Source organism: Amborella trichopoda, chromosome 11 (assembly GCF_054954075.1).
Source record: "Amborella trichopoda isolate Santa Cruz 75 chromosome 11, AtrichopodaSantaCruz75HAP2 v2.0, whole genome shotgun sequence".
Taxonomy (NCBI): Eukaryota; Viridiplantae; Streptophyta; class Magnoliopsida; order Amborellales; family Amborellaceae; genus Amborella; species Amborella trichopoda.
The window spans coordinates 9,179,420-9,250,500 of NC_142346.1; the positions used below are offsets into that span (position 1 = coordinate 9,179,420).

The 71,081-nt window shown below is 37.6% G+C and overlaps 4 protein-coding genes across 14 annotated transcripts; 2 read left to right on the top strand and 2 right to left on the bottom strand.

The window, feature by feature from the left end:
• The first annotated feature begins 1,035 nt into the window (after positions 1–1,035).
• LOC18444427 (protein CHROMOSOME TRANSMISSION FIDELITY 7) lies at positions 1,036–21,894 on the top strand. 2 transcript variants are annotated; one of them, XM_011628833.3, is made up of 7 exons: positions 1,036–1,487; positions 3,546–3,747; positions 19,373–19,718; positions 20,258–20,353; positions 20,447–20,521; positions 21,038–21,393; positions 21,500–21,894. In XM_011628833.3, exons 2-7 carry the CDS (start codon positions 3,581–3,583, stop codon positions 21,636–21,638), a joined length of 1,179 nt encoding a protein of 392 aa, XP_011627135.3. In that variant the 5' UTR covers positions 1,036–1,487; positions 3,546–3,580; the 3' UTR covers positions 21,639–21,894. The 2 variants fall into 2 exon arrangements, with proteins under 2 accessions (XP_011627135.3, XP_088708755.1); XM_088852629.1 differs by having other exon boundaries at positions 3,546–3,730.
• A 1,199-nt stretch (positions 21,895–23,093) lies between these two features.
• On the top strand, positions 23,094–45,421 carry LOC18444431 (protein CHROMOSOME TRANSMISSION FIDELITY 7). 3 transcript variants are annotated; one of them, XM_088852640.1, is made up of 5 exons: positions 23,094–23,281; positions 42,148–42,243; positions 42,337–42,411; positions 43,020–43,375; positions 45,177–45,421. In XM_088852640.1, the coding sequence occupies exons 3-5, from the start codon at positions 42,358–42,360 to the stop codon at positions 45,241–45,243; spliced, it is 477 nt and encodes a 158-aa protein (XP_088708766.1). In that variant the 5' UTR covers positions 23,094–23,281; positions 42,148–42,243; positions 42,337–42,357; the 3' UTR covers positions 45,244–45,421. The 3 variants fall into 3 exon arrangements, with proteins under 3 accessions (XP_088708766.1, XP_011627181.1, XP_020529411.2); XM_011628879.3 differs by lacking the exon at positions 23,094–23,281 and adding an exon at positions 41,959–42,063; XM_020673752.2 differs by lacking the exon at positions 23,094–23,281 and adding an exon at positions 41,994–42,036.
• Positions 23,649–31,120, bottom strand: LOC18444428 (nudix hydrolase 26, chloroplastic). Of its 6 annotated transcripts, none has more exons than XM_088852638.1 (7): positions 30,781–31,110; positions 30,635–30,685; positions 30,196–30,288; positions 25,314–25,408; positions 24,448–24,562; positions 24,207–24,287; positions 23,649–24,072 (listed from the first exon to the last, which is right to left on the bottom strand). In XM_088852638.1, exons 1-7 carry the CDS (start codon positions 30,973–30,975, stop codon positions 24,061–24,063), a joined length of 642 nt encoding a protein of 213 aa, XP_088708764.1. In that variant the 5' UTR covers positions 30,976–31,110; the 3' UTR covers positions 23,649–24,060. The 6 variants fall into 6 exon arrangements, with proteins under 6 accessions (XP_088708764.1, XP_088708763.1, XP_088708765.1 ...); XM_088852637.1 differs by having other exon boundaries at positions 30,635–30,688; positions 30,781–31,108; XM_088852639.1 differs by having other exon boundaries at positions 24,460–24,562; positions 30,635–30,688; positions 30,781–31,105.
• A 1,483-nt stretch (positions 45,422–46,904) lies between the features above and the next one.
• Positions 46,905–54,221, bottom strand: LOC18444432 (nudix hydrolase 25). 3 transcript variants are annotated; one of them, XM_088852630.1, is made up of 7 exons: positions 53,821–54,221; positions 53,679–53,729; positions 53,220–53,312; positions 48,415–48,509; positions 47,522–47,636; positions 47,279–47,359; positions 46,905–47,150 (listed from the first exon to the last, which is right to left on the bottom strand). In XM_088852630.1, exons 1-7 carry the CDS (start codon positions 54,013–54,015, stop codon positions 47,139–47,141), a joined length of 642 nt encoding a protein of 213 aa, XP_088708756.1. In that variant the 5' UTR covers positions 54,016–54,221; the 3' UTR covers positions 46,905–47,138. The 3 variants fall into 3 exon arrangements, with proteins under 3 accessions (XP_088708756.1, XP_088708759.1, XP_088708757.1); XM_088852633.1 differs by having other exon boundaries at positions 53,679–53,732; positions 53,821–54,218; XM_088852631.1 differs by lacking the exon at positions 53,679–53,729 and having other exon boundaries at positions 53,821–54,210.
• Positions 54,222–71,081: the final 16,860 nt, after the last annotated feature.

Here is a 71,081-nt window from a genome sequence, read left to right on the forward strand (position 1 = left end):
CAATAAATCGGCTCACCATAAAATCGGAAACAAATCGTTTTTATTTTAAAAAGTCAGATGAAAAAATAGGGTAAAAAATACGCATTGGCAAAAATACTTCATATAAAGATATCGCTAATATATCGGATTAGGTTAAAAAAATCGAAGTAAAAAAATCAGATAAATTTATAATATTAGAAAATTTGAAATTTTAAAAATAAAAATTATGTTAAAGCCATCAATAACTAATTCATCCATAAAACCTTTATTAGACTAATATAATTAAGTCAATTAATTTAGATACCTCATAATTCTCATCCAATCCTCCCATATTAAATACATAATTAACTAGTATATACCAAAAAAAAATGTACCATATAAATCTACCCATTAAATACTTTAAGAAACATCACACCTACTTATTACATACCAAAAACAAATATACCATATAAATATGTTCATTAAATACTTTAACTATGGTATGGTAGCAAATATATTATATAAATTTATTCTTTAATTACTTAAACATCACACCTACTTAGCAAAACCAAACAAATGAAAAAATTTATATAAGGATGCTACCTCATAATGTATAACTATAGATGCCCTTAAAAAATCCATAGGAAGAGGTAGTTTTAATGTTGAAAAATCCTTTGATTGATTATCTCGACATCGAGATTGATGACTATAAAAAATAAAAAGATTTTAAGTCTAAAAAATAATACATTTTACAACATATTATCTACACCATCTATTTTCAAGATTTTCATAGGTTTATAGATCTACTTGATTTTAGTCATTTTTACAATTTAAAATTTTATAATTAAATATAAAAATAAATTTTAAGATAATCTTAAGAACATTTTACATTAAAAATATATACCATGAAAAAATTTGAAAAGGCACCTTACCGCCGTCGACATGCAAACTGCACCCCGAAGAAAAATACATCATTTTTGTTTTCTCGTTACCATGCTTTAACTATAGTATGGTGACTATGGTCACTCCATAACTATGGTTAAAGTTTTATAAATTTCTTTAATTTAAAAGAGCCTCGTGGAAATTTGGGTTTTACACCTCTGTATTAACGGTTTAGAGAGAGGGGGAAGAAGGAAGAGAAGCATATAGTCCTGGGCTCATAGCGGGTTTATAGAGAGAGAAGAAGAAAGAAGGAAGAGGTCATCGGCTTCACAAACCCTAATGGAAGAAGCCCTAGCTGATTTTACTGATTTTTAGAGAGAGAAAAGAAAGATGGTATAGTGATTTGGGATATTTTGAAGAGGGTTTTTCTCTGATTTTTAGAGAGAGAAAAGGAAGATGGGATGGGATGCTGATTTGGGATATTTTGAAGAGGTTTTTTCTCTTAGGATGTTGTTCGATAGAAAGCCCTAACTATACTGATTTGTGAAGAGGCCCTAACAGATTTCGCCTAACTGATTTTTAGAGAGAGAAAAGGAAGAGGGTTTTTTATTTTCTTGGGGAAACAGCATGCAGAGCTGAAGGATTAGGTATGAGAAACTCCTTTAAGTTTACAGTTTATTCTATATTGTTTATCTTTGTTATCAAATAATCCCAAACAAAATATTAATTACTTGGTCCTGTAGTCACACTTCTCATTCATCAGTATATGTTTTGAGCTCTAATTTGTGCCATAAACTGTATTTTAATAAAAAAAATTATCAGAAATCTGCATTTTGAAATCTGCATTTTGTTTACACAATGATTTACTTTACGAAATGATTTGCTATAAAATTTACACAATGATTTTCCATAATAACAACTGAAATCTGCATCTATTTGTTTTAGTTTGAAAAAAAGAGAAAAAAGAATTCATGCCTTCAATCTGCAACTGTGGCTTTGAAGAACACAGTGTTGATAAAAATTTCTATTTTAGGTTTTATTAGAAATAATTTTTTTTTTTTCAAAAGCATAAAAGTAGCAATGGTTACAATACACAAAAGCACAAAACAATAATAATAATAAAAATTCTTTCAAAAACAATATACGATTTGTTGGCTTGATTTAAATCGTAATATAAAAAAGCGTGTTTTAAACGTTTTTACGTTGTTATGAAAATTACGCTATTTTTTCCTGACCTTTTCAAAAAGTTTCCGTTTAAAACTGTTTCCATAAAAATGCCTGACTTTTTTAATATAGGGTGTCGGTCCGACATTAGGAAAGACGGTTTGGTATATGAGTCTCCGTTTAAAACAGTTTATTCTATATTGTTTATCTTTCTCATATCCTTGGATTGATTGCATGTTTAAATTTTTTTGGTCAAATCAAAATGTTTTTATATATATATATATATAAATATGTATAGGGCAATGATTTCATGCAACCATTGTATAGTAAAATGATGCAATAACCTTAAAAAACCATCTTATGGCCATTTGTTTGATCCAAAATGTGAAATATACATACTTTTCATTCTAATGAACAATCACAAAAAAAGAAAAAATTGAAAACACAACCAAGAAAGTATTTTTTTAGCCCAATTAACATAGGCCGTTCATTTTGGTGAGATGCTTATATCTAGGCCTTAGAAGGATTTTTCATTTCCAATTTTTTTGAATGGATTTATTATCATTGGATGAACAATTTTAAAAAAGAAAAAAATGATATTGAGTTTATAAAGGCTAATATCTTGAAATGCACAAAATGAATGGTCTAGATTTGTTTTTGGAGGGGACTCATTTTGACATAGGGTTAAAATTGAACTTTTTTTTTGGGGTGGATTGATTATTGAGATGAAGAGAGTGTGTGTGCAAAATTTGGGGTCATACAAATACCACAAACATGGTTTTGTAGAGGCGTCGTTGCATTATACTATAATACAACCGTTGTATTGGATCATTGCTCATATATATATATATATATATATATATATAAGGAAAAGTTTATACAGAGTTGAGGCTCTAAACAATCAAATTTGAGCCTACCACAAAAATCTCACTAGAAGAGGTTGTTTTGATACCCAAATATCTTCAAATTGATCATCTCGACATCAAGATGTATGCACATGAAAAAAAATGGATTTCATGTTTTGGAAATAGTGTATTTTGTAATGCATTTTTGAACTGTCAATTTTCAAGATTTTCAAGGTTTTATGGATATGTTGATCTACGCTATTTTGAAGCTTTAAACTTTATAAATAAAGATGAAAATATATTTTAAGGCTCTCACAAAGATTTCGAGTATTGAAACCACATTTCTCGACACTATTTAAAGGTAGGCTCTAATTTGATTGTTTAGAGCCTAGGCTTTATACAAACCGCACCCTTTTGAATTTCAAGTCAATTTTTTTAGAGCCAGATTCTTTGACTTATTTTGAACAGTTCGGTCTCGTGTTCCCTCAAGGTGGGTGATTGAGCCGTGGGCTATATGAATAGTGCAAATGTGAGGGTCTACCATATAATTTTCTTTCTACAAAGATTTATTGTTCTAGTTCCCAGCTAGGTCCAACTTGGTCTGGTTATGTTTGTAACTGAATTGGCAGGAATATTAGTGTTTATAACTAATTTAGCGGGAAACTTAAATTGATTTCTCCATCTCTAATCTTACAGTGAAGAAAACCCTAGGAATTCAGCCCTAGCTTGCCATGTCAGGCCTCTCTAAACAGTCGAAGATCAGCTCCTTCTTCAAGCCTTCTGCAACGATCGACTCTTCTCCTCTCACCAGTGAATTGGAAGGCCACGCAACTTTTAGAGAAAGAGATGATATTCTAGCCACTTATAGACGCCGCACTCCTGTAAGCAAACTCTCTTGGTAAGATCTAATCTAATGCAAGTATGAAGTTCCCCTCTGCATATGTTAGGGTTCATGGTTTTCAGGATAGGTGGAAATGGTTTGTTGAAGTTGTTAGTTTTTTATTATCTTTTCTCTCTCCAGATGGAGGGTTAGTAATGTTTCTAATCGGATTCGAATCAGTATTTGTGTATTGTTTAAATTATGTCCAACCACAAGTTACGACCTATAAATTGATTCATTAGCATTGCTTTTTCTTCCACTGTTATCGAACTCTTTTCCTTTCATTGTAATTTTGGATGAAGTCAAAAAGGTATTTCTAGAGATTCATAGATAACTTCACTTGATTGCAACGATAGAGATTGCATACCATTTTACAAGTAACCTATATTTCAAGCAATACTGGAGATTCATTTGATTGGAAAAATAATTGGTTCCTTGATTGTGCTTCTTGGGATTTGTCTTATATAGCATTTTCATCTTTATTTTGGCTAGTTAAGAGTTTAAAATTGCTGATTTCGGATCGGGAGCCACCCAAGGCGGATAGGATCGAGAGCTAGGAGATATTGTGCCGAAAGACCTGGAGTCGTCTGCATGGTCTTTCATAAATTTTTAATGTTTCTTATTCAAATTTTCCCGATCCAACTTGGACTCGCCTGAGTCTGATATGGAACTTGGTAATATAATAGTGAGAGGTAGAGAGAGAAGTAACATTGGATAGTCTCTATATATTAGTATGAATGAGTTCAAGGAAGCGAAAAGTACAGGTATTTGTACAAAAAAAAAAGGTAATTGGCGATGTTTTCCAAGCTAACAGCCTTTGCAAACAATGTTACTTGGCACATTATTACATAAAGATGGCAAGGCGTTGAGTTTATTCAAGTGGTCTACTAGAGCATAGTTGGTGTGAGTTAATCGACAATGTCATAGTTCTGCAGAAACTCAAGGACTACTTGTAGAGGCTAGGACTGCAACAAACAAGGCATGGACTTCATCACTTTTAAGAAAATAGAGATTGCCCCGACGTTCTCCTTTAGTGAGGAGCTTCTCGGACCAAAGATCCTTCACCAAAAGAGCATTGGGTGTAAATAGGAAAGAACAATTAAATTAGTTAATAAATTAATATACAGAGAGGACCTTTTTTCTGAAATTTAAGGGCAAGAAAAACATTAAGCACTTTTAAGGAACCCATGGACGAAGCAACATAGGCATTACCAATATGTGAGATGGGAACGGAGGAACCATCACTTATAATGATACGACATGAACCTTCATAGGGAATAGCATTAACAAGCATATCTAAATCATCAGCTACATGATTTGTAGCTCCAGTGTCCACAATCGAACATACCTCAGAGGGTGGGGTGAGAGACAAAGAACCCAAAGAGGGGGTCTTCATATTAAGGTTGTTTTGAGAATTTTGTCGAGAATATTGATAATAGCATTGAGGAGTGAGATGATTTGTGCGACCACATATTTGACAGGATTCATCACCGGTCCTATTCATAGGGTGTGTTGGTGGTGTTGGTAAAGGTCCTCTTCCTCGACATGTATAGTGTGCTAAAGTTGCCATGACCAAGTCCTCTTTCTCTTCCATGGCCTCGTCCTCTTCGTCTCCCCTTGGAGAGAGGATGCATAGAGAACCTCATGTGTACGTCCAGATGCAGTGGTTGAGTCATTATTTCCCATAGGTGAAAAACTGAACAACAACTCATGTTCCAGTAGGAGAGGGCGGAATGATGTGTATAATGTGAGAGGTGGTCGAGCTATAACTAAAGTAACAAATATTTTGTATTCCTCACCAAGCCCTCGTAAAACATAGCGAACTTTTCCTTTGTCATAAACTGGATGTTGTATAATTGCTAACTGATCGAAGAGAGATTTCATCTTATTCAAATACTCTTGAATAAATTGTGCCCCGCGTGTGCAATTTTGAAGCTCGATGTGAAGGTGAATCAATCGCACCTCAGATTGTAGGGCATAGGAATCATGAAGGGTAGACCAAAGATCTTTGGCAGTGACATTGTCAAGAACTTGTACCAGGATATCATGGGATAATGTAGAGTTGATCCATGCTATGATAAGTTGATCACAAGTGTACTACTGTTCATATTCTGGATTAGGAGCATCTTTATCAGAGAGGAGAAACTTATGGGGCTCCTGTTTAGAGCCATCAAGATGTCATATGATTCCTTAGTCTCTAGCAATAGGAATAATTTGGCCTTTCCAAAGTAAAAAATAGTCATTGGATAGCTTGATTGTGACAAGTTGAGAAAGAAGATTTGGGAATTGAATAGATGAAGACATGATAAAAGCAATAAAGGGAGAAAGCAAGACGATGTTTTTTTATTTTTATTTTTATTTTTCTTTTTATTTTTATTTTTTACTTTTTTATTTTTTATGAGATAGAGAAGATAGTAAGAAGGAAGTCCCCTTTTTAGATAATGGATTGAATCAAGAGTTGGTATGAAGTGTTGGCCTGAAGAAAGAGAAAATAACTTTTGAGAGAGAGAGATATGCTACCGTTTTGGTATAAAACAATCTTATGAGAGAGAGAAAGGAATATTGTCTTTTTTGGTTGATGAGGGATTGTTCACCAGAGAGAGAGGGAGACCGTTTAGGTAAGAGAGGTTGTACGAAGAGAGAAAATAACTTTTTTGTTAGAGAGAGAAAGAGGAATGTTGTCATTTTTAGTGGATGAGAGAAGTGCTTTTTGATAAAGTGAGGAATGTTACCTTTTTTGTAGGAAATAACCTTGTGAGAGTGAGAAAGGAATTTTGACCTTTTTGGTAGGTGAGAGGAGAGGTTCTTTTTGAAGAGAGAATATGTTCTAGAATAGAGGACTTTCTATGGTGATGGTGAGAAATGAGTTTTGAGAAAGTTGATTAGGAAAGAAGTGGTGTGGTAGGTGATTGATGGTGACTTTGCTTTGGTAAAAGTAGAGTACAGGAGAATGGTTAAAGATGCATTAACTTTGAAGAGGAAAGGATTTATTGCCTTGAAGAAAGAGGCGTGACAACAAGATGTAGGGAAGAGGCCAAGGCCCTTTTTGAGAGAGAATCGTGAACAACAAGAAATAGTTGTGGGTGACTTAGGCCCTTTTCTTGCACTTGTAGAACATGTTGATGGAAAAGAGAAAAAAAAAAAAAAACATTAAGCTTGAACTCTACTAAAGTTGCCACGAGCAAGTCCTCTTCCTCTTCCATGGCCTCGTCCTCTTCGTCTCCCTTTGGAGAGAGGGTGCATAGAGAACCTCATGTGTATGTCCAGATGCAATGGTTGAGTCACTTTTTCCCATAGGTGAAAGATTGAACGACAGCTCATGTTCCAGTAGGAGAGGGCGGAAAGATGTATATAATGTGAGAGGTGGTCGAGCTATAACTAAGTAACAAATATTTTGTATTCCTCACCATAGCCCTCGTAAAACATAGCGAACTTTTCCTTTGTCATAAACTGGATGTTGTATAATTGCATACTGATCAAAGAGAGATTTCATCTTATTCAAATACTCTTGAATAAATTGTGCTCCACATGTGCAATTTTGAAGCTCGATGTGAAGGTGCATCAATCGCACCTCAGATTGTTGGGCATAGGAATCATGAAGGGTAGACCAAAGATCTTTGGCAGTGACATTGTCAAGAACTTGTACCAGAATATCATGGGATAATGTAGAGTTGATCTATGCTATGATGAGTTGCTCACAAGCGTACTACTGTTCATATTTTGGATTTGGAGCGTCTTTATCAAAGAGGAGGAACTTATGGGGCTCCTGTTTAGAGCCATCAAGATGTCACATGATTCTTTAGCCTCTAGCAATAGGAATAATTTGGCCTTTTCAAAGTAAAAAATATTCATTGGATAGCTTGATTGTGACAAGTTGAGAGAAGATTTGGGAATTGAATAGATGAAGACATGATAAAAGTAATATAGAGAGAAAGCAAGATGAGGTTTTTTTATTTTTATTTTTTATTTTTTTATTTTTTATGACATAGAGAAGATAGTAAAAAAGAAGTCCCCTTTTTAGATAACGAGTTTAATCAAGAGTTGGTATGAAGAGTTGGCATGAAGAAAGAGAAAATAACTTTTGCAAGAGGGTGGTATGTTACCTTTTTGGTATAAAACAATCTTATGAGAGAGAGAAAGGAATATTGTCTTTTTTGGTTGATGGGGGATTTTTTACTAGAGAGAGAGAGGGAGACTGTTTAGGTAAGAGAGGTTGTACGAAGAGAGAAAATAACTTTTTTGTTAGAGAGAGAAAGAGGAATGTTGTCATTTTTAGTAGACGAGAGAAGTGCTTTTTGATAAATGAGGAATGTTGCCTTTTTTGTAGGAAATAACCTTGTGAGAGAGAGAAAGGAATATTGACCTTTTTCGTAGGTGAGAGGAGAGTTTATTTTTGAAGAGAGAATAGGTTTTAGAATAGAGGACTTTCTATGGTGATGGTGAGAAACGAGTTTTGAGAAAGTTGATTAGGAAAGAGGTGTTGTGGTAGGTGATTGATGGTGACTTTGATTTGGTAAAAGTAGAGTACAGGAGAATGGTTAAAGATACCTTGGCTTTGAAGAGGAAAGGATTTGTTGCCTTGAAGAAAGGGGCGTGGTAGCAAGATGTTGAGAAGAGGCCAAGGCCTTTTTTTAGAGAGAAACGTGAACAACAAGAATAGTTGTGGGTGACTTTGGCCCTTTTCTTTCACCTGTAGAACATGTTGATAGAAAAGAGAATAAAAAAAAAAAAAAATTAAGCTTTGATATCATGAAGAAATTTAGAGAGAGAATACTTATGTGAAATTCTCCATATCCATAGAGAGGGATATGGGTTCTATTTATAATAGTTTTGTACTCTTTATATTTGATAAGAATCCTTGATTGACTCAATCAAGGATTCGATTACAGTAATCTGTACACATATGGAAAGAGGTTATAATTACAATATATCATGAGAATTGTCACAACGAAGAATTACATGTTGAACTCTAATACCCAATTCAGAAATAATGTGGAGGAACCAAAAGATTTCGGAGCTGTGGAAGACATTGCTTGATATTTTTCTTCTGAACTTGAGCGTGCAACAGTCTTTTGCTTTTTACTACTCCAAGACACTAGAGACCCTGCAAAGAAAATACAAAATCCAGATACTGATCTTCTTGTATCGTGATCTCCAGCACAGTTAACATTAGAATAGGCGATAAGTTTAACCTGTCTTCCACCAATAGAAAAGAAAGGGCCATCACCTAGGGTACCCTTCACATATCGGAGAATCCTTTTAGCTGCTATGAGGTGCATCTCATGAGGGTCATGCATATATTGACATACTTGATATCCGGTCGAGTGAATGTAAGGTACTGTAGACCACCAATAAGACTTCTTTATGTATTTTTGGATCTTGAACATGATTACCATCTCTAGATAATCTTTTTGTGGTGACCATTGGTTGGTGATGGTTTACAGTTAGACATTCCAATTTTTTCCAATAGATCCAATGCATGCTTGTGTCGTGTCAATTTCATTCCTTGTCTTGTGCGCTCAACTTCACACCAAGGAAATACTTAGGGTTTCCAAGATTCTTCATAGCAAATTGTGCTCCAAGAATTTTCTTTAGTTGTTTTATTTCATCGTCATCATTCCTTGTTACAAGGATATCATCAACATAGAGAAGCAACGTCACCAACTTTTGCCCTTTCTTTTTGAGAAATAGGGAGTTTTCTACTCTACTTTGAGAATAACGCCCTATAAGTAAAAGCTTTCAAACCAAGCTCGTGGGGCTTGTTTGAGACCATATATTGCCTTAATCTACACACAAGGTCTGACCCCTTAAATTCTCAATATCCTGGTGGTTGCTCCATATAGACTTCTTCTTGGAGATCACCATGCAAAAAGGTATTTTTTACATCTAATTGATGTAACCTCCAACTATAGAGATTAGCCATTGCTAATGCTAGTATGACAATTCCCATCTTTACAACTGGACTAAAGGTTTCTTCACAGTCCAACTGATACTTTTGATTATAACCTTTAGCCACCAATCTCGCTTTGTATCTTTCAATAGTCCCACCAGCCTTGTGCTTAATCTTATACATCCATCTACATCCAACAACATTCTTATTTTTTGGTCTAGTTACTAGATCCCAAATGTGGTTGTGATAAAGACCATGTAATTCCTCACTCATGGCCTCAATCCACTTGGGGGTTTTGATGGCTTCTCTGGAGGTATTTGGTTTTAGATATTTAGTGAGTTCAATGAGAAATGAATAATGTTCAGGGGACTGTTCGTCATATGATGCTCAATCTTATATCTGAAAGAATCTTCATGGTTGAACATCTCTAGAGGACTGACGTGGTTGATTATTGTGGGTTGGTGTACTTGAAGTAATTTCTATAGAGGGACTAGCATTGTCACCAGCACTCGATGCTTGGCCAATAGCTGCATCTATCAAGGACTCAAAACTATTTTGTAGCAATGGTTGAGATCTAGTAGGTAACATGTCCCTTGCAAGTGATGTAATAAAATATGGTAAAAGTTGTGACTCATCTTTCTTGCAAATTTTCTTTTCTTCCTTATAGAATCGTCCCTCATCAAATATCACATGACGGGAAACATGTATTTTTCTGTTAGCAGCAGAGTTGCATTGATATCGTTTATGTTCGTCACTGTACTTAACAAACACATTCTTCGGCGTTTGTAGAGACTTTCCGCCTTAAGGATTTATCAATATGAACATAACGCATACAACCAAAAGCACGGAAAGTTGAGTAATCAGGAATTTTTCTTGTGAGCATTTGATATGGGGACATATTGCTTGGATTGACAAAGGTTGGCAACCGGTTAATGACAAATACAATTGTATGAAATATCTCTCCAAAAATGCATCTGTATCTTATTGTGAAATATTAAAGACAACCCCAATTCATTGATGTGTCTGTGTTTTTGTTCCACCACACCATTCTAGGCAGGTGTATGTGGACAAGAGAACTGTTGTTTAATGCCGTGAGTATTATAGAAGGATCTAAAAACATGAGAAAAAAATTCACCACTATTAGCATTACGAAGGAATTTAATTTGCAGTTGATAATTTTTTTGGTGAATTCTTTGAGAGACAAAAACTTGTTGAGCTTCAGATTTGGATTTTAAAAATATATCCATGTAAGCGGGTGAAATCATCAACAAAGCTATAGTATAATAGCGAGAGCCAGAGAGAGGTAACATCAGATAGTCCCCATAAATCAGTATGAATGAAGATTCTTACCAAATGCAGAGAGTAAAAAACTATTATAAATAGACCATATCCCGCTCTATGGGTATGGAGAATTTCACACAAATATTCTCTCTGTAAATTTCTTCATGGTATCGGTGCTTGAGGTCTTTTTTTTTTTCCTCTTTTCTCTCAACGAGTTCTTCAAGTTAAAGAAAAAGGCCCAAGTCACCCACGGCTATTTATTGTTGTTTACGTTTCTCTCTCAGAAAGGGCCTTGACCTCATCCCTAAATCTTGTTGTTACTCCTCTTTCTTCAAGGCAGCAAATCCTTTCCTTTAAAGTAAGGTATCTTTAACCGTTCTCCTGTACTCTACTATTATCAAAGCAAAGTCACCATCATTCAACTAATCTACTTTTTTCACCATCACCATAGAAAGTCCTCTATTCTAGACACTATTCTTTCTTCAAAAAGAAACTCTCCTCTCACCTACCAAAAAGGATAATATTTATTTCTCTCTCTCGCAAGGTTATTTCCTACCAAAAAGGCAACATTCCTCACTTTATCGAAAAACACTTCTTATCAAAAAACACTTCTCTCATCTACCAAAAAGTACAATAGTCCTCTTTCTCTCTCTCTCTCTAAAAAAAGTTATCTTCTTTCTATTTGTACATCCCCTAAACGGTCTCCTTTCTCTCTAGTAAAAAAATCCCTCATCAACCAAAAAGGACAATCCTTTCTCTCTCATAAGACTTTTTTATATCAAAAAGGAAACATACCTCTCTCTCTCAAAATTTATTTTCTCTCTCTTCATGCCAACTCTTGATCCAACCCCTTATTCAAAAAGGGTCCTTCCTTCTTACTGTCTCTCTCTCATAAAAAAAATCCCTCGTCTTGCTTTCGCTTTATATTGCTTTTATCATGTCTTCATCCATTTAATTCCCGAACCTTCTTCCTCAACTTGTGACAATCAAGCTATCCAATGACAATTTTTTACTTTGGAAAAGTCACATTATTCCTTTTGCTAGATGCCAAGGAATCATAGGACATCTTGATGGCTCTAAACCGGAGCCCCATAAGTTCTTCCTTTCTAATAAAAATTCTCCTAATCAGAATATGAACAGTGGTATGCTCGTGATCAACTCATCATAGCTTGGATCAACTCTACATTATTCCTTGATATTTTGGCATAGGTTCTTGACATTGTCGCTGTCAAAGAACTCTAGCCTACCCTTTATGAACTCCTATGCCCAATAATCTGAGGTGCGATTGATGCACCCTTGCACCGAGCTTCCAAATTGCACATGTGGGGCACAATCTATTCAAGAGTATTTGAATAAGATGAAATCTCTCTTTGATCAGTAGGCAATTATACAACATCTAGTTTATGACAAAGAAAAAGTTCGCTATGTTTTACAGGGGCCTGGTGAGGAAATACAAACTGTTTGTTTCTTCAGTTATGGCTTCGCCCTCTCCTACTGGAACATGCATTGTTCAATCTTTCATCTATGGGAAATAGTGACTCAACCACTACGTCTGGACCTACAAATGAGGTTCTCTATGCATCCTCTCAAATGCTCAAAGGTAGAGGAAGAGGACGAGGTCGTGGAAGACGAAGAGTACTTGGTTGTGGCAACTTTAGTAGTGCTCAAGGTGGCCCAACACACTATGCAGGTCGAGGACGAGGACTTTTACCAACACCACCAACACACCCTATGAAGAGGATCGTTGTTGAGTCTTGTCAAATTTGTGGTCACACAAATCATCTCGCTCCTCATTGCTATTATCGATATTCTTGACAGAACTCTCAAGGCAACCCTAATATAAAGACCCACTCTCTGGGTTCTATGTCTCTCACCACACCCTCTGAGGCAAGTTGGATTGTGGACACTGGAGCTGCAAATAATGTAGCTCATGATTCAGGTTTGCTTGTTAATGCTATTCCCTATAATGGTTTATGTCGTATCATTATGGGTGATGGTTCCTCAGTCCCTATCTCACATATTGATAGTGCCTCTGTTGCTTCATCTATGGGTTCCTTAAAAGTGCTTAATGTTTTTTTTGCCCCTAAATTTTAGAAAAATGTCCTCTCTATATCTCAATTTATTGACCAATTTAATTGTTCCTTCCTATTTACACCCAATGCTCTTTTGGTGAAGGATCTCAAGTGTAGGAAGGTCCTTGCTAAAGGAGAACGTCGGTACAACTTCTATTTTTTTAAAAGTGATGAAGTCCATGCCCTATTTGTTGTTGTCCTAGCGTCTACAAGTAGTCCTAGAGTTTCTGCAGAACTATGGCATCATTGGTTAGCTCACACCAATTACGCTATAGTAGACCACTTGAATAAACTCAACTCCTTGCCCTCTTTATGTAATAAAGTGCCAAGCAATATTGCTTGCAAAGGCTGTCAGGTTGGAAAACATCACCAATTACCTTTATTTAGTGCAAATCAATGTTTTAAAATGCGGCCGCATCATGCGGGATGCGCTTGCATGCGCATCGCGTACTGGTGCATATGCGCTTTTGACAGATGCGGTAGCATATGCGTCGCATCAGGCCGAATCATGGCCGCATCATGGCTGCATCCCTCATCGCACCGCATCAGACCGCATCTCATGGGGGAGGGGCAAAATGGTCTTTTTGTAGTTCCAAAATTTAGGGAAACTGTTTGGGGGGTTACTATACCCCCTAAACAAAGATTTTCAGCCACTTTTGTGGCATTTTTTTCATCAAATCGAACAAAAAAAAAATTTGGCGAAATTTTTTTTTCATCCAAATTTTTGATTTGGCAGTTATTTGATATTTGGATGTTCATTTGATGCCTTTGATTGTTGACTTGAGGATGTTAAGGTGAATTTGTGATAAGAAATTGGGGATTTCAGCGGTCGTGAAGAAATCGAGCACTACTTCACAAAGTCGGTAACTTTTTATTCTTTATTGTACAATAATACTGTTATACTTATTTTTGGGGTAATGTCTTCTTCCCAATCTTCTAGTAACGGATCCGGCTTGGAAATATGCTAAACTAAAAAATTCGAAAGATAGAAATTGTGTGATATGTTTGCTCTGTGGAAATACTTATATGGGTGGTATTTTTTGACAAAAAGAGCATTTAGCCAGAATTTTTTGGAATGTAAGAGCATGCCCACAAGCTACAGATGATATAAAAAAGGAGATTAGAGAATATTTGGATAGATTGAAAAAAGATAAAGAGAAAAAAGGAAAGAAAAGAAAAGAAAGGAATTAGTTGATGATATGCAATTATTTGATGATGTTGATGATGATGATGATGATGATGATGATATGTCTGACGTTGCTTTGAGGCAAAGGGGTACTCATACTCCAACATCAAGAGAGGGTTATAAATATTGGTGGTAGTGCTGAGAGAAGAACACCTCTCTCTAAGGGGCCAATGGATTCTTTTTTCACCCCTAGTCTCGAAATTGTGGTTCAGGAGAGAAAAAAATAAAACAAACCACAATTGACAATAAATATAAGAAAGAACATAGGAAGTCGGTATGTAAGTGGATTGCAAAGTGGATTTACATGGCCGGCATTCCTTTTAATACTATAACTTTGAATAGTTTTGCATGTATGGTCCAGGACTTATTCCTCCTTCACTACATGAGGTTAGAGCCCTTTTTGAAGGACCATGTTTGCAATATAGTCAAAGCAAATGGTCAAAGCATAAGGATGGGAGAAAGGCTGAAAATATTATTCTGAATACATCCTTTTGGAGTCAAATAGTTATTGCATTGGAGGTGGCTCGCCCTTTAGTGAGAGTGTTTCGACTGGTTGATGGTGATGCGAAGCCCGCCATGGGCTACATACATGAGGCAATGACTAGGGTAAGAACTGAAATAAAAGATGTTTTAAAGGATGATAAAAATGTGCGCAAGGTTATACTTGAAATTATTGATAAGAGATGGGATACCCAGCTTCATAGGCACCTCCATTCAGCCGGTTATTTCTAAACCCATCTCTTCACTACAAGCACCCATCCATTGAGTCAGATCGTGTAATAAATGGTGGGTTCTTAGATGTGCTGGAGAGGTTGGTGCCAGACAAAGATATCCAGGATGAGATCTAGAGCCATCAATTGATTAAGTTCAAGTTAGCCTTGGGAAACTTTGGGAGAGATATTGCCACCCGAAATAGGGACACTACAGATCTAGGTAAAGGCCAAAAACACAAAAATAAGCTTACTTGTCTCTTACTTTATGTATAGTTCCATTGTTTATTTTATACCCTTAATTTTTAACTATATTCTAAATTATAAAATATTATACAGCTGCATGGTTTGCATTATATGGAAGCAAGACACCAAGTCTACAACGTCGCGCTATTCGAGTGTTGAATCTCACATGTAGCTCATGTGGTTGTGAGCGCAATTGGAGTGCATTTGAGCATGTAAGTCCTTTACTCCTTATTCCTTAATCCTTATTTCTTGAATTTCAATTTTCTAATCTAAAATTTAATTTATCTGATTTCAAATTTCTACCACAGCTCCATACGAAAAAAAGAAATAGGTTGGAGCAGAAAAAGTTGAATGATTTGGTTTATGTGCGGTATAACGAGCGGCTTAGGGAGAGGTATGAAAATCGCACGAAGCTCAACCTTATTAATTATATGAAGCCGATGGTGATTCCATAAGTGAGTGGACCGTGGATCCTAGACAAGAGCGTGTGTTTGAGGGTGAGGATCTTACATGGCTTGATGTCGAGCTAGCAACAGGGGTTAATGAAGAAGATCGACCTAACACTAAAGCACAAAGGAGTAGAGGAGCTGCTGGGTCTAGTCGCACTCGCACATTAGCTTCAGAGGTCGAGGAGGAAGCTGACTCTGAGGAGACCGATGAAGAAGAATACATGGAGGCTGTTGAGGATGATATTGATGATGCGCATGATGACTCTCGAGATGACTTGTCTGATTGATATTTGAAAAAATGAAGTTCAAATTTCAAAATTGACTCTTAAAATGGATGATTGTAATAAGTTATTATTTATTAACTATTAACTCTTATTGAGCTTGACTTTTGATTTGTATGTTGTAATATCATTATTTTGTGCTTATGGTTGTACTTATGGTTGTTGATGGTTGTGCTTAATTATAGTTGTACTTACGGTGCAAATTTGTACTGATGGTTGTTGATTGTTGAATGCTTTATGAAGCTGATTTCAAGTTTCTAGTTTTTATCAGGGAATAGTGTATAACTGGATACAGAATATTCGACAGCTAATAGTTTTGAAGCTAATCATTAAACTAAAATATCTACTATCACATATATCACCTTCATATTTTTTTCTATGTATTAACTTATTTTTTAATAATTTTTAGAATTTTTTTACATTTATTGACTGCATCATCGCGATTCACCCGTATCAGGGCCGTATCGTCGCATTGGCACCCCACCGCATTAGGGCCGCATCCCGCATTTTAAAACACTGGTGCAAATAAATGTACTTTTCACTTCGTTGAACCCATTCATACTGATTTATGAGGATCATCTGATGTTACCTCTCTCTCTTGCTCTTGCTATTATATTAGCTTTGTTGATTATTTCACCCGGTTTACATGAATATATGTTTAAAATCCAAATCTAAAGCTTTTTCGGTCTTTCAAAGAATTCACCAAAAAAACATTTTCAACTATAAATTAAATTCCTTTGTAGTGATAATGGTGGTGAATTTACTTATTGTGCTTTTAGATCTTTCTGTAATACTCATGGCATTAAACAACAGTTTTCTGGTCCATATACACCTGCCAGAATGGTGTAATAGAGCGAAAACATAGACACATCAGTGAATTGGGTTGTCTTTAATATTTCATATCGGGATACCGTTGCATTTTTGGAGTGAGACATTCATACAACTGTATTTGTTATTAATCGGTTGCCAACTTTTGCCAATCCAAACAATATGTCTCGATATCAAATGCTCACAGGAAAAGTTATCGATTACTCAACTTTGCGTACTTTGGACTGCATGTGTTTTGTTCATATTGATAAATCCTCAAGGCGAAAGCTCTCTGTGAAGGCTGAAGAATGTGCGTTTGTTAGGTACAATGACGAGCATAAAGGATATTGATGCTACTCTCCTCCTAGCGGAAGAATACATGTTTCTCGTCATGTGACCTTTGATGAGGGATGGTTCTATAAGAAAGAAAAGAAAATTTGCAAGAAAGATGACTCACAACTTTTACCTTCTTTTATTACATCGCTTACAGGGGATATGTTATTTGTTAGATCTCAACCATTGCTACAAAGTAGTTCTGAGTCCTTGATAGTTGCAGCTATTGACCACGCATCGAGTGGTAATAACAATGTTAGTCCCTCCATAGAAGGTGCTTCAAGTACACCAACCCACACTAATAAACCAGCTCGATCATCTAGAGGTGTTCAACAATGAAGATTCTTTCAGATAGAAGATTCGGCATCATATGATGAACAGTCCCCTTAAAATTATTCATTTCTCATTGAACTCACTAAATACCTCGAACTAAGTACCTACAGAGAAGCCATAAAAACCCATAAGTGAATTGAGGCCATGAATGAGGAATTGCTTGCTCTTCATCACAACCACATTTGGGATCTTGTACTTAGACCAAAAAATAAGGATGTTGTTGGATGTAGATGGTTGTATAACATCAAGTACAAGGTTGATGGAACTATTGAAAGATACAAAGCGAGATTGGTGGCTAAAGGTTATAATCAAAAGTATGGGTTGGACTATGAAGAAACTTTTAGTCCAATTGTAAAGATGGGAACTGTCAGACTAGCATTAACAATGGCTAATCTCTACGGTTGGAGTTTACATTATTTAGATGTAACAAATACCTTTTTGCATGGTGATTTCCAAGAAGAAGTCTATATGGAGCAACCACCAAGGTACGGAGAATTTAAAGGGTCTGACCTTGTGTGTAGAGGAAGACAATATATGGTCTCAAACAAGCCTCACAAGCTTGGTTTGAAAGCTTCTACAAAGGTCTTCTTATAGGGGGTTAATCTCGAAGTATTGCAGACAACTCCCTATCTCTTAAAAAGAAAGGACAAAAGTTGGTGATGGTGCTTCTCTATGTTGATGATATCATTGTAACAGGGAATGATGACAATGACATAACGTCAGCTAAAGAAAATGCTCGGAGCACAATTTGCTATGAAGGATCTTGGAAATCTTAAGTATTTCCTTGGTGTGAAAGTTGAGCGTACAAGACAAGGAATGAAAATACACAACACAAGGATGCATTAGATCTGTTGGAAAAAATTGGAATGACTAATTGTAAACCATGACCAATGCCAATGGTTACTACAAAAAGATTATCTAGCGATGGTAATCATGTTCAAGATCCAAAAAATTATATAGTAAGTCTTGTTCGTGGTCTACAGTACCTTACTTTCACTTGATCAGATGTCACCTATGCTGTCAATGAAGTATGTCAATTTATGCATAACCCTCATGAGATGCACCTCGTAGCAGCTAAAAGGATTCTCCGATATGTAAAGGGTACCCTAGGTGATGGCATTTTCTTTCCTATTGGAGGAAGACACGTTAACCTTATCGCTTATTCTGATGCTGACTGGGCTGGAGATCATGATACAAGAAGATCAGTATCTGGATTTTGTATTTTCTTTACAGGGTCTCTAGTGTCTTGGAGTAGTAAAAAGCAAAGGACTGTTTCACACTCAAGTTCAGAAGCATAATATCGAGCAATGTCTTCCACGGCTGCTGAAATCTTTTGGTACCTCCACATTCTCTCTGAATTGGGTATTAGAATTCAGCGTGTAATTCTTCGTTGTGATAATCAGAGTACAATAAGCTTGCTTTTAATCCAGTTCTTCATGCACGGACCAAGCATATTGAACTAGAATATCATTTTATTCGAGAAAAAGTTGAAAGTGGAGAGATTACTCTCTCTCTCCTGATTATGTTTCATCTACAGCACAACATGCTGATATTTTTACAAAAGGTCTTCGTACATTACAACATCGTTCGATCACAAACAAGTTGTCCATGTTTCACATCAAGGATTCTTACCAAATGCTATGAGTACAAAACTATTATAAATAGAATCCATATCCCTCTCTCTATGGTTATGGAGAATTTCACACAAATATTCTCTCACTAAATTTCTTCATGTGATTACAGTAATCTGTATACATATGGAAAGAGGTTACAATTACAATATGTCATGAGAATCCTTTCCAAGATTGTATCTTTCTAGATCATTCCTATTAGGGAACCTAGGATTCCCCACCCAAGTCCCACTTTTAATTATTGGTTAAGAGAGAGAAGATGAAGATGAACTTGGTTTTTTTATTTTATCTTCCTATCAGCTATTCATTATTGGCTATTTATTTTAACTTCAGCTAGTGAAGAGAGTGAAGATGAATAGGCGCTTAGCTTTAGCTCTTACTTTTGATGTTATTCATGGTCTTTATCTGCTTTTTTTTTTCTCAGTAAAGCTTCTGATGAAGATGATGAAGCTATTAAACTCGATAGCAAGGCTAAACTCCAATTGGTTCTTTCTCATTCTGAATCAAACATGCCAAGAAGAAATTCCTTTGGTTCAATTGAAAGAAACTATTCTTCTGATTCATTTAAGTCTTGGCAAGAAAGCAATCCAATGAGCAGGACCTTCGACAAGAAAAGGAGTTATGCACAATATTATTTGGAGCTTGGACAATCTGATTTCATTCTTCACACGTGTTCTTTATGTGGGCTGCGATATTCATGTGGCGATGAAGAGGATGAGAGGGTTCACAAGGCATTCCATAAGAAATACATCCAGGGAGTTCAATTTAAGGTAATTGCCAGATTTTCAATTTATAATCTGGTGTTTTCACCAATATTTATTGTTTTGATATACAGAGTCCGCTCTGGGCTTTTCATGGTTTTGAAATTACACAAATATTATACAAATCTGAATTTTGATCACCCTCATAGAGAGTTGTGGATGAATTATGACGTTGATTCTACAGATTCAGTTTCAATTTTTTGACATGTATGAAATGGATTGATTTTACAGATTCAGTTTCAATTCCTTTAGAGAGATGCAGATGAAATAAATTGATTTTAAAAATTTAATTTGAGTTTCTATGTTGCGGATGAAATAAAGTGATATTTTAAGTAGTCTATTTCAATTTCATTGATTTTTGGTTTCTTATATTATCACCTTTCATAGAATTTAGCGAGGCGGTTGATTGGAAACACTTGTAGCAAGAAAATTAAGGAGTTCGTGGAACTCTCTCAGTTACAATTGTTGAGAATCTCTCTGCTCGTCATATGAAGTTTCAATTCTAATTTTCCTCTCTATCTTACTGAATCTTTCTCTGAATTTTGCAGGGTTGGTATAATGAAAGGGTAATATGCACATATCCGGATAATGGAGAGCGCATAGTTTTGATATTGAACAGCGATCCACCTGCTCATCAACAAAAGGTTCATCTTCATCTTGATCTGTAATTCTTTTAAATTTGAGAGAAGTATGATTAAGAAAAGAAAACCCTCTTCAAACTTACCCTGGTTTGTCAGGTCCAAGAGGTTGCGAAGATAATGGTGAAGGAGCTTAATTTGGATGATGAGTGGCTTCTGCATAAACTCTGCAAGGTAGCTAGATATGGCTTTGCTGCTTGAAATCATGATATTGCTATGCATGGATAAGTAATTTGAACTTACCCAAAAAAATGGATAAGGAATTTGAGGCGTATATATTCTTATTTTGATTTATTTGGCGTGAAGTTACCAATTATGGGAATTACGACTGGAAATTTTGCTTTAATGTGGTTGTTGGTTTTGCATAGTTGTGTTTCTAATTCTGTAAGCAGTGCTTCTTTTGGGAAGCTATGTTTATCCTTTTGTTTCTAAAATTAAGAATACGTTAGAATGCTGAATTCTGATGTTTTTCTCCTTTCTTTCCCTCCCCCCCCCCCCCCCCCCCCCCCCCAAGTAAGCAATTAGAAGATTCTTATGTTTATGAAATATCCCTATTTTTCTTCTTTTTTTTTAGCAAATTGTAGGCATTAATTCTTCAATGAAGTCTTTCCTTGCGGTGAGGGCAATGCACATGCTTCTAGCTAGTTTACAAAAAATACAAATTTATAGTTCAAATTACATCACATGCAGGTTTATCTACTTATCTCGAGTCAGAGAATTGTTGGCTGTCTTGTGGCAGAACCAATCAGATATGGTTACAAAGTCATCTCAAACTGTCCTTCAATCATAAATTCATCAAGTTCAAGTGCAAAAGAGAATTTCAAAACAAAAACTGGTGTGCTTCTCTTTGGCAATGTCAGTTTCGAGAGAGAAACAATCCAAAGATCTAATGTAAAGAACTCAGAGAAGATTGCAGATGAGTTTATCGGTACTGCAATCCTTTGTGAGAAGGAACCTGTGCCAGCCGTTGCTGGCATAAGAGCCATTTGGGTTCTGGCCTCCAGCAGGAGAAAGGGTATAGCAACTCGCTTGCTTGATGCTGCAAGGTACTCGCTCTGTCTCTCACTCTCTCTCTCTCTCTCTCTCTCTCTCTCTCTCATATGTTTATGTTTGGTTGAAATTATCGTGTTTCCTGGTGTTATGGATTTGTAGGACGAACTTCCTCATGGGTTATATCATGGAGCCCTCCCAATTTGCCTTCTCTCAGCCAACTTCTTTGGGGAAGACATTTGCCATGAAGTATTGCAGTACCACCTCATTTTTGGTTTATAAATCAGGTATTGACAGGTGATTTATGGAAGAATCGATAATTCAAGGTAGAGTTTCTCAATTGAGAGAGAAAAGGGGAGGCATTTTCACATTCTTTTCTTATGGCGATTGTGGAGGTTCCAACAGTTGGAAGCACTGAAATTAGTGAACCCCCTAAAAATATGCTTTCCCTGTTTGGATCTTTTATCCTCAAAATAAGCATGGTGCATTGTAAAAAACAGGCCCGCTTGCTTCTTTTTTGCTCTATTAACTAATGTCAGATACGACTTCACTGAGTATTTTTTTTCCTTTGGAGTGCTTTTCTATGACTGCAATTTGTTTTATCTTGATGAATAGACTTTTTGTTTAACAAGTAGACACCAGCCGACTAGAAAAACAATATACTGAGCCCTTTATGTATCCCCCGAGGAAATCGAGACCGTTAATGTTTGAAAAATATTGAACTTGCTTTGAGCTAACTGAGGCAGCTCGCCACTCAAACTTGCTTAGAAAAAGGTTTCTATCCTTCCCCTATGGCATGGAAGCTATATGCTTCCCCCCATCTAGTCGGTCCAAATTTAGATCAAGTGAGGCACTTACCGATTGATCTAGATCGGATGTTTCATAGTATTTTATTTTATGGGCAAGCTTTCTATGCTTCTCCTACAGCATAAAACTTATATACTTCCTTTTATCTAACCTTTCGTTTTGATTGGAGGTTAAGGTTGCTCCTAACACAATGTCACGTTCCTACACTATTTTATTTTTAATTTTTTTTCTATAAACTATTTTGACACCAAGTTTTGGACGTCCATTCTTTTATTAACTTCGCACTAGTGAAAAATCCATTCTTCTATTAACTTCGTACTAGTGAAAAATATAAAAACAAGAACTTCTATCTTGCATAGGAAGTATAGAAACATTTTTTATTTTTTTTTAGTTTTTTTTATAAATTATATAAATATGAAATTTGGTACATGCTATCATCTGAATAGGGGGCAACTAAAATAATATTAAATTTTTTTGATAAAATGTAATGACCAAAATACCCTTTGAAATTTTGGGGGTATTTTGGTAATTTTTTATTGAAAATATTTGTTTTATAATTTTTACAGGTGCAATTTTAAGAGAGGAGTGAATGCTCAAAATTTGGTGTCAAAATGATTTGTAAAAATAACATTAAAAATAAAATAGTGTAGCAACATGACATTATGATTGGGGTTATCTCAGCTGTCCATTCAAAATGGATGGTTCAGTTTTATGCAGGAGAGGCAGCATAAAAACCTTCCCCTAATTTCATCAAAGATAAAACTACATTAATAGAATAGATACTTGTATAATATCTCAAGAATCACATGACAGCTAGGAAGTGAGTCTGTCTCGTGATAAGGGCCGCAATGTGGAGTCTTTGAGGTTGAAAATAGACTCTGGAGGTTCTATAACAACAGATGGGTAATGCGCGATTCAACTACCAATAAGACTTAACCTTGTTTTGCAGGAAGTGGGCGTCTCAAAAAGGGCATTTGGCATACAGACGATATCTTTTGGATCGTTTATTGAACGAGCACATTTCTATGAAAAAAAAGAAATTTTTTATCCGTCTAGATCCTGTTGAAGTCTCCAATGAATATTGGCATGAGTCCCTACTTTATGATGATGATGAATTTCTTGCTTCTTAATTATTTGGTATGTACTTTAGATACATTACGCATGATATTAGTTTCTTCGCTGTTTGGTATGTACTCTGTACTATGTATATGGGTGCTTTCTTTTTGTTAGCTCCCTGCCCTAGACAAAAAGCGCCGCAAACAAAACAGTTACATTGAGTAAATTAAAAACAACTTTTTCGAATGATAAACTTATATATAAACTAACTGTAAGTTTACCTCGTAAGTATATGTTTGCTATACCTCATTAAAAATATTAATTTTATTGAAACAGTCAATTGTCAAGGATAATGAGTACATTCAAACGTGCCCTTAATAGACTTGTTCAATTGTCCAAATGTTCCTAAATGGTGTCACTTTATCAACTTTAAAGAAAAACACCCAAGTGAATCTAATTGACTTTACTGAACAGAAAAACAAGTATCTGATAAGAAAAAATAATTTAGCCTCTCAAACTAGCCCAGCTCCTACAACATTGTAAATTGATCAACTAATAAATACATAAACTTGAACTCCAATTGGAAATGTCTAAGCTCAAAAACACTAAACCCCCACAAAAGATCTTTTCTTTTCTTGATGATAAATAACCTCTGTAAAATCAAATAAAATTACAAAGGAGACTAGGGTTAAGAGTTCATTCAATATTTTTCGGAATTCCACATTAAACCAGGTCTCCAATTGCGAACGAGCGAACAGTGTCAGAACATGGCACATATCCAACTGCCTTGAATTTACTTGAACGTGTCTCAACCTTCAAATGTTGACCTTAATCAAATCAAGAAAATATTTGCCTAGAGCTTAAGTACTGGCCTGTTAAGAGAAGATTGCAAAATTTCATGAATGGAGAAGTTTTTAAACCGACCAACAACAAATGTATTATGTTTAAGTCCAGAATAATGGGAATCCGTAAATACATTTACGATGTTAATGTAGACTATTCATACCTCTGCTGTAGAATCAGAATGAAGATACGGGGCAAAAGTGCTCAAAACTTCCTCATAAACAGGCTTCTTAAAATCCACGGCCTGCTCAATAATAGTAGCACACATTTTACTTTGATTTGCCATTTATGCAAAGAATCTACTGAGAGATATCCAGATAATCAAGCTAAAACCACTCTTCTCTCTCCTGTGTGTGTGTGTGCGCCATGCGTGTGTGCGCATGCGCCTGCATAATTCAACCCACATGTTCAATTACTTCGTGGGGCAACATCCACGACCACTCTGAAAACTCAGCAATTTCTGTCCCATCACCGGAAAGATTGATCTCACTATCCTGTCCAGTAAATCTAAGAAGGAACCTGGTGGTCATAAATTCAGAAATAATCAGATAGTGTGGTAAAAAGAAAAAGGTTTTATCAGAGCACTAAAAGCAATGTAACAGGTTTTTCAAGTAACCAACAAAGGAATTAGGTAGCCCATAGAGCTTTCAGATCCATCCCAGCCTCGGGCCTTACCAACAAGCCCACTGGCAGGACCAAGGGCTTATTTGCAGGCCAACTGATTAAATGGGCCACCTAGACATTCAAATTGTGACCTTAGATTTCAACCTACAGAATGATATGGGCATTAGGTAAAATAAAAGCAGTTAGTTATTTATATATTTCTTATTTTTATTTGTAATCTATATTTTTTATTTTTTATTTGTAATCTTTCTCAAAGTTCAAACACCTTGTTTGTAAAGTACACGTTTTCTACCTTATCTTGATTGACTGACTGAAGCTGTTGTATCCAATCAAAGTATTCATAAGGCTTAATTCCTCGACTTCTCCCACAGACTCCCACTGCTATTTCTACTAGGCTTATTGTATATATTATACAAACGGCAGCAAGTAATGCATAATTACAGCTCAAAAGTATAGATAGTAGAGGTTGTATTAAGGACTTTCTCGCATTATGCAGCATTTTAGTCACAAAAATCAAGTTCTTATTGAGACTACCCTTATCGGTGTGGCCATGCAATTTTTTCTTGTTAAAAGCAACATGGGTCACCATAAATACCTTCAAAGATTTGAAACTTAAAAATAATGAGCGTCAAATGGTAATGATTACCACTTTTGGGCCTGGCCTTTCCAATCTCCTCCCCATAACGTACCAAGTTTTTCTTTGACTTCAGGGGGGAAATCATAAGTTAACCAATGAGGAACCTGTATGAAAGAACTAAAAATTAAACCAACATAATCATCTATGAGAATTAAGAAATGTGGTCATACACAACATCTTTTATTTTGAAATCTATGTTTTACACATCTCATGCAGAAGCCTTACTCATTTCATCCAAATATGGAAAATAAGTATCCTCCAGAAATCACAGTAAATCATGCACAGAAGCAAGGCATGGAACACATTACATGAACCTCAAGAAACACTATATCTGATTTTCCAATGACAAATAATCCATTTATAATTTCTTTCTCTGCAATATAAATGTAGACGATCTCAACGGTTGTAATAATTCTCCATATTCCATTAGGTCCACCAATCCAACTTGGGTATACCAAGGGGAGCCAAAACCACAGTCTATTGTGTTCATTAGAATGACAGCCAAGGCTGTAAAGGAGGAAATATCAGATATTAAAAACCCATATAAATCCACCTTATATGGATTGTTACATTAGAATAGCTAGGCAACAGGTACTTTCGTTTTTGCTGCACAAACACATACTGATTTGTACAAGTTTGACATTTATACACCACAACTGACATGAAACCTATTGCTTGTATTTTTGTTAAATTTATGAGTCGTGCACTTGGTGTTGGGAAAAATTGCAAGAACTGATAGGTTTGATGATAGCCAAAATCACCAATCCTATGTTCCTTCAAAAGATTGAGGGTATTATGGTCTTTGATTAATAGGGAAAAAAGGCTTTCCTTGGGATCAATAAAGAGTTTTCCTTTTAAGGGTTACCTTTAGGGGTCATGGGAAGTGGTCTCCAAGATGGAGATGGGTCTCCAAGAGAGAGACATGGCTTCCTAAAGAGAGGCAGAATTCCCATGGTGTTTTGGGTTGACAGTTTCCAATTCTAGAGAGAAAAAGTCTTCCGGTGAGGTTCTCTTTCCAGTAATGATGTGGTAGTGAGAAAGAGGAGGTTGATCAGTGGAGCTGCACAATCAGGAGAGCGGATTTAGAAGGGAAGATCAACGAGTGTTTTGAGAGGTATATCTCTTATAACCTAAAACAATAATCTTTATTGAAATAGTGGGCAAATCTCTCGTACTTGCCGAGCCTGTGGACGTAATGCTTGGGGTGAACCATGTAAATTGTGTGTCGTTGTGGAGTGCTTTTTGTGTTTGCTATATTTCTTGCACTTTTCTTTGTCATTCTATTAACTAATTTTGCATCTCGCCAACTACATGGATGATCTTGGGTGGAATCTCAATATATGGGGTCCCTAATTCTGCAAGTGAGGGTAACCAAGAACCCTAAAATGGGTATCAGAGCAATAGGTGCTGTCATTATTCCAAAAAATGTCGGGTGGTTCCCAGGCAGTCATGGAAGTCTTCGCCGCCCTGAGCCTAGGTGGGCACCCAAATTTCTGGGCGGCCTAGGTTGAAGAAGAGGAGTAAGGGAATATGAGTAATACATCATAAACTATTGAAAAGTTTAAAAATCCAACAATCCAGAGTTCCTAGCCATTGCAATAGACTACTAGCACAACCAAAAATAAAATATATTGGTAAATTAGTATACAGGCACAATCCATAATCCATACTTCATAGTCCATACTTCCATGCTTCATAGTCCATACCATTTCATAATCCATAATTCCATACAACGATACAAACATATATGTCTGGCATACACATAATAATAGAAACTAAAAAACAAGAAAACAAAGATATACACCCGAAGACTCAAGAGTCAAGAGTCTTCAGTCATCATCTAAAACAGTGGGGTAAACCTCATCATATACATCGAAGTCGAGTCCATCATTATCAGAGCCATCTCCCTCTTCAACATAACGTTCGTTCTCCTCCGTTTCTTATGAATCTACCTCTTCTTCTACCCCCCCCACCCCCCTCTTGCTTTGTGCAGATGATCTAGAGGCCTTAGCAGCGTTGGCTGCTCTATCTGATGCCCCTTCACCCTTTTCTTGCTTTGTATTTTATTAAACTCAAATATACTTAATCTCCTCCCTAGTAGCTTCAAGAACATTTTTAAAAGGGGCAACATAATATCGGCAAGGTGTTTATTGAATGGGTGAAAAACCCCATTGGTATCATTTCCACAATAATTACACCTTATACAATTTTTGTCCATCGGGTTATAACCATACTTCCAACCCAGATCACCACTTCTAAAAGAACCCCAAGAAGACATTCACATATAACAAGGCTCCTTTTTTTCCTTTTCTAGTTTTACCAAATTCAAATATTTCCTAATCTCATCCCTAATAATTTCAGAAACTATTTTACAAGAAGCAACATTCCTCTTAATACTAGCAAGGTGTTTTTTGAATCAGCTAATATACCCCCATTGGTATTTTTTTCACAAAAATTACACCTTATACAATTTTTATCATTTGGATTCAAGTTATAACAATACTTCCATCCCAGATAACCACTTTTACAAGAGCCAAAAGAAGACTTATCCAAATGGCAAGGTTCCTTTGTCCCTTTTTGGGTTTTATCAAACTCTATGATTGCTTAATCTCTTCAAGAACATTTTTACAAGGGGCAACATCCCCTCTAACACCGGCAATGTGTTTTTTGAACCAGTTTATACCCCCCATTAGTATATTTTTTGCAACAATTACATCTTATGCAATTTTTGTCATTTTCATTTGTGTTATAATCATACTTCCAACCCGGATCATCATATTTAGAAGAACTCGAAGAAGACATTGAAATAACAAATAAAATCTGAAATATGAAGATTCTTAACTAACCTTTTTGCTCGATCTTCAATCTTTACTATTTGAGATGTTTCCCAATTTCAAATGCCTCCTAAAAACCTTCTAATAAGCTTCATAAAACTATAAAATCAAATCCAAACTAAAAAGATGATGTTTGAATCAATTTTTTAAAAACTTTGAAAGACCCGATCGTTCTCACAGAAATGTAAGAAAGTGGTTTTTTAAAAAACAAATTCACTCCAAAAGGTCACAAAAGGGGTTTAGGTCGCACCCCTTATTTAAGAGAAAGGAAGACAAAAATGGCCCTCCATGAGGGGTATTTTTGCCCCTAGGCGGGCACCCACTAGGGACCGACCGCCTAGAAGAGCCACCTCGCCCAGGCCCCCTGGCCCACTTAGGGGGCTGCTTTTTAAAACACTGATGTAGGGCTAAGAATTGCTAGTAGAGGAAAAGATGCATGGAGAAGTTAGATGGATACATGGTTTGAGGTAGAGAAAAATGGAGGCGAAGTGTTGCGAAAATTTCACATTGGAGACAAGAGGGAATAAATCAAGAAATCTATCTATCTAATGGAGATAAAAAAAGGCGAATATGGTGATTTTCTTATCAAGGTGGGGGTTTGGTGATAGCCAAAATTACCACTCCTATGTTTTCTTCAAACGAGGGTAAAATAGAGTAAAAATAAAGGGAATTTCTTAAAAGGAACCATATTGATCTCTAATGAAAGGGGGTTTAGGAAGACATGATACTTATCTTTTTAAGAGTTGCCATTTGAGGCCATGAAAAGGGATATCTAAGATGGAGATGGGTTTCCAAGAGAGAAATATGGCTACCTAAAGAGGTGGTTTTCCTATGTGGTTCTAGGTTGATAATTTGCACATCTAGAAAGACAAACTCTCTAGGTTGCTCAAGAGGTTCTCTTTTCAATATCATCACAGCAGTGAGAAAGACAGGGTTGATCGGCATTGTTGCTCAGTTAGAATAGCTTTAAAAGAGATGATCAGCCAGTATATTTTAAGAAACGCATACCTTGTTACCCAAAATTGGGATGTTCATTGACATAGTAAATTTCTACTTGCCAAGGCCGTGGTCATAGCCCATTTAGGGTTAACTAACTAAACCGTGTGTTGTCGTGTGCCTTTGGTGTTCGCTATATTTCTTGAACGTTGTTGTCGTTCCGTTGACTTATTTCGCATATAGCCAGCTATTTATATGATATTGGGTGCCTAATTTCGCAAGTAAGGGTTCCGAGAAACCTAGAAGAATACAAATTTTCAATCAGAAAGTAACCAGAGATTTTTATAGTTGAGGAAAGTTTGAAGACCAAACAAAGGGTGCACTGTTGGTGTATTTTGTTCAAGTGCTTTGCACCAGCTCACATCAAATATTTGATATACCATTTAAGGATCTAGTTCTAGAAATTGAATCTATACAGACCCATACTTCTAAACCTAAAGACTGTTTCATGATTGAAATTTCACTAATTGTAAGCTTAACGAAGGTATCACTGTTTCATCAAATAAAAAAAAAAATATTTGATATACCATTCAAGGATCTAGTTCTAGAAATTGAATCTATACAGACCCGTACTTCTAAACCTAAAGACTGTTTCATGATTGAAATTTTACTAATTGTAAGCTTAACTAAGGCATCACTGTTTCATCAAATGAAAAAAAAAAATTTTCATTCCCCTAAGTTGCATCGGAGTATTTAAATTTGAGGTTAAAAATATCAGCTTAAGCTCAACTGAAAGTTGGTTGAAAATCTCTAATACAGCCATATGTTTCTTTTGATAAGCATTCATTTTAGCAAATATTAAATTGTGAAGATTCAATGTCAAGTCTATAACTCGGGCCCAAACAGAAAACAAAGCAAAACTGGAACTTTGAAACTTGAAGAAATCAATATTCTCAAAGGGTCAGCGGTTCTTTTGATGTTTCCAGCAAAGTAGTCAGTGGTTTCTTGCTATTTTTCACAAAAAGTTAGTTAAACAACATGAGATACTTTAAGTGAACCAAAGTAGAGAGAGAGAGAGAGAGAGAGAGAGAGAGAGAGAGAGAGAGAGACTTTTCTCAAACCTCAGCAAGAAATTCAGCAGAAGTCACTCCTGTTTCCTCTCTCAACTCTCTGAAAGCTGCATGCCTGGGATCTTCTCCCTCGTCTACACCTCCCTGAATCCAAAAGATAAAAATAAAAATTAAATAAAACAGTGAAGCCCAAGCTAAATCACTCCTAAAAACTCACACACTAAGCACGGTATCGGGATTCCTACTCCCATTTACACCAAATTTCACCGAAATCTGTCCATAATTAGGTCATATATCTGAACCCCAGTTCCCAAAATTCCATTAGAATTCAGAAAAAAATCAACCCGTAAAATTTCCCTTCTGTTTTCTTGTGGGGTTGCAAAAATTTGGCCTTTCAAACATGTCCCCACCACATTCATGGACCATTAAGGAATGAATTCTAATCAATAAAACCCAATGTTCTATTACATCGAGAGAAATTGATCAATACCTGTGGCAATTGCCACGCTCCAGGGATATCAAGCCTTAATGCTGTCAAAATCTGCTAAAAAAAATAAAGAAAATACAATGAATTTGGGATGAGAGACAAACCCACCACCAGAGAGAGAACCCATTACAGGGAGAAAGAGAGAGAACCTTGTTGGAAGCATTGACGAGGCAGATGCCAACGTTACGCCTGTAACCAAGAGGGGGTTCTTCCATTGTTGCAGAGAGAGAGAAGGGGCGGTATTTGCGAAGGGGATGTGGTTTTGTATTTGTTTTGAAGGGCGAAAGAGAGAGACACCGAGTGAGGTGACGATTGAAAGGGGAGAATCGGCATAAAGAGACCATGTGGAATTTGCAGGAGAAGGAAAGGAAACTTAGACTTTATTACTTAATGTATATGCAGGTGCACACATTGCGAGAATAAACATGGACCCTATTGCTATTGCTAGAGAGTATAGAGTAGGTATCCTCGCAAAAAGTATAGAAAGAGAAAAGCATTAATAGTTGGAGGAAAATCTTCCATAATTTCTTTTCCGAGTTTAGTTTTTTATTTTGGTAATTTATTGGGAATGATGAACCGTTATCAATTTTTGAAATCATTAATAGTTTTTGAAGGTGTTAAACGAAAATAAAAGCCTAGACCTTATCTGCGGCACGGGTAGAACCCCTGCTCTATTATCTTCTTACTTCGAGTTGGACTTATTATCACCTCTTCTTTTTATTTTATTTTTTGTCCATCAATACCTATAATCGCTCTCTACAAATCTCCCTAAATCACTCTTTAAGAAACATTATCACCCTATATTATTTCCTAAACAATCAGACCTCAATAAACTCATCTCACTTTCAAGTCTCAACTATATCACACGTTCGCTTATAGCATCTAAGTTTTTAACTATGGTTTAATTCATTGTGTTCTTCTTCATGTTGGAGGTGGGTTTCTCTTCTTTTTCTTTTTAACTGTTATAAGTAATGATTGTTTTTAAATTTGTTTTTAGGGATTGTATACAATGAGACCATTTACCTTTGGTATAGGGAGGTCATAATTACTTGTAACCATCCGATGTGAAATCTAATAGCTTGGGTATGTTACAAAGTTCGAAAAATTTCTTTTGAACTTTGAGCTTGGTCAATGAAATAAATGCAGCCACCCAATTTCACATCAAATGGTCAAAATTAATTGTGACCATCTTGTACCAAAGATAAATGGTCTCATTATATACTTTCCCTTGTTTAAGCACCCTATTATTGGTTAGACACTTCTCACAAATTATTAGAGTATCGGTTGATTTATTTTTGTGTTTTAATGATTTTGGCAGGTGTTTCCATTGATAAGTTTCAAGATCTTGGAGAGTTATGCTCCTATCCATTAGTATATATTTTGTTAGCCATAGGGATTAAAAATTAGTAAAAGGCTATTTGATGGAGAAAGATACCTCAACTTAGCATTAAACAGTGTCGCTCATTTCAGGTTCCACTGTTGTTCGCAATGGGTAAAACGGGTTCTTCTTCAATAATTCTTCTGTAGTTGAAGACTTTGACTTCTTTCCTATGAGTGGCAATTTCATGCCCTTTCTGCTGCTTGATTCACAAACTCCAGTAAATCCGCTCCCAGAACTGGAATTGGGTGTGGCATCTTGCTTGATTGGCCTGTCTCAAGGAGACTAAAGCGAAGTCAATCAATTCAGGTAAAGCATGGTGCCCCGAGCGTAGGGAGCTTGGGGTCGACCTTGGAAGCTTAATTTTGTTTGAAGAAGGGAGGGGTTTCTCCATTGGCTTCAGGGGCGTAATTTTGCCCCGAGTCCAACCTAGAGGGCCGGCTCGTGCATATGAAGTAGAAGGAGTGGACACGAGTGTACTCAAAGGGAACTTTTTTGAGAACCATGTTGTCATGGGCTTTGGGGTGGAAGGAAGGGTATACTGCTGGCCCTTCCCCTTGAAGCCCGAAGCAGTATTGGACCTGCATGTGTGTGCGTGATCTATAGAAGTGTTGAGGGTGGCTTGGTAACCAGACCTTAGTGAAGCAAGTGGTCTAGCATTTGGAATGCTGACCTTTGCAGGTGTAGTGGTCTTAGGACCACTTTGTTTTGCAGGCATGTGCATATTTGTTTGGGACGTACGACTGAGTCGTGGGTCGTGTGCTCTTTGGGTTACAACATTTGAGTTTTTCTGAGTAGAGTGAGTATTATGCAATGTGTGAGTGGCTGGAAATCCACTTTTAATGGCTCCAGGTCCTAAGAAACCCAAAGCAGGTGAGGTGGTCGGGGGTAGCTTTTGCTTGCCCTGATTCATCACGGTGATGGTTGGACCATTCGTGGTGATGTGAGTGAGAGTGTGTCGAGTGGCTTTGGATCCATTCGAGTTAGATGGTCAGGCGATAGAACTGCGAGCATGATGTGTGTGGGGGCATCATACCAAGATGAGCAGTGCCCGTGTGGAGTAGAGATGGGGTGACCTTGTGGTTACCACTAAAGTGCTGGTTTTAGAAGAACCAACCATATGAGGAGAGGGAGTGGTCTTAGAACCACTCTTGACTGGTGGAGGGTCCACTAGCAAAAGTGTGGGCATGACGGGCGACGGTTTTAGAACTGCTCATGCAGTTGACATTAATGGACTTGTTATTGCTGCCGATAGAAAGGGAGCAATGGGTTTTAGGATCCTTTCCCGAATTGTCCTCGGCTTGAGCCTGGGTGCTAAGGTCTGAGAGACCTCGTAAAAGATAAATGGGAGTAGTAGGTGGTCGAACCTTACTTCCCATAGATAAATTTACAAATGTGGGGATGATAAATCCCCAATTTGGATGAGAGATAAGTAATTGGACTCCATAACAGTTTTTAAGAAAGAGTGAGATGAGATATCAGTCTGTGAGAGCAGACCGAACCAATTATAGGGTGGCCTATCCCCAATGGAGTCACCAGTTGGTCGGGCCTGGATCTACCTCACTCGGGTTCCCTTAGGGAACCGAGTTCGATTGGCCCCCTCTTGGACAACCGCTTGACCTTCGCGTATCACGTGCTGATAGGTATTTTCAAATGTGAGAGGATATGTCTGTGTTGTTGCCCTCTTAGATCAATGAACGAAAGCCATCCGGCTATCCAGCAGCGTGGTTTGAATTCGACCTCCTCTCTAAACTTGACACCTCACTTGGACTCTAGCTGAAAATCTGCTAATGAAATCCAGTTAAAATAAACACCTCTCTGATGTGCTTTATGAGTTAATAGCTCTAGTTTGGGGGTAGAGTGGTAAGAGCAATAGGTAAGAAAGAGAAGAAAGAAGAGAATAAGAACGAGTTGATGAGGACTTGGTTTAGAAGTAAGAAGAAGAAGATGAAGTAAAAGAAGTGAAGGGATGACCCAAAGAAAATTGGGTAGCCTCCTGGCGTAACCTCTCCAAAGAGGTATTACTAGAGACAAGGAAGATCAGCAGGTTTGAAACCTGGGTTCCTGAAAGATTTGGATAGTGGAGTTGTAAGACTGAGCCTATAACTATGTCATTAACCTAAAAAGCCCCCTAAAAGTGATCAAGGGAGAGAAGAAAGTGAGAGAGAGAAAAGAAAGCTCCTCACGACCTAAACATTGTATGACTCGGTGGTTAAAATAGTGAAAGGGTTAGACTCTAAGAAAAGCTGACTCAAGATGACCCCAACCCGAGTGACTGAGTGTAAGAGAATTAATGTCTCCTATAACCTGACTACATTGTACGAGCTGATGGTTAGAGTAACAGTCCGAGAGATAGAACCCTAGGCCACTATCCCAGGAAGACCCCAAATTGAGTGCTCGAGAGGTGAGAAAAGCAACGAATAAGAGAAGAAAATAAAGGAATAACAAAATAAAAAAAAAACAAAATAAAATGAGTGAGAAGTCAAGATATGATTTAGAGAGAGAGGGAAGTGTTTAAAGTGAGAGAAGGATGGATGAAGGGGTTAAAGGAGGATGGATTCGCTTACGGTGTGGGTCCGGACTCTAGGGGGGAGATGAAAGAGTGGAGGAGGTGAGAGACGAGGGGAGACGTGGATAGACCCGCCTTAGGTGTAGGTCCAGGCCTTAAGGGAGAAGAGAGAGTATGAAGAGATGAGAGAAGAGGGGAGAAGTGGACGGACTTGCCTTAGGTGACGGTCCGGGCTCTAGGAGAGAAGAGAGAGTAGAGAAGATAAGAGAGTAGAGAAGGGGGAGATGGACCCCGCCATGTTGCGGGTCTGGGCCCTAGGGGAAATGGGAGAGTGGAGGGGAGAAGAGAGTAGGAGAGAGAGAGAAGCAGACCCTCCTAAGGTGCAAGTCCGTCAATTGACAAGAGAGAAAGAGTAAGAGAGAGAGGGAGGGACAGACTCGCCTATGGTGAGGGTCCATGACCCGAACGAGAGAGACAGACAGAGTAGGGAAAGAGAGGGAGGGAGAGGGAAGCCGGGCCAGTCCTAGGTGCAGGTCCAGAGAATGAACGAGAGAGAGAGAGATTGAGAGAGAGGGGGAAATGGTGAGGGCTCAAACCCGTCTCAGGTCTGAGCAGGGAGAGAGAGAAGAGAGAGAAAGAGAAGAGAGAGGGAAAAAGAAGAAAGAGAGAAGAAGAGAGAAAAAAAGAAGAGAGAAAGATAAATAAGAGAAAGAAAAAGAAGAAGAGACAGAACGGACCTAGATTGAGCTTGAGCCTAAGTGTACCTTCATCAATCCCTTTGCATACACATGAGAAATAAAATGTCTTGATCTTTATAGGTCTAGGTTAGGGTCTAAGGTCTAGGTGTCTAGCTTAGGTGGGTTGGGTTGGGGTATGGTATATAGGAACTAGGATGTATGGGATAGGCTAAGGTATAAGATAACTAAAGTGTATAGGATGCTGTGGTGTATGGTGTACTATGGTGTATGGTGTAGGCTAGCTAAGGTATGGTGTATGGAGTATGATTGGAAGCTAGGGGTTCTAAGGTATGGAAACTAGAAGTTCCAAGGAGTATGAGATTGGGAGTTGGGAATCTTAAGGGAATTGAAACTTCGGGATTCTAGGGAGTGAAGGGTTCCTAGGAGTATTTTCTCTCTCTAGGAAATGTTTCTCTCTTTTCTCATCTTGAGTCTTGAATTTGAAAGCAAGCAAAAAAACGAGCAAGAATTTCAATCCTTCAAGAGATATTTCAAGAGTTTCCAAGAGCTTCATTACAAATGACTAAGAGAGCCATTACAAATGATTTAAGTTCCTTATATAGAGCAACCCCAAAAAAAAGGTGGATTGCTCAAAAACAACCAAAATTGTCATAAAATAGATATTTTATGAATAAAAATATTAATCTCAATTTTGGACCAAGTGACCAAAATACCCTTCAACACTTTTCAAATAATAAAACCATCATTGTATGAGAGGCTCGTGCCATTGCTAGGTCTCGGGAGCTTTTTCATATGTTTACAATGGCAATTCGAGCGATCAAACGTAGTATAATCGATGCTTGAACTATTATGCACGTTTGATACCTTTGATAGTCTTGAAACGGATTTTTAAGGAAGAACCCAAAATCCGGCCAAGTCCATAAACTTTGTGATTCTTCGATCACCGATCCGGCATGATCCAAGATGTTCTGAGTCTTCATTTTGATCACTAATTGAAGATCATATTATCACGATCATTTTGTGATAAATTCTGTCCATTTTAGTCACCGTTTAAGCAAGTTCTAATTTTGGGAAGTCGTCGGAAAATGGGATTCTGGAAACCGGAAAATTATGTCATCTTCGACCTCAAAATTCGGTGTCATCCGGCCTCCGATCATTCACAAAAATTATATCAAATTGTAACTCTTCGAAGAACAGTCGCAATGGACCCATACTTGCGACGATCCAACATTAGGATCTTGAGCTATAGCCTCTTAAAGAATTTGATATTCTTCTTTTAAAAATTTGAATTTTCATGTTTCGAGCCCATCTTCTCTCTAAGAATTCCCTCGTTTTGGGCCATGCCATATGTCAAAACGAGTGTATCATTAAAACCTAGCGCGTGTCTGAATTTGAGCGTAATTGGACTCATAATGAGAAAGTTATGAACATTTGAAAATCATCTCGAAATGAGAAAACACAATTTCCATAAATAGAAACCGCTTCACTGAGGCTGTACTGCAATAGTGTAAAAACTATCCTTTTATAGTAAGTTAGGCCCAGAATGGTCCCGAATGATCTGATTGAGCCGAAATTTGGTATCTGGGGGTTTTTCAAAATTTTATATCCAATGGCAGTGGTCAGATATTGTTTTGATACCTAGAAAATAGGGTTATAGTTATAATGTCTATTTTCAGCATGATAGGAGCTAGATTTGAAAACTGAGTTTTGTCCTGATCAACACAAAACTTGTCAGAATGTAAGGAAATTTTACAGGTGTCCTTAGAGTATCTAAAACTACCCTCGCATACAATTTGAGGCAATTCTAACACTTCTTCAGAGGCTGCCCAATATTAATCTTATTGCTATAGTGTTCCCGTGGTCTGGCGACGTCTTGGGCACTGGTTAGACCAGGTTACTACCAGCTCTCTCCATATTCACCTTGGGGATGCAAGTATGTCAAAAATGATGTATAATAATATACTCTAATTACATTCCCGCATCTGCCATAATGATAGGCAGAACATTCATAGGCACCTAGGAGCCCTACCGCAAGGAGGGTCTCTCTGTAACAGACACATACTTCTCACGTCCAATTGTAGTAGCCCTGAATGAAGCTAATCTTTCCTTCACATCCAAGTCCCTCTTCATGCCGTTTCACTTTCTTGTCATAACCTAAGAGGCCTGGAATAGGGAAGGACCATGAACCAGCTGCATTCTTATGTGCAAAGTGAAGAAGCAGGGATTTTCAGCCTAAACCACGATGAGATCGATATGTGATTTCTCTGCATTCTGCAGAGTCTACCAAGAAGTTGATAGAAATGGGACACTGAAGCTCTGGTGGGTATTTGCCGTCGTCTTCATGGCGGGGAAACTCGACATCGGAAGATTGGCTACTAATTGGAAAGGCCTTGGACCTCATGATGCCTGAGGAGGAAATCCAATGTTAAAAGGATGCTCTTGAAAATCAAGATCACCAGTCTATGGTTCCCAACTTATGACCAATGCTTTCATGGCTTAGGTCAAAGGTTCGATCCTTAGACTCAATATCTATAGGTTTATGGTTCTCAACCTACGACCACTGCCTTCGTGGCTCAGGTCAAAGGTTCGATCCTTAGACTCGATATCTACATGTCTATGGTTCCCAACATACAACCAATGCCTTTGTGGCTCAGGTCAAAGGTTCAATCCGAAGACTCGATGTTTACAGGTCTATGGTTCCCTAGTTATGACCAATGCCTTCGTGGCTTAAGTCAAAGGTTCGATCCTTAGACTCAATGTTTACAAATCTATGGTTCCCAACTTGTGACCAATTCCTTCGTGGCTCAGGTCAAAGGCTCGATCCTTAGACTCAACGTTTCCAAGTCTATGGTTCCCAACCTACGACCAATGCCTTTGTGGTTCAGGTCAAAGGCTCGATTCTTAGACTCAACCTTTACAAATCTATGGTCCCCAACCTATGATCAATGCCTTCGTGGCTCAGGTCAAAGGTTCAATCCTTAGATTCAATATCTACAGGTTCATGGTTCCAACCTACAACTAATGCCTACAAGGTTTAAGACTAAGGCTCGATCCTTAAGTCTTATAAAACTCTGATTTTTAACTGACGGTCAAAACCTGTGAGGGTTTAGACTAAAGGATTTGATCCCTTAACTCGATACCCCGACCCCCGACCAGTACCTTTGTAAAGGTCATGAATTGATCGAAACATTCGACTCACAGCCAATGTTAGCTGAGAAAAATCGAGGAGGGCTTATGGAGAAAAAGCCCCAATATCCTTAGTAATAGGAAGATTCACCGAAATCTTGAGAAATCTGTAACAGATTTCTAGAAATTTGGGGATAACCTCCCCATGGAAATTGAATCTTCAAAAATCCCATATGCCAAATTGACAGAAAGTGAGAACTCATGCTAAAAGAATCCAGGGAGAAGTTACAGATATTTCTTTCGAAATAACGTGACGAAAGGGTCTCTCTTAGAGAGATTACTAGAATACCAAAAGAAGATGCAAGAGGAAAGAGGGTTTTTCAGAAATAGTGATGAGCGGAAGGGTGGGAGAGAATGAAAAGGAGATCGTTTGGGGAAAATGCGACGCTTGGGGTACCTTATACCTTGATTCGCGCTAAAAAGACAATGGGATAATGATAGTTTCTAGCAGTTTTACCAAACTGCCCCTACTGAAATAATGAAAGAGGTTATGGCCTAGGGATTTTACTCGGTTGCCCCCGGTATTTTCCGAAACGATAGGGATGTCACGATTGTGTTAGAAATTTGAAACATGAACCAATGATATGCGAATGCAAAATGATGCAAAATGCTATGGGCAATTGAAGATGCAAAATGTGAACACAATGATGTAAAAAAAGAGTTTCATTAGAATTTCATTGATGGAAGGTTGTGGGACAGAGCCATTACATTTTGTTCAGGAAAAAAAAAAAAAAAAATTAAAAGGGGAAGGAGAGGAGCCAACTAATTCCACTCATCAGAGCCAATTCCATGAAGCGCCTTAGTTCCATGACCCTGGAGAGCTTTCTCTTCATTGAGCTCATGGCATCCTTCGCATGATCACCTTCTCCTTGATAGAAGTCCAACATACTCCGATAATGTTCCACCTCTTGCATAGCCGAGACATCACTTCCTGAAGATGAGTACTCTCTTGGGACTTAGGGTCCGTCATGAGGCCTGCCTTCAATGCTTCCCCCAAACATCTTCCTCATCCTCAGAGGAGATGTTCATAGACTTCAAATTTGCTGAGCATTTGCGGCTACTCTCCGCTTTCGCAGCAATCGAGGGAGGGATGTTAACAGAATGTTCTTCACTGCACAAAATTGGGGGAATGAGGTGAGGATTGAGACGGGTCTCTAAGTGATGAGGGAACTTAGGGGATACCATGGTTGAAGATATTGGATGTGAGATACTCTCTTGCTATCCTAGATTTATAGGCTTTTCGTGAGGGATCAAAGGTTTGCTCCTTGGGAATACGATGAAATGATGATTCAAATGGCTATCCGCACTTTGATAGATGCGGGGGTTTTCGAGACAAAGAATATTCGATAAAATTTAAAGACATACATAAGGAAGAGCAATGACGGCAAGACCACCCAAATCATCTATCGTTACGTGCTCTAGGGACCTTACCCAGGCACGCGAATGCCCAAGATGGTTTTTTTGGGTGTGTTTTCTGTCACATATGAGGACCAGATGCACTTTGATACTAGTATGACAGCCAAGCTTCATATGAGACTTAATGGAATACCCCATGTGACGCAAATACATGATCTGACCAATATCCATTAGATGAAAGGCTTGATATGCCTAAGAGAATCTTGACTCATTGGTTAGTCATTAAAAGTCCTAACCCATGGTTGATAATGCTAAAACCTGTCAACTAAATATATTCAAGCTTAACATGAATGGTGAAGTCATCTCCTTTTGAGACAAGTATTAGGATACACATACTCCTAAGGCTCTATGTACGTCTATCCATATGATATGTTGAGGAACATATACGGCTCAATATTGGCATCCATCATTGGTTACACACGTGTGCTATAACTTAAGATCAGTGATAAGAGATCATGAAGACGTTTCTACTTAAGACAAAACTCCAGAATGCATATGTTCCCTGACACAAAAATACATCTCCATTGCATACTGGAGGAGTTCTGGGTGAGATGTGATGTGACTCTCTAAAAAGATCCATCGTATATTGAAATAATAGGGTTTTGACTGATGGAACTTCAAGGAAACCACATCATGATATACTGAGGTGAATTTCTAAATATATATATATTAAGGCCTCATGTGCTTTAAGGTCCAAGGGTGATAGGACTTGGGTGATATTTGGACCTGGTTTAACCCATGTTTGTATCCACCATCGGTTCATATATGAGTTAATTGACACCCCGAAGCTCAATGCCTTCGGGACCAAGTTGAGACTCTCAAGAAACCATGTCGAAGTGCTATAACCCTTTTTCTTGAAGTTTCGTATTAGTCGGAGGTTGGATAACTCGACGGTTGGAGCTCAAAGCCCCATGTCTCGTGCGTTCCAAGAATGACAATATTAGACTACTGATACTGAAATTTCTCCTTTAATGTGAGGAATTGAATTTCTCAAGAAATCCGGACCATTGGATCCTTGATCCGATCACCCTTAAAAGGTGTGGAAATGTTCGATGAAGAAGAAGAAAGTATATTCAGCGGGATGAACAGAAAGGTGAACTAACGAGTAATAAAAAGGGAAGATATGTCCTGGTCTTTCTCATGGACAGCTCAACTGATTCGAAAGATTGCATATTTAAAATTCAAAAGAAAGATGTTTAGCCACATCAGACATGCATGAATTTGAATTTGCGAATGGTTAAGGGTTGACCACATAGGATAAGCGCAAATTCAAAATTTGCGCGTGTTGGGGTTGACAGATTTACCTACGGTTTTAAAACTCGTGTGAATCCTTAAATTTAAATTCAAATCCATAAAATCTGTTCATTCGAACTAAAAGACCAGCTCACAAGTTCGAATTCACGTGGAAGATAAGGACAAAATGAATATCCAACGTGAAGGTGAGGAAGATGATAAGCATCATCAAGAAATCAATCGATGGAGGTGATATTTGGTGGTTATCAAAGAGATATTGAAGGTTATCATCCAAAGAAGGTTATAAATGCCAGGTGAATTGATGAGAACGGGGTTCACAGATTATTCTTGGAGATAAGTACTCTTTGAGAGAACATATCTCATACGTTGATCAAGTACTAAGATAGAGTGAGAGAAGAGAGCGAAAAGAGAAAGAAATCAATTCCGTGCTCTGAGATACCCACTTGAGGACCATTTTCTGAAACGGACAAGGACATAGGATTAACATCCCTACTATAGATCAGGTATATAGGCTGATATCCCATCCGATGCTATCTCCTTTTATATATATGTATGGCTTGTTATGTCAGAAATGAATGTATAGGTCTTAAGGCTATAATCAAGGGTCGTCAGCCTTATTTGATTTTTATCGCATTATTTGATCATCCAAAATATAACAAGGGATTAAACTCTTGGAACTATTTCGTTCCCAATATATAATTATAAAGAACTTGTGTTTTTTAGGATATGGAATGCATGGATGACTTTGGCCTCGAATGTGTTATCCTCTGGTAAAGCATTTAATTGGAGTGTCAGCATGTTTTAAATTATGTTGTCTTTTTTAAAAATCAAATACCCCTTTTTCATATGATATTTTAAATATTTTATTTCAATTTCATTGATTTTTGGTTCTTATATTATCCACCTTTCATAGAATTTAGTGAGGTGGCTGATTGGAAACACTTGCAGTAAAAAAAATTAAGGAGTTCGTGGAACTTTCTCAATTGCAATTGTTGAGAATCTCTCTGCTCGTCATATCAATTTTCAGTTCTAATTTTCCTCTCTATCTTTCTGAATCTTTCTCTGAATTTTGTAGGGTTGGCGTAATTAAAGGGTAATATGCACATATCCGGATAATGGAGAGCGCATAGTTTTGATATTGAACAGCGATCCACCTGCCCATCAACAAAAGGTTCATCTTCATCTTGATCTGTAATTCTTTTAAATTTAAGAGAAGTACAATTAAGAAAAGAAAACCCTCTTCAAACTTACCCTGGTTTGTCAGGTCCAAGAGGTTGCAAAGATAATGGTGAAGGAGCTTAATTTGGATGATGAGTGGCTTCTGCATAAACTCTGCAAGGTAGATAGACATGGTTTTGCTGCTTGAAACATGATATTGCTATGCATGGATAAGTAATTTGAACTTACCCAAAAAAATGGATAAGTAATTTGAGGCGTATATATTTTTATTATGATTTATTTCGGGTGAATTACTGCCAATTATGAGAATTACTATTAGAAATTTTGCTTTAATGTGGTTGCTGGTTTTGCATAGTTGTGTTTCTAATTCTGTAAGTAGTGCTTCTTTTGGGAAGCTATGTTTATCCTTTTGTTTCTAAAATTAAGAATAGGTTAGAATGTAGGTTAGAATGCTGAATTCTGAGGTTTTTCTCCTCGGCTTTATCTTTCGTTTCACTTACAAATCCCGCTTCCCACTATCTTTTTAGTTATATCTTACGTCTCTTGTAGTTTTTTGAAGGCACCCCCCCTTACTAAGCAATTATAAGATTCTTATGTTTGTGAAAATATCCTTATTTTTCTTTTTGATTTTTGAGCAAATTGTAGGCATTATTTCTTCAATAAAGTCTTTCCTTGCAGTGAGGGCAATGCACATGCTTTTAGCTAGTTTACAAAAACTACAAATTTATAGTTCAAAAACTGGTCACCCATCTATTACATCACATGCAGGTTTATCTACTTATCTCAAGTCAGAGAATTGTTGGCTGTCTTGTGGCAGAACCAATCAGATATGGCTACAAAGTCATCTCAAACTATCCTTCAATCATAAATTCATCAAGTTCAAGTGCAAAAGAGAATTTCAAAACAAAAACTGGTGTGCTTCTCTTTGGCAATGTCAGTTTCGAGAGAGAAACAATCCAAAGATCTAATGTAAAGAACTCAGAGAAGATTGCAGATGAGTTTATCGGTACTGCAATCCTTTGTGAGACGGAACCTGTGTCAGCCGTTTCTGGCATAAGTGCCATTTGGGTTCTGGCCTCCAGCAGGAGAAAGGGCATAGCAACTCGCTTGCTTGATATTGCAAGGTACTCTCTCTCTCATATGTTTTATGTTTGGTTTAGATTATCGTGTTTCCTGGTGTTATGGATTTGTAGGAAGAACTTCCTCATGGGTTATATCATGGAGCCCTCCCAATTTCCCTTCTGTCAGCCAACTTTGGGGAAGGCTTTTGCCACCAAGTATTGCAGTACCAACTCATTCTCGGTTTATAAATCTATTAAAAGGTGATTTATGTAAGAATCGATAATTCAAGGTAGAGTTTCTCAATTGAGAAGAGAAAATGGGAGGCATTTCCACATTCTTTTCTTATGGCGATTGTCGAGGTTCCAACAGTCGAAAGCACTGAAATTAGTGAACACCTTAAGAATATGCTCTCCCTGTTCGGATCTGTTATCCTCAAAATAAGCATTTTGCATTGTAAAAACCAGGCCCTTTGGTGATTCATAAAGATGATTCTTACTTCTCTTTTGCTCTATTAACTAATGTCAGATATGACTTTACAGTGAGTATTTTTTTCCTTTGGAGTGCTTTTCTATGCTGCAATTTGTATATCTTGATGAATAGACTTTTTGTTTAACAAGTAGACACCAGCCAACTAAAAAAACAATATACTGAGCCTTTGATGTATCCCCCACTGAAATCAAGACTGTTAATGTTTCAAAAATATTGAACTTGCTTCGAGCTAACTGAGCGAGCTCGCCACTCAAACTTGCTTAGAGAAAGGTTTCTATCCTTCCCCTACTGCATTCGATCCTTCACCTACTGCATAGAAGCTATATGCTTCCCCCCATCTAGCCATCCAATTTAGATACTCACCATTTTTAAGTTTTATAACTCAATAGATCCAAAGTTTCAAAACATATATTGGGTCACAAAATTCTAAGTTTTCTATCTTTTAACCCCCTAAGCTAACTTTATCTCCTTTAAACCTATTTTTTTACCCCAAACAATATAAGAAAGATATCATTTTAAACATCATAATTTCTCTCTCATCACATGATTTTCCCCCAAATCTCTCTTTACTTATTTCCCACTCTCTCCCCCATGTCTCTCACTCTCTCTCTCCCCCGTTAGAGAGACAGAGGGTGAAAGTTAGAAAGAGAAATTTGTGAGGAATATATCACATAAAAAGAGAAAAGGTTTAGAATGAACATGTCTTTTTTATATTTGTTAAGGTTAAAAAAAAGTTAAAAGTGGGTAAAGTTAGTAAGGGAGTTAGGATATATATTTTGAATCGTTGGATCTATTGAGATATAAAACCAAAAATAGAGGGTATGAAGATATTTTTCCTAAAGTTTTTTGATAAAATGTAATGACCAAAATACCCCTTGAACTTTCAAGGCTATTTTGATAAAAATTTTTTTTATTGAAAATACTTGTTTTATAATTTTTACAGGTGCAAATTTAAGAGAGGAGTAGATGCCCAAAATTTGGTGTCAAAATGGTTTGTAAAAATAACATTAAAAATAAAATAGTATAGCGACGTGACATTGTGATTGGGGCCATCTCAATTGTCCATTCAGAATGAACGGTCGGTTAGATAGGGGGAAACATATAAGTTTTACGCAGTAGGGGTAGCATAAAAAGCATTCCCTTAATTTTATAAAAAATAAACTATCTTGAAAGAGTAGATACATTATACATGATATCTCAAGAGTCACATGATACGCAGGATAGCTAGGAAGTGTGTGTGTCTCATGATAAGGGCCTCCGGCCTAGATGTGGAGGCTTTGAGGTTAAAAATAGACTGTGGAGGTTCTATAACGAACAGATGGGGTAATGCGTGATTCAACTATCAAGAAGACTAAACCTGGTTTTTTTTTGCAGGGAGTGGATGTTTCAAGAAGGGTGTTCAGCCTACGATCAATATCTTTTGGATCCTTTCTTGAACTAACACATTTCTATGAAAAAATAGAATTTTTTTAATCCCTTTCCAGATCATGTTGAAGTCTCCAATGAATATTGGCATGAGTCCCTACTTTATGATGATGATGAATTGCTTGCTTCTTGATTGTTTGGTATGTACTTTAGATACATTACGCATAATATTAGTTTCTTAGCTGTTTGGTATCTACTCTGTGCTATGCATATTTAGCCTATTTGGGTGCTTTCTTTTCGTTAGCCCCCTGCCCTAGACAAAAAGCGCTACAAAAAAAGTTAAGTTGAGTAAATTAAAGGGAAAGTTACAAAAAAAACCCCCAAGTATACTACGCAACTTACCCTCCAACTAACTTTTTTACCACGACTACCTTTCCTCACAAAAACCTCCTCAATCCAAAAAAAAAAAGCTTAACTACCCTCTCTCTACTCGTGGCTTTTACCCACGACTCTCTCCCTGTGCGCTCTGGGAGTTTATTTAAACGCTCTGACAATGAGGACACGCTCTGGGAGTTTATTTAAACGCTCTGACAATGAGGACACGTACTCCGACAATGCAAAGACTTACTCCGACAGTACACCTTCTGGAGCCAAAGCACTCTGACCGCTGGATACGTCTTTCTGACAATGAGGACCGACAGTTGGATAGGCCGCTCCGACAATGAGGACATGTGCTCCAGCAAAGACTCGCTCTGGCAATACACTTTTTGGAGCCACAACGCTATGGCGGTTGAATATGTCGCTCCGACAGTACATTTTTTGGAGACGATTGAATAAGTCGCTCAGACAATGAAGACAACGCTCCGACAGTACAAAGATGCACTCCGACAGTACATCTTTTGGAGCCACATCGCTCCGACGATTGAATTGGTCGCTCTGGCAATCGATTATTTGGGACTGCCAATTGACTCTTTTTTTGTGCGGGAAAGGTATTTCCGTCCAAAAAATAACAACTTTTTACTTTGAGGGGGTGTTTGCGAAAAAAGGTGGTTGTCGGGAAAAAATTGAGTGGAAAAGTTAACTGGGGGTTGCGTTGCATAGATAGTATACTTGGGGTGCTAGTTTGAGGGGCTAAATTATTTTTTCTGATCAGACACTTGTTTTGCCTAAATTAAAGACAACTTTTCCCTAAATTATATATACAATGCTACTCTTCTTGTTTTGCCCAAGTAGGAGTGGGCTAGTTTGAGAGGCTAAAATTTTTCCCTAAATTAAAGACAACTTTTCCAAAAGATAAACTTATATATAAACTAATTGGAACAACTTATATATAAACTAACTGTAAGTTTACCTCAGATGATTTTATGTTTGCTATACCTCATTAAAAATATTAATTTTATTGAAATAGTCAATTGTCAAGGATAATAAGTACATCCAAACGTGCCCTTAATAGACTTGTTTAATTGTCCAAATGTTACCTCAGGGACTAAATGGTGTCATTGAATGTTCTAAATGGTGTCACTTTATCAACTTTAAAGAACAGCACCCAAGCGAATCTAATTGACGTTACTGCTCAGCAAAACATGTATCTGATAAGAAAAAATAATTTAACCTCTCAAACTAGCCCACTCCTACAACATTGTAAATGGATCAACTAATAAATACTAAACTTGAGCTCCAATTGGAAATGTCTAAGCTCAAAAACATTAAACCCCCACAAAAGAGGGCATCGGCATCTTTTCTTTTCTTGATGATAAATAACCACTGTAAAATCAAATAAAATTACAAAGGAGAGTAGGGTTACAAGTTCATGACATATTTTTCAGAATTCCACATTAAACCAGGTCTCCAATTGCGAAAGAGTGAACAGTATCAGAACTTGGTACATATCCAACTGCCTTGAATTACTTGAACGCGTCTCAACCTTCAAATGTTGACCTTAATCAACAGAAGAAAATATTTGCCTAGAGCTTAAGTACTGGCCTGTTAAGAGAATATTTCAAAATTTCACAGAAGTTTTTAAACCGAACAACAACAAATGTATTATGTTTAAGTATAGAATAATGGGAATCCGTAAATACATTCACGATATTAATGTAGACTATTCATACCTCTGCAGTAGAATCAGATTGAAGATATGGGGCCAAAGTCCTCAAAACTTCCTCATAAACAGGCTTCTTAAAATCCACAACCTGCTCAATAATAGTAGCACACATTTTACTTTGATTTGCAATTTATGCAAAGAATCTACTGAGAGATATCCAGATAATCAAGCCAAAACCACTCCTCTCTCCTGTGTGTGTGTGTGCCATGCGTGTGTGCACGTGTGCATGCGCCTGCATAATTCAACCCACATGTTCAATCACTTCGTGGGGCAACATCCACGACCACTCTGAAAACTCAGCAATTTCTGTCCCGTCACCGGAAAGATTGATCTCACCATCCTGTCCAGTAAATCTAAGAAGGAACCTGGTCATAAATTTAGAAATAATCAGATGAAGTGTGGTAAAAGGTTTTATCAGAGCACTAAAAGCAATGTAACAGGTTTTTCAAGTAACCAACAAAGCTATCAAGGAATTAGGTAGCCCATAGAGGTTTCAGATCCATCCCAGGCTCGGGCCTTACCAACAAGCCCACTGGCCGGGCCAAGGGCTCATTTGCAGGCCAACTGATTAACTTGGCCACCCAGACATTCAAATTGTGACCTTAGATTTCAACCTACAGAATGATATGGGCATGAAGGCCTTTAAAGGAAGAAAATTAGGTAAAATAAAAGCAGTTAGTTATTTATATATTTCTTATTCTTATTTGTAATCTATATTTTTTATTTTTTATTCGTAAACTTTCTCAAAGTTCAAACACCTTGTTTATAAAGTACACATTTTCTACCCCATCTTGATTAACTGACTGAAGCTGTTGTACTTGTATCCAATCAAAGTATTCATAAGGCTTGCTTCCTCGACTTCTCCCACGTAGACTCCCACTGCTATTTCTACTAGGCTTACTGATACATCTTATACAAACGGCGGCAAGTAAGGCATAATTACAGCTCAAAGAATAGATAGTAGAGGTTGTATTGAGGACTTCCTCGGATTATGCAGCATTTTAGTCACAAAAATCCCTTATCGGTGTGGCCATGAAATTTTTTCTTGTTAAAAGCAACATGAGTCACCATAAGTCCACACCAAGTGATCCCTTAAAAGATTTGAAAACTGAAAAATAATGAGCTTCAAATGGTAATGCTTACCACTTTTGGGCCTGGCCTTTCCTATCTTCTCCCCATAACTTAGTAAGTTTTTCTTTGACTTCAGGGGGGAAATCATAAGTTAACCAATGAGGAACCTGTATGAAAGAACCTAACAATTAAACCAACATAATCATCAATGAGAATTAAGAAATGTGGTCATACACAACATCTTTTATTTTGAAATCTATGTTTTACACATCTCATGCAGAAGCCTTACTCGTTTCATCCAACTATGGAAAATAAGTATCCTTCAGAGTTCAGAAATCACAGTACATCATGCACAGAAGCAATGCATGGAACACATTCATGAACCTCAAGAAACACTATATCTGAAACCCCTAATTCTAACATGTGATAGTCTAATTCAGGAGAACGCCTACAAAGTCAATGATTTTCCAGTGACAAATAATCCATTTATAATTTCTTTCTCTGCAATATAACCCAAATGTAGACAGTCTCAACAGCTGTAATAATTCTTCATATTCCATTAGGTCCATCAATCCAACCCGGGTATTACCAAGGGGAGCCAAACCCACAGTCTATTGTGTTCATTAGAATGACAGCCAAGGGGGTAAAGGAGGAAATATCAGATATTAAAAACCCATATAAATCCACCTTGTATGGATTGTTACATCAGAATAGCTAGGCAACAGGTATTTCTGTTTTTGCTGCTCAAACACATACTGATTTGTACAAGTTTGACATTTATACACCACAAATGACATGAAACCTATAGCTTGTATTTTTGTTCAATTTATGTCGTGCACTTGGTGTTGGGAAAGCTTGCAAGAACTGATAGGTTTGATGATATCCAAAATCACCACTCCTATGTTCCTTCAAAAGATTGACAGTATTATGGCCTTTGATTAATAGGGAAAAAGGGCCTTCCTTGGGATCAATAAAGAGTTATCCTTTTAAGGGTTATTAGGGGTCATGGGAAGTGGTCTTCAAGATGGAGATGGGTCTCCAAGAGAGAGACATGGCTTCCTAAAGAGAGGCAGAATTCCCATGGAGTTTTGGGTTGATAGTTTGCACTCCTAGAGAGAAAAAAGTCTTCCAGTGAGGTTCTCTTTCCAGTAATGATGTGGTAGTGAGAAAGAGGAGGTTGATCAGTGGAGCTGCTCCATCTGGAGAGCGGGTTTAGAAGGGAAGATCAGCGAGTGTTTAGAGAGGTATATCTCTTATAACCTAAAACGATAATCTTTATTGAAATAGTGGGTACATCTCTTCTACTTGGCGAGGCTGTGGACATAATGCTTGGGGTGAACCATGTAAATTGTGTCGTTGAGGTGTGCTTTTTGTGTTTGCTATATTTCTTGCACTTTTCTTTGTCATTCTATTAACTTATTTTGCATCTAGCCAACTAACTATATGCATAATCTTGGGTGGAATCTCAGTGTATGGGGTGCCTAATTCTGCAAGTGAGGGTAACCAAGAACCCCAAAATTGGTATCAGAGCAATAGGTGTTGTCATTATTCCAAAAAATGTCGGGCGGTGCCTAGGCAGTCATGGAAGTCCTAGCTGCCCAGAGCCTAGGTGGGCACCCAAATTTCTGGGCGGCCTAGGTTGAAGAAGAGGGATAGGGGCATACGAGTAATACATAATAAAATATTAAAAAGTTTAAAAATACAATAATCCAGAGTTGCTAGCCATTGCAATAGACTACTAGCACAACCAAAAATAAAATATATTAGTAAATTACTAATACATGCACAATCCATAATCCATACTTCATAGTCCATAATTCCATGTTTCATAGTCCATACCATTCCATAATCCATCGTTCCATACAACGATACAAACATACAGGTCTGGCATAAACATAACAGTAGAAACTAAAAAATAAGAAAAAGAGATATACACTCGAAGACTCAAGAGTCAAGAGTCTTCAATCATCATCTGAAACAGTGGGGTAAACCTCATCATGTGCATCGGAGTCGAGTACATCATTATCAGAGTCATGTCCCTCTTCAACATAACGCTCGTTCTCCTCTGTTTCTTCTGAAGCTGCCTCTTCTTCTAGCCCCCCCCCTCCCCCCCACCCTCTTGCTGTGTGCAGATGATATAAAGGCCTTAGGAGTGTTGGCTGCTCTATCTGATGCCCCTTCACTCTTTTCTTGCTTTGTGTTTTACTATCAAATATACTTAATCTCCTCCCTACTAGCTTGAAGAATATTTTTACAAGGGACAACATCCCCCCTAATATTGACATGGTGTTTATTGAACGGGTAAAAATACTAAAAGAACCCCGAGAAGACATTTACATATAACAAGGTTCCTTTTCTTCCTTTTCTAGTTTTACCAAATTCATTTATTGCCTAATCTCATCCCTAATAACTTTTGAAACTTTTTTACAAGAAGCAACATTCCCCTTAATACTAGCAAGGTGTTTCTTGAATCAGTTAATAAAACCCCCATTGGTATTTTTTTCATAAAAATTACACCTTATACAATTTTTATCATTTGGATTCAAGTTATAACAATACTTTCATCCCGGATCACCACTTTTACAAGAGTCAGAAGAAGACTTATCTAAATGGCAATGCTCCTTTGTCCTTTTTTGTGCTTTATCAAACTCTATTATTGCTTAATCTCTTCAAGAACATTTTTATAAGGGGCAACCTCCCCTCTAACACCAGCAATGTGTTTTTTGAACCAGTTTATACCCCCCATTAGTATATTTTTCATAACAATTACATCTTATACAATTTTTGTCATTTTGATTTGTGTTATAATCATACTTCCAACCCGGATCATCACATTTAGAAGAACTCGAAGAAGACATTGACATAACAAATAAAATCTCAAATATGAAAATTCTTAACTAACCTTTTTGCTCGATCTTCAATCTTGAATGTTTGAGATGTTTCCCAATTTCAAATGCTTCCTAAAAACCTTCTAATAAGCTTCAAAAAACTATAAAATCAAATCCAAACTAAAAGGATGATGTTTGAATCAATTTTTTAAAAACTTTGAATTACCAGATCGTTCTCACAAAAATGTTAGAAAGTGGTTTTTTAAAAAACAAATTCACTCCAAAAGGTCCCAAAAGGGCTTTAGGTCACACCCTTTATTTAAGGGGAAGAAAGACGAAAATGCCCCTCCAAGGGGGTATTTTTGCCCTTGGGCAGGCACCCGCTAGGGACCCACCACGAAGAAGAGCCACCTCGCCCAGGTCCCCTGGCCCACTTAGGGGGCTGCTTTTTAAAACATTGATGTGGTGCTAAGAATTGCTAGTAGAGGAAAAGATGCATGGAGAAGCTAGATGGATACATGGTTTGAGGTAGAGAAAAATGGAGGCAAAGTGTTGTGAAAATTTCACTTTGGAGACAAGAAGGAATAAATCAAGAAATCTATCTATCTAATGGAGATCAACAAGGCAAATATGGTGATTTTCCTATCAAGGCAGGGACTATTAGGTTTGGTGATACCAAAATTACCACTCCTATGTTTTCTTCAAAAGATTGAGGATAAAATAGAGTAAAAAGAAAGGGAATTTCTTAAAGGGAACCAGATTGATCTCTAATGACAGGGGGTTTAGGAAGACATGATACTTATCTTTTTAAGAGTCACCATTTGAGGCCATGAAAAGAGATATCTAAGATGGAGATGGGTCTCCAAGAGAGAGATATGGCCTGCTAAAGACGTGGTTTTCTTATGTGGTTTTCCTATGTGGTTCTAGGTTGATAATATTCACGTCTAGAAAGACAAACTCTCTAGGTTGCTCTAGGGGTTCTCTTTTCAATATCATCACAGCGATGAGAAAGACAAGGTTGATCGGCATTGTTGCTCAGTTGGAATAGTTTTAAAAGAGACGATCAGCCAGCATTTTTTTAAGAAAAGCATATACCTTGTAACCCAAAATTCGAATGTTCTTTGACATAGTAAATTTCTACTTGCCAAGGCTGTGGGCATAGCCCATTTAGGGTTAATCAAGTAAACCGTGTGTTGTCGTGTGCCTTTGGTGTTCGCTATATTTCTTTAATGTTGTAGTCATTCCCTTGACTTATTTTGCACATAGCCAGCTATATATATGATATTGGGTGCCTAATTTCGCAAGTAACCGAGAAACCTAGAAGAATACAAATTTTCAGTCAGAAAGAAACTAAACAGTTTTATAGTTGAGGAAAATTTGAAGACCAAATAAAGTTGGTGTATTTTGTTCAAGTGTTCTGCACCAGCTCACATCAAATATTTGATATACCATTCAAGGATCTAGTTCTAGAAATTGAATCTATACAGATCCATACTTCTAAACCTAAAGACTGTTTTCATGATTGAAATTTCACTAATTGTAAGCTTAACTAAGGCATCACTGTTTCATCAAATGAAAAAAACAAAAAATTCATTCCCCTAAGTTGCGTCCGAGTTTTTAAATTTGAGGTTAAAAATATCAGCTTAAGCTCAACTGAAAGGTGGTTGAAAATCTCTAATACAGCCATATGTTTATTTTGATAAGCATTCATTTTAGCAAATATTAAATTGTGAACATTCAACTTCGAGTCTATAACTCGGGCCCAAACAGAAAACAAAGCAAAACTGGAACTTAGAAACTTGAAGAAATCAATATTCTCAAAGGGTCAGCAGTTCTTTTAATGCTTCCAGCAAAGTAGTCAGTGGTTTCTTGCTATTTTTCACAAAAAGTTAGTTAAGCAACATGAGATACTTTAAGTGAACCAAAATAGAGATAGAGATAGAGAGAGAGAGAGAGAGAGAGAGAGAGAGAGAGAGAGAGAGAGAGAGAGAGAGAGAGAGAGAGAGAGAGAGAGAGAGAGAGAGAGAGAGAGAGAGATTTTTCTCAAACCTCAGCAACAAATTCAGTAGAAGTCACTCCTGTTTCCTCTCTCAACTCTCTGAAAGCTGCATGCCTGGGATCTTCTCCCTCGTCTACACCTCCCTGAATCCAAAAGATAAAAAAAATAAAATAAAACAAAACAGTGAAGCCCAAGCTAAATCAGTCCTAAAAACTCACACACTAAGCACGGTTTCCGGATTCCTACTCCCATTTACACCAAATTTCACCGAAGTCTCCATAATTCAGTCATATAGCTGACCCCAAGTTCCCAAAATTCCATTAGAATTCAGAAAAAAATCAACCCGTAAAATTTCCCTTCTGTTTTCTTGTTGGGTTGCAAAAATGTGGCCCCGAATGCCAAAATTTGGCCTTACAAACATGTCCCCACCACATTCATGAACCCTTAAGGAATGAATTCTAATCAATAAAACCCGATGTTCTATTACATAGAGAGAAATTGATCAATACCTGTGGCATTTGCCACGCTCCAGGGATATCAAGCCTTGATGCTGTCAAAATCTGCTAAAAAAATAAAGAAAAAATAATGAATTTGAGATGAGAGAGAAACCCACCAGAGAGAGAGCCCATTACAGGGAGAAAGAGAGAGAACCTTGTTGGAAGCATTGACGAGGCAGATGCCAACGTTACGCCTGTAACCAAGAGGGATTTCTTCCATTGTTGCAGAGAGAGAGAAGGGGTGGTATTTGCTAAGGGGATGTAGTTTTGTATTTGTTTTGAAGGGCGAAAGAGAGAGAGAACGACTGAGGCGAGGATTGAAAGAGTGGAATCGGCATAAAGAGACCATGTGGAATTTGCAGGATAAGGAAAGTAGTTCTAGACTTCATTACTTAATCTATGTGGAGGTGCACACGCTGCAAGAATAAACATCGGCCATATTGCCATTGCTAGAGAGATTATATAGGGTACGTGTGCTCGGAAAAGGGTCAGAAAGAGAAAAGCAATAGAGTTGGAGGAAAGTCTCCCACGAAGTCGTGTGCTTCGAGTTTAAGTGTTTTGTTTTTTTTTGTTTTTTGCAATTAAATGGGGATGACAGCCCCTATTAATTTTTTAAATCATTAATGGTTTTTAAAACTCTTATCAATTTTTTAAATCATTAGTGGTTTTTGAAACTCTTAGGTAAAAATGAAAACCTACAACTTTGCTAAAGCACTTGTGGTGCTCCGTTACAAACCTAGCCCTATTCTCTTCGTATTTCGAGTTGGACTTCCTATCACCTCTTCTTTTTATTTTATTTTTTGTCTATCCATTCCTATATTCGCTCTCTACAAATCTCCCCAAATCACTCTCCCTGGGAAACATTATCTCCCTATATTCTTTCCTAAACAACCAGCAAATAGGTTTATCTCTAACCTATGACCTTAATAAACTCATCTCCATCTCAAGTCTCAACTATATCACACATTCACTTATAGCATCTAAGTTTTTAACTATGGTTTAAATCATTATGTTCTTCTTCATAGAGGTGGGTTTCTTTTCTTTTTCCTTTTAACCGTTATAAGTAGTGATTGTTTTTAAATTTGTTTTTAGGGATTCAATATAATGAGACCATTTACCTTTGGTACAGGGAGGTTATGATTACTTACAACTATCCGATGTGAAATCTAATAGCTTGGGTGTGTCACAAAGTTCAAGAAAATTTCTTTTAAACTATGAGCTTGGTCAATGAAATAAATGCAGCCACCCAATTTCACATCAAATGGTCTAGATTAATTGTGACCATCTTGTAGCAAAAGTAAATGGTCTCATTATATAGTTTCCTTTGTTTTTACACCCTATTTTTTGCTAGACACTTATCATAGATTCTTAGAATATTGGTTGATTTAATTTTTTGTTTTTAATGATTTTGGTAGGTGTTTCCATTGATAGGTTTCAAGATCTTGGAGAGTTATGCTCCTATCTATTAGTATATATTTTGTTAACCACAGGGATTAAAAATTAGTATAAGGCTCTTTGATGGAGAAAGATACCTCAACGACTTAGCATTGATCAGTGCCGCTCATTTCAGGTTCCACTGTAGTTCGCAATGGGTAAAACGGGTTTTTCTTCAATTATTCTTCTGAAGTTGAAGACTTTGACCTCTTTCCTATGAATGGCACTTTCATGCCTTTTTGCTGCTTGATTCACAAACTCCAGTAAATCTGCTTCTAGAACTGGAATTGGTTGTGGCATTCTGCTTGATTGACTTGTCTCAAGGAGACTAGAGCGAAGTCAATCAGTTCAGGTAAAGCATGGTGCCTCGGGAGTAGGGAGCCTGGGGTCGACCTTGGAAGCTTACTTTTGTTTGAAGAAGGGAGGGGTTGCTCCATTGGCTTCAGGGGCATAATTTTGCTCCGAGTCCAACCTCGAGGGCCGGCTCGTGTGTATGAAGTAGAAGGAGTGGACAAGAGTGTACTCAAAGGGATGTTATTTGAGTACCATGTTGTCATGGGCTTTGGGGTAGAAGGAAGCGTGTACTGTTGGCCCTTCCCCCCGAAGCAGTATTGGACCTACATGTGTGTGCGTAATCTATAGAAGTGTTGAGGGTGGCTTGGGAACCGACCCTTAGTAAAGCGAGTGGTCTAGCATTTGGAATGCCGACCTTTTCAGGTGTAGTGGTCTTAGGACCACTTTGTTTTGTAGGCATGTGCATATTTGTTTAGGACCTATGGCTGAGTTGTGGTCGTCTGCTCTTTAGGTTACAACATTTGAGCTGCCCCGAGCTGAGTGAGTATTATACATTACGCGAGTGGCTTGAAATCCACTTTTAATGGCTCAAGGTCCCAAGAAACCCGAAGTAGGTGAGGTGGTCGGGGGTAGCTTTTACTTACCCTGATTCATCACGGCGATGGTTGAACCATTCATGGTGACGTGAGTGAGAGTGTGTCGAATGGCTTTGGAACCATTCGAATTAGATGGTCTGGCGATAGAACCGCGAGCGTGATGTGTGTGGGGCATCATACCAAGATGAGTAGTGCCCGTGTAGAGTAGAGATGGGGTGACCTTGTGGTTACCACTAAAGTGCTGGTTTTAGAAGAACCAATCATATAAGGAGTGGAGTGGTCTTAAAGCCACTATTGAGTTTATGACTGGTGGAGGGTCCACTAGTAATAGTGTGGGTATAAAGGGCTGCGGTTTTATAACTGCTCATCCAGTTGACATTAATGGACTTGCCATTGATGCCGGTAGAGAGGGAGCAAGGGGTTTGAGGACCCTTTCCTGAATTGTCCTGGGCTTGAGCCCGGGTGCTAAGGTCTAAGAGACCTCGCAAAAGATAAATGGGAGTAGTAGGTGGTTTAACCTTACTTCCCATAGGTAAAATTATGAATGTGGGGATGATAAAATCCCGAATTTGGATGAGGGATGAGTAATTGGGCTCCATAACAGTTTTTAAGAAACAGTGAGATGAGAAATCAGCCTGAGTGTGGACCGAACCAACTATAGGGTAGCATATCTCCAATGGAGTCACCAATTGGCCAGGCCTGGATCTATCTCACTCGGGTAGGGACTCGAGTTCGATTGGCCCCCTCTCGGACATCCGCTTGACCTCACGAGCGCGTATGTGCCCCGTGTATTACTTGCAGATAGATATTTCCAACAGTGAAAGGATTTTAAAATGATGAAGAGGTGGACTCGATCACCTACCTCACCGTTGTTGAGTTCATGGGATACGCTCGGGCTGCTGCCCTCTTAGATCAATGAACGAAAGCCCTCCGGCTGTCAACAACGTGGTTTGAATTCGCCCCTCTCTCTAAACTCGACACCTTACTTGAACTCTAATTGAAAATATGAGATCCACTTAAAGTAAACTCCTCTCTGATGTATTTATAAGTTAATAGCTCTAGTTTTGGGGGTAGAACGCTAAGAGCAATAGGTAAGAAAGAGAAGAAAGAAGAGAATAAGAATGAGTTGATGAGGACTTGGTTTAGAAGTAAGAAAAAGAAAAAGATGAAGTAAAAGAAGTGAAGGGACGACCCAAAGAAAATTGGGTAGCCCCCCGGCATAACATCTTCTAAGAGGTATTACCGGAGACAAGGAAAATTACTAGGCTTGATGCCTTGGTACCCAGAGGATTTGGAAAGTGGAGTTACATGACAGAGCCTATGACTATGTCACTAACAAAGAGCCTGTGAGAGAGAGAGAGAGAGAGAGAGAGAGAGAGAGAGAGAGAGAGAGAGAGAGAGAGATGAAAGCTCCTCATTGTGTGACTCAGTGGTTAGAGTAGTGAAAGAGTTAGACTCTAAGAAAAGCTGACTCAGGATGAACCCAAACCGAGTGACTGAGTGTAAGAGAATCAGTGTCTCTTATAACCCGACTACACTGTACGAGCTAATGGTTAGAGTAGAAGTTCGAGAGTTAGAACCCTATAGCACTAGGACCCTATAGCCCTATCTCAGGAAGACCCCCAAATCGAGTGCTCGAGAAGTGAGAAAAGCAATGAAAAAGAGAAGAAAGTAAATGAATAACAAAATAAATAAATAAAACAAAATAAAAAGAGTGAGAAGTCAAGATATGATTTAAACAGAGAGGGAAGTGTTTAAAGTGAGAGAAGGATGGATGAAGGGGATAAAGGAGGATGGACCCGCTTATGGTGCAGGTCTGGACTCTAGGGCGAAGATGAAAGAGTGGAGGAGGTGAGAGAAGAGGGGAGATGTGGATGGACCCGCCTTAGGTGCAGGTCCGGGCCTTAAGGGAGAAGAGAGAGTACGAAGAGATGAGAGAAGAGGGGAGAAGTGGACGGACCTGCCTTAGGTGAGGGTCCGAGCTCTAGGAGAGAAGAGAAAGTAGAGGAGATAAGAGTGTAGAGAAGGGGGAGAAGGACCCGCCTATGGTGTGGGTCTGGGTTTTAGGGGGATGAAAGAGTGGAGGGGAGAAGAGAGTAGGAGAGAGAGAGAGAGAGATGATGAGCGGACCCGCCTAAGGTGCAAGTCCGTCAATTGATAGGAGAGAGAGAGTAAGAGAGAGATGGAGGGGCAGACCCGAGAGAGAGACAGAGAGAGTAAGGAAAGAGAGAGAGGGAGAGGGAAGCCTGGCCCGCCTTAAGTGCAGGTCTAGAGCTTGAACGAGAGAGAGAGAGAGAGAGAGAGAGAGAGAGAGGGAGAAAGAAGAAAGAGAGAGAAGAAGAAGAGAGAAAAAGAGAAAAAGAAGAGAGAAAGAAAAAGAGGAAGATAGAGAGAGCGGACCTAGATTGGGCTTGAGCCTTGGTGCACCTTCATCGGTCTCTTTGCATGCACATGAGAAATAAAAGGTCTTAATCTTTGTGGGTCTAGGTTAGGGTCTAAGGTCTAGTTGTCTAGCTTAGGTGGGTAGGTTGAGGTATGGTGTATAGGAACTAGGGTGTATGGGATAGGGTAAGGTATATGATAACCAAGCTGTATAGGATTCTATGGTGTATGGTGTACTATGGTGTATGGAAACTAAGAGTTCTATGGAGTATGGGATTGGGAGTTGGAATCCTAAGGGAATTGAAACTTTGGGATTTTAGGGAGTGAAGGGTTCCTAGGAGTACTTTCTCTCTCCAGAAAATGTTTCTCTCTTCTCTTATCTTGAGTCTTGAATTTGAAAGCAAGCAAAAGAACAAGCAAGAATTTCAATCCTTCAAGAGAGATTTCATGAGTTTCCAAAAGCTTCATTACAAATGACCGAGAGAGCTATTAGAAATGACTTAAGTTCCTTGTAGAGCAACTCCAAAACAAGGATAGATTACTAAAAAAAAACCAAAATTATCATAAAATACACATTTTATGAATTAAAATATAAAACTTGGTTTTGGACCAAGTGACCAAAATACCCTTCAGTACTTTTCAAATGATAAAACCATCCTTCCATGAGGGGCCTATTGCCTTTGCTAGGCCTCGGGAGCTTTTTCATATGTTTACAGTGGAAATTGGGAGCGATCATGTGTTATAGAATTGATGCTTGAACCATTATGCACGTTTTGATACATTTGATCGTCTTGAAACAAATTTTTAAGGAAGAACCTAAAATCCGGCCAAGTCCATAAACTTTATGATTCTTCGACCACTGATCCGACACGATTCAAGATGTTCCGAGTCTTCATTTTGATTACAAATTGAAGATGATACTATTACAGTCATTTGTGATAAATTCCATCCATTTTGGTCTCCGTTTGAGCACGTTCTAATTTTGGGAAGTCACTGAAAATGGGATTTCGGCAACCGGAAAAGTATGTCATCTTGGACCTCAAAATTCGGTGTCATCCGGCCTTCGATCATTCACAAAAATTATATCAAACTGTAGCTATTCGAAGCATAGTCGCAATGGACCCATACTTACGACGATTCAACATCGGGATATTGAGCTATGGCCTCTCAAAGAATTGGATGTTCTTCTGTTTAAAATTTAAATTTTCATATTTCAAACCCATATTCTCTCTAAGATTCTCTCGTTTTGGGCCATGCCACAACATGTGCCATACGTCAAAACGAGTTTATCGTAAAGATCTAGCTTGTGTCGGAATTTGATCTTAATTGGACCCAAAATGAGAAAGTTATGAGCATTTGAAAATCATCCCGAAATGAGAAAACATAATTTCCATTTGATTCACTGAGGGTGAACTGCAATAGTGTAAAACTTACCTTTTTATGGTATGTTAGGCTCAGAATGGTCCTGAATGGTCCGATTGAGCTGAAATTTGGTATCTGGGGGTTTTCAACATTCTAGATCCAATGGCGATAGTCTGACACTGTTTCAAGACCTAAAAAATGAGGTTATATTTATAAGGTCTATTTCAGCATGATAAGAACTGGATTTGAAAACTGAGCTTCATCTTGATCAACTCAAAACTTGTCGGAATGTGACGAAACTTTATGGGTGTCCTTAAGATATCCAAAACTACGCTCTCATACAATCTGAGGCCATTCTAACACTTCTTCATAGGCCGCCCAATATTAATCTTATTACTACAATGTTCCTGTGGTTTGGCGACGTTTGGGCACCGGTGAGTCCAGGTTGCTACCAGCTCTCTCCTTATTCACCGCAAGGAGGGTCTCTCTGTAACGAACACATACTTCTCATGTCCAGTTGTAGTAGGCCCAAATGAAGCTAGTCTCCCCTTCACATCGAAATATGTCTTTTCTTGCCATTTCACTTCCTTGTCATATCCTAAGTCGCCTAGAATAGGGAAGGACTCTGAACGGACTGCATTTTTATGTGCAAAGTGAAGCAGGGATTTTCGGCCTAAACCACGATGAGATCGATGTGTGATTTCTCTGCATTCTGCAGAGTCTACCAAGAAGTTGATAGAAATGGGCCACTGAAGCTCCGGTGGGTATTTGTCATTGTCTTCACCAACGGGGTCATGACGGAGAAACTCGACACCCGAACATTGGCTTCGCCAATCTTCCCTACTAATTAGAAAGGCCTTGGATCTCATGATGCCTGAGGAAGAAATCCAATGTTAAAAGGATGCTCTTGGAAATAAAGATCACAAGTCTATAGTTCCCAACTTAGGACCAATGCCTTTGTGGCTTAGGTCAAAGGTTCGATTTTTAGACTCCATGTCTACAGGTCTATGATTCTTAACCTATGATCAATGCCTTCGTGGCTCAAGTCAAAGGTTCGAGACTCAATATCTACAAGTCTATGGTTCCCAACCTACGACCAATGCCTCGTGGCTTAGGTCAAAGGTTCGATCCTTAGACTCGATGTTTACAGGTCTATGGTTCCCAACCTATGACCAATGCCTTCATGTCTTAGGTCAAAGGTTCGATCCTTAGACTCAATGTTCACAATTCTATGGTTCCCAACCTGTGACCATTTCTTTCGTGGCTCAGGTCAAAGGATCGATCTTTAGACTCAATTTTTACAAGTCTATGGTTCCCAACCTACGACCAATGGCTTCGTGGTTTAGGTCAAAGGCTCGATTCTTAGAATCAACGTTACAAATCTATGGTCCCCAACCTACGATCAATGCCTTCGTGGCTCAGATCAAAGGTTCGATCTTTATATTCAATATCTACAGGTCCATGGTTCCAACCTACGACTAATGCCTACAAGCTTTAAGGTTAAGGCTCGATCCTTAGGTCCTCTAAAACTGTGATTTTTAACTGACGATTAGAGGGTTTAGACCAAAGGATTTGATCCCTTAACTCGATACCCTGACCCCCGACCAGTACCTTTGTAAAGGTCATGTTTCGACCGAAGCATTCAACTCACGGCCAATGTTGGCTGAGAAAAAATCGAGGAGGGCTTAAAGAGAAAACGCCCCAAATTTCCTTAATATTAGGAAGATTCACTAAAATCTTGAGAAATCTGTAATAGATTTCTAGAAATTTGGGCATAACCTCCCCATGGAAATTAAATCCTAAAAAATCGCATATGCCAAATTGACAAAAAGTTTTAGTCAGGGTGACAGCTCAAAGCATCAACCTAGACTAAAAAGGCAGGATAAACCCCAGAAAATTATTGGACTAATCTCCCTATCGTGAGCAGATGCTCAGGAATCAGGTTACGACCATGAAGAAGAAAGAAAAAGGGGAAGATGAAGAACATGCAGGGAAATGATGAAAATAAAGAGGTCAAGCACTCATCATTTTTTTGAGCGACTGTTTTGAGCTGCAGGAACTCGAAGTGCTCGAAGCTGCAGGCTCCGCTTCAGTAAATGGGGGACTTGTCAATCTTGAACTCATGCTAAAAGAATTCGGAGAGAGGTTGCAAATATTTCTTTCGAAAGAAGGTGACTAAAGGGTCTCTCTCTCGGAGAGTATTACTGGAATACCAAAAGAAAATGCAAGAGGAAATAGGGTTTTCCAAAAATAACGATGAGCGGAAGGGCTGAAGAGAGTGAAAGGGAGATCGTTTGGGGAAAATGTGACACTTGGGGTACCTTATACCTCGATTCACGCTAAAAAGAGAGCAGGACAATGATAGTTTCTCGCAGTTTTACCAAACTGCCCCAGTTGAAATAATGAAAGACATTATGACTTAAGGATTTTACTTGGTTGCCCCTGGTATTTCTTGAAAAGATAGGGATATCATGATTGTGATTGAAATTTGAAACACGAACCGATGATATGCGAATGCAAAATGATGCAAAATGCCATGGGAAATTGAAGATGCAAAATGTGAACACAATGATGTAAAAAAAATAGTTTCATTGATGGAAGGTTGTGGGACTGAGCCCTTACATTTTGTTCAGAATAAAATAAAATAAAATAAAAGGGGAAGGAGAGGAGCTAATTAATTCCGCTCAAGTCAAGGCTAGTTCCCTTCAGCAAATTATTTCCATGACCCTGGAGAGTTTTCTCTTCACTGAGCTCATGGTCTCCTTCGCTTGCTCGACTTTCCCTTCATAGAAGTCCAACTTGCTCCGATAATGCTCCACCTCCCAGCGTAGCCAAAACACCACCTCCCGAAGATGAGCAATATCTTGGGACTTAGGGTCCTTCATGAGGCATGCCTCCAATGCTGCCTCCGAAACATCTTCCTCATCCTCAAAGGAGATGCTCATAGACTTCGAATTTGTAGGACGTTTGCCGCTACTCTGCCCTTTAGCAGCAATCAGGGGAGGGATGTTAACAAAATATTCTTAACTGCACAAAATTGGGCAGTGAGGTGAGGATTGAGACGGGTCTTCAAATGACAAGGGAACTTAGGGGATGCCATGGTTGAAGATATTAGATGCGAGATATTCTCTTGATATCCCAGATTTATAAGCCTTTCGTGAGGGATTCGAAGGTTTGTTCCTTGGGAATATGAGGAAATGATGATTCAAACGGCTATCCGTGCTTTGATAAATGCGGAGGTTTTCGAGACAAAGAATGTTCGAGAAACTTTCAAGGCATGCATAAGGAAGAGTAATGATGGCAATGCCACCTAAATCACCTGTCATCACACGCTCTAGGGACCTTTCCCATGCACGCGAATGCCCAGCGTGGTTTTTTTTTTATGTGTTTTCTATCACATATGAGGCCCAAATGCACTTTGATACTAATATGACGGCCAAGCTTCATATGAGGCTTAATAAAATACCCCATGTGATGCAAATACATGATATGACCAAGATCCATTATATGAAAGGCTTGATATGCCTAAGAGAATCTTGACTCATCGGTTAGTATTTAAAAGTCCTAATCCACGACTGATAATGCTAAAATCATGTCAGTTAAATATATTCAAGGTTGACATGAATGGTGAAGCCATCTCCTTTTGAGACAAGTTTTAGGATACATGTACTCTTTAGGCTCTATGTACGCCTATCCATGTGCTACGTGGAGGAACAAATATGGCTTAATAGTGGCATCCATCGTTGGTTGCACATGTGTGCTATAACTTAAGATCAATGATGAGAGATCATGAAGACGTTTCTACTTAAGACAAAACTCCATAATGCATATGTTCCCTAGCATAAAAATGTCTCTACACTGGATACTGGAGGAGTTATGGGTGAGATGTGATGTAGCTCTCTAAAATATCCATCATATGTTGAAATAATGGGGTTTTGACTGATGGAGCTTAAAGGAAACCACATTATGATATATTGAGGTGAATTCCTAAATATATATATTAAGGACTCATGTGCCTTAAGGTCTAAGGGTAATATGACTTAAGTGATATTTGGACCTAGCTTAACCCATGTTTGTATTCACTGTCTGTTCGGATATGGCTTAACTGATACCCCAAAGCTCGATGCCTTCGGGACCAAATTGAGACTCTCAAGAAACCATGTCGGAGTGCTATAACCCTTTTTCTTGAAGTTTCGTATTAGTCGGAGGTTGGATAGCTCAACGGTTGGAGCTTCAAAGGCCCATGTCTCGTGCGTTCCAGGCATGACAATATTCGACTACTGATACTAAAATTTCTCCTTTAATGTGAGGAATTTCCCAAGAAATCAAGACCGTTGGATTCTTGCTCCAATCACCCTTAAAAGGTGTGGAAATGTTCTACAAAGAAGAAGAAAGTATATTGAGCGGGATGAACAAAAACGTGAACCAAAGAGTAATAAATCTTTCTCATCGGATAGCTCAACTGATCTGCAATATTGCATATTGAACATTCCAAAGAGAGATAGTTAGCGACATAGACATGCATGAATTTGAGTTTGCGAATGGTTAAGGGTTGACCACATAGCATAAGGGCAAATTCAAAGTTTGCGCGTGATTGAGATTGGGGTTGAGAGATTTACCTGTAGTTTTAAAACTCGTGTGAAGCCTTAAGTTTAAATTCAAATCCATGAAATCTGTTCATTTGAACTAAAAGATTAGCTCACAAGTTTGAATTCATGTGAAAGATAAGGAAAAAATGAAAATCTAGCATGAAGGTGAGGAAGAGGATAATCATCATCAAGAAATCAACGATGGAGATGATATTTGGTGGTTATCAAAGAGATATTGAAGGGTACCATCCGAAGAAGATTATAAAAGCCAGGTGAATAGATAAGAACAAGGTTCACAGATTTTTCTTGGAGAAAGGTACTCTTTGAGAGAACATAGCTCATAGATTGATCAAGTACTGAGATAGAGCGAGAGAAGAGAGCAAAAAGAGAAAGAATTCGATTTCGTGCTCTAAGATACCCTCTTAAGGCCCATTTTCTGAAACAGACAAGGACACATGATTAACATCCATGTTATAGATCAGGTATATGGGCTGATATCCCATTCGATCTTATCTCCTTTTATATGTTTGTACGTCTTGTTCCGTCACAAACGAATGTATAGGTCTTAAGGCTATAATCAAGGGTAGTCGGCCTTATTTAATTTTTATCGTATTATTTGGTCGATCTAAATTGTAACAGGGGATTAAACTCCTGGAACTATTCTATTCCTAGTATATAATATAACAAACTTGTATTTCTAGGATATAGAATGCATTGACGAATTTGACCCCGAATGTGTTGTCCTCTGGTAAAGCATTTAATTGGAGTCTTAGCATGTTTTAAATTATGTTGTCATTCTAAAACATCAAATACCTCTTTTTCATATGACAATTCACATTTTCGGAGCGTCTAGAGTCACGTCCTTGACCTGTTAGAAATAAGGTGTTATTTGAAGTCGCGCGCTGGGGTGCTATTCGAAGAGCGCCCTATTGTGGATTGTTGGCCTCCATGCAGAGCGTGGGTCCCAAATGTGTGACACGTGTTATGTAGTGACTCAACAACTAGTTGACTGGTCGAGGTGCTAATCTGAGTTGCGTTCTCAATCAGTTAGAAATAAGGCGCTATTCGAAGTCGTGCCCTGGGACACAATTCGCAGTTGCACCCTATTCTGGATGTGTTGGTCTCCATGAAGAATGTGGGCCCCAAATGTGTGATACGTGTGATGTAGGTGGTGGAAATGAATGTGTGCCACGTGTGATGTAGGTGGTGGAAATGCAAACATGGGTCTCAATGGCTAGTTGACTGGTCGAGACGCTAATATGAGTTGCGCTCTTGATCAGTCAGAAATAAGGAGCTATTTGAAGTCACCCCCTGAGAGCTATTCCAAGTAGCTCCCTGAAATGGGGTGTTTGTGAAAGCCATACGAAATAGGGCGCGATTTCAAATCGCATCCTGGGGCACTATTGCAAATTGCATTCTGGGGCGCTATTCCTAGCAGCGCCTTGATTTTTGAAAGCCAGAAAAACTGCAAAAATAACGCACTGTATCGGAGGCACCATAACATCTTATCTCTATAAAATATAGATACGTGTCGATTGAAGTTTGAAGTGATGTGGATGTAAATGAGGTTTATGTCCCTAACACATATCTTCGGAAGTTGATTTGCTTGGAAAGTTGATTTGATTGGAATTTTTATCTTAGAGTTCTTGAGAGAAATAGAGGGTTTATATAAGGGCTTTTAAGAAACGAAAAAAAAACATATGTTTGATAAGATTTTGGATCTTCAAACTTTTTCTTCTTGATTTTAGCCTTCTCTATCCATGTGAGATTTCTCATTGGGTTAAATGACAAATTTGCCACTCTCTAAAAGAATAGTTATTCACTTACATTTTTTTATTGAGATGTGCTTTACTTCTATTTCGTAAGGTTGTCACCTTATATAAATTTTTTCTAATGTACGTATCTGTACGTGTATACATCTCTATGCGATCAATCTTTCAAGAATACTAAAGATCTTTAGCTCTAGGCCACATTAGGTTTTCCTTCTTTCTTTTGGTTAGTGATTTTGGCTCAATAAGATTATATCTTGTGGCATGACCCCCAATTTTGGAGTGTAACCTAATCAACCTGGTGACCAAATTAAAGATTTGAATGCACACTCAAGAGTAACCAAAAAAATCATGTCCTAGGATTGATTCCATGTTAAAATTTTTTTAGTCAAATCAAAAGGTTTATACACCCAATATCCATATCTCAAGTTTGATTCCTACTACTGAATTACCTATATATGTGGAAGATACTACAAAACGTTTATAGGCAAAAATGAACAATGATTTTGTCTACCCTCATGACCATCCAAGTTCATCATACAGTCACGATTGTCCAGTATTGTTTTATTTTTAATTTTTTTTTACATATCAAAATGACTTGAAATTTGAAACGTGTATTCATAAAAAATAGGCGAATCTACGAACAATATTAAAAAAATATTTTACATAAAAATATGACCAAAATACCCCTAAAAATCTTCGCAGGTATTTTTGTTAATTTTTGTTTCATGAATTATTATTTTTATATTTTTATTAGGTGCGTTTCACTAAGATGTACACACGCTCCAAATTTCAGGTCATTTCGATTTGTAGAAAAATAATAAAAAATAAAATACTATCAGACAATCGTGACTGTGAGATGAACTTTGGACGATGATGAAGATAGGAAAAATCACTATTCATTTTCGCCTTTGTGTAGGCGAAAAATAATACCACTTACCCAATAAGAGCAAGTATGCAATTTTTTGCTATTGAGTAGGCGAAAAGTCTTCCCATTTTCACCTTTTTGATGTTGGGAAGACTTTTGCCTATCCCCAAGTGAATTTTCTATCATTTTTGACAAAAATGTCCTTCTCCATCAAACACAAATTTGTTTTAATATCAGTTCAAACTTAGGTAACATTTTTCAAAACAAGTTCAGTCCGCCGGTCTTGTATTGAAAATTTTGCATTTGATTGAGACAGGTACTTCCATCCAAATTGACTTAAAAAATTGTCAACGAGGTCAATGTAACAAAAATAGTACGAAGGTTTATGATGCTATAATTCTCCATTTTTTATTGGACATGGTTGGCATGCGGCCAAGCCTCCACTTGTACAAATACGGGCTTGATAATAAATATATTTTTTAGGAAAATATCTCCATACCCAAGGTTTTAAAAGATATATTAAGGCATAAAAATTGTAGATTTTATTTCCTCTAACCCCCTGAGCTAATTTAAATATGTTTTTTTAGGCCAAACAAATCTAAAAAGACATGTCTTTTTTAAAAGTCTTCCCAAACTTCTAGAGAGAGAGAGAGAGAGAGAAGAGCTTCATGGAGGTGAGAGGTTATCGGGAGGAGAGAGAAAGAGAGGTGTTTGGAAAAATATAGGAGGAGAGATATTCAAAGACACAGGAAGAGAGAGAAGAGAGAAGTTTGGGATATATAAGTGAAGAGAGAGAAATGACTGGGTTTAGAAAGAGCATGACTTTCTCACATTTGTTTATACTAAAAAATAGGTTTAAAGTGGTGAAGGGGTTAGAATATATCTTTTGAAACATTGGGTTTATCAAGAAATATAATTTGATCCTAATTTTTAGAGAATATATAATCTTTAACATGAAGATCATGAATATAAAAAAATAAATAAATTTTAAGGTTTTTAGATGGACTACTTATTTACATCCATGTTTAAGATGGATGCTTTATACCTCTAGACTGCATATTGTACAAAAGTGGTCCAGCCCGAAATATTTGGTCTTTTTTATTTGGATACTAATCTTTCGATGCTTATGGATAGGAACCTTGGACGTTGTTATAATTGTAGCTTTTCCAAGGGAAAAACATGAGGAAATTATGTATGGACTGAAAAAATTATTGGGAATATGTTTTGTCATATTTTTTGATATTTTACATGGAGGTTCCTCTTTTTCTTTTTTCTTTTTAAAATTTTTTTACATGGAGGTTCCTCTTTTTCTTTTTTCTTTTTTTTTTTTTAAATTTTTTTCACCAGTTTAATGTTGCAAATCAAATAATTTTTTATTTTTATTTTTGTTGTTTCTATGGCCATTTATTACCCTGTATATCAGATAACCCAGTTATGTGGTGGTTCAATATTGGAAACATCAGACAACCCTATACTTAACATTTATTTTTACAATATAGCGTTAAGATGTTAGAGACATCAGACAACATTTGATTGTATTAAAAAATAATTAAAAAATTGAGGTAGTCTGATGTCCTAATATTGGACTGCCCAATATTTCGTTAATCAAGGTTTGCCTATTGGTAGCAGCGAATATTATAAAAGACCCCAAGGTTTAGGTTCTTTCAAAGCTTGTCAATTACCCTATGCTTAATTGAAGAAGTTGGAGCATGGGTCGGTCTAATGTCACTAACATCAGATTGACTTAATTTTATTTTTATTTTTTAAATACAGTTCAATGTTAGTGATATCAGACCACTCTATTATTATTATTATTATTTCAATGCATTCTGATGTCTCCAATATCAAACCAATATATTTCATAAAGAAATGTTAAGTATGGGGTGATACGATATTTCAAACACCAGACTAACCCAAAATTAACTCCACAATTCAAGAAAATAAAAAAAAAACATAAAACAAAAACCAAATTGATATTTACAGAATAGGGGCAAAACTGAAAAATAAATAAATAAAGAAGGTCAAAAAATAAGACCTCCACATAAATTTTGGAAAAATGAGATCACTACGTGATACAAGATAATTTTTCAATCTGCAAATAATTTTCCCAAAAAGATGATATGGCTGAGTCCAATTATATAATAGGTGGTCCATGTCCGAATAACATAGAAGAGTTTTTCATCGATCAAATCACCTTTGATCCACCTTGAGGATAAATTGCTTCTTTTTTTTTGGTAAGTCAGTGGGGGAGAGGGCCCCCGTTTTTTATTAATATTTTAAAATAAAGATGATTACAATGTATTTATTTACAACCCTGGAACATGGCACCTATGACAAATCATGAAGTAAAGCAAGGGAAATGTAGTATGGCAGACGCGAATGCCAAACAGTGGCTTGTGAAAGAGATGTGGCTCTATTTGCTAGAATGTCCGCCACCATGTTGGCCTCACGAAAAATGTGAAAGATGGACCACCCACGATTAGAAAGATGTCTACAATTTGCAGCAATCGTATATAACTTCCAAGGAGATCGACAATGTTCATGAATAACATTGACGAGTGCAGCCAAGTCACTTTCAATCTGAAGAGGAAAATAGTTTAGCTAAAGGGCTAGCACCAGATCTTCTTCCAGAGCAAAGAATTCTGCATAATTATTGGAAGCAATTTCAAAAGGTTTTGAGAATGTTGCAATAAAAATACCATCATAATATCTAATAACACCACCCCCACCTGCTCCACCTGGGTAAGCAAGGAGGCCCCATCAATGTTTAACTTTAAATGAATCCATACTAGAAAATCCCTATGGCCTATAATGGGATAATAAATCTCTCAACTTCTTGCCATATCTGAATCAAAAAACCATATGTAGGGGTGGGTAAGACCCAAGACTAAAGATGGCCTCTAATATAATAAGAAACCTTGGGCATAGCAATCTCAAGGTCCTGATGAACAATCGTACCATAAGAGTCCTATATTGACCTGTCTAATAACCATGGATCTGCCCAAAAATCCACAAGCCGACCATCTCCAATAACCCATCGAATATTATATTTTAAATGAGATAATCCAAGCCAAATACCCTTCCAAGCATAAGATGAATAACTTTTATATTTGGTTTCCCATATGGAAGAATTCTTGAAATAACGATGCTTAAATACCAAGCAAATAGAGATGAGTAATTCGTCCAAATTCTCCAACCCAATTTCATCATCCCTGCAATATGGAAATCCACTATGTCACGAACTCCTAATCCCCCTTCAACCTAAGGTAAACAGAGTGTTTTCCATTTAACAAGATGCACTCCCTTTTTTTCCGCCACGTATTGCCATAGAAAATTTCTCTGCCGTTGTTCAATCATACACCATGTTCGTTTTGGCAGGATAAATGAAAGAATCCAAAAAGTGTATGAGGCACAAAGAACTAATTTCAACAACTGAAGACACCTTGCATAAGATAAAGTTAAAGCCTACCAAGAGCTTATCTTTCCAATAATTTTGGCAACCAATCTACGCCACCCTTAGAATCAATAATTTATTACCCTGCGAAACCCCAAAAAAGATGGCTTTGCTTTTTGCAATATTAAGGTTCTGACCTGTAGTTGCCTAAAAAATGGAGAGAACTGATTTAATAGTAACAACAGTAGTAATAGAAGCATTACAGAAGATAAGAACATCGTTTGCATAAAATAGATGGGACACTCTATAATCACAACCCAAAGGAAACGCTCGAGGAATCATACCCTGCTCAGTAGCATAATCCAACTACCTACTCAAGAAATCCATTACCAACAAGAAAAGATACGGAGATAAGGGGTCCCCTTGTCTAAAACCTCTTTTTTCCCTAAAATAACCCTTTGAGGATCTATTGTGCAACATAGAGAAAGAAGGCGAAGATATGCATAGACGAACCCAAGATATAAAAATATATAGAAACCCCAAAGCATTCATACGTACAATAACAATGGACCATGATACTCTATCATAAGCACTACTCAAATCTAGCTGCAAACATATTTTGGGCCCCTTAAAATTTTTGTTGCATATATATATGAGTCCATTTGCTATAAGAATGTTATCTGTAATCAATCTCCCTTTCAGGAAAGCAGCTTTGTTAAGATCAATC

Bases quoted from the DNA above. Each gene is read 5' to 3' on its own strand.
- LOC18444427 (XM_011628833.3), top strand. From the start codon at position 3,581: ATGTCAGGCCTCTCTAAACAGTCGAAGATCAGCTCCTTCTTCAAGCCT. The intron at 3,748-19,372 runs GTAAGATCTAAT...TTTTTTTCTCAG, and splicing joins CCTGTAAGCAAACTCTCTTG to TAAAGCTTCTGATGAAGATG. The intron at 21,394-21,499 runs GTACTCGCTCTG...ATGGATTTGTAG, and splicing joins CGCTTGCTTGATGCTGCAAG to GACGAACTTCCTCATGGGTT.
- LOC18444428 (XM_088852637.1), bottom strand. From the start codon at position 30,975: ATGGTCTCTTTATGCCGATTCTCCCCTTTCAATCGTCACCTCACTCGG. The intron at 30,689-30,780 runs GTTCTCTCTCTT...TATTTTTTTTAG, and splicing joins TCGTCAATGCTTCCAACAAG to CAGATTTTGACAGCATTAAG. The intron at 24,288-24,447 runs GTGGGTTGAATT...ATTATTGAGCAG, and splicing joins CCCACGAAGTAATTGAACAT to GCCGTGGATTTTAAGAAGCC.
- LOC18444431 (XM_088852640.1), top strand. From the start codon at position 42,358: ATGGTGAAGGAGCTTAATTTGGATGATGAGTGGCTTCTGCATAAACTC. The intron at 42,412-43,019 runs GTAGATAGACAT...CATCACATGCAG, and splicing joins TTCTGCATAAACTCTGCAAG to GTTTATCTACTTATCTCAAG. The intron at 43,376-45,176 runs GTACTCTCTCTC...TTTTTTTTGCAG, and splicing joins CGCTTGCTTGATATTGCAAG to GGAGTGGATGTTTCAAGAAG.
- LOC18444432 (XM_088852633.1), bottom strand. From the start codon at position 54,015: ATGGTCTCTTTATGCCGATTCCACTCTTTCAATCCTCGCCTCAGTCGT. The intron at 48,510-53,219 runs GTTTGAGAAAAA...TCTTTCATACAG, and splicing joins CTACTGAATTTGTTGCTGAG to GTTCCTCATTGGTTAACTTA. The intron at 47,637-48,414 runs GTAAGCATTACC...ATTTATGACCAG, and splicing joins AAAGGCCAGGCCCAAAAGTG to GTTCCTTCTTAGATTTACTG.